The sequence below is a fragment of the Hibiscus syriacus genome, unplaced genomic scaffold (assembly GCF_006381635.1).
Source record: "Hibiscus syriacus cultivar Baekdansim isolate YM2019G1 unplaced genomic scaffold, ASM638163v2 tig00111095_pilon, whole genome shotgun sequence".
Classification (NCBI taxonomy): domain Eukaryota; kingdom Viridiplantae; phylum Streptophyta; class Magnoliopsida; order Malvales; family Malvaceae; genus Hibiscus; species Hibiscus syriacus.
Window position 1 is genome coordinate 8,893,879 of NW_024062980.1, and position 72,089 is coordinate 8,965,967.

Consider the following 72,089-nt stretch of genomic DNA (forward strand, 5'->3'; position numbering starts at 1 on the left):
TGGATAGCCCAAAAGACTTCTAATCTTGCTCAAAAGGCTTATAGATGACCCGAAGAATTTAAGCATCATGCCTGAAAGACTCAGTGAAAGCCCGAAGGACTTAAGCTTATTTAAAGTGTTGTGAATTGAGCCATAGGAAATGTTAACCCCTCTGGTGGGGCATTGCTGATTTGAAATGTCGTGAATCGAGCAAAGGAAATGTTAACCCTCTGGTGGGGCATCACTGATTCGAAATACCGTGAATCGAGTGAAGGAAATGTTAACCCCTCTGGTGGGGCATTACTGATTCGAAATGTTGTGAATCGAGCAAAGGAAATGTTAACCTCTCTGGTGGGTCGTCACTGATTAAAAATGTCGTGAATCGAGTGAAGGAAATATTGAAAACACCATGCCTGAAGGTCTTATGGATGGCCCAAAGGACTTATCATCTTGCTCGAAAGACTTATAGATGGCCTGAATGACTTACGCATCATGCTCGAAAGACTTACTAATTGCCCAAAGGACTTACTCATCAACAAACCCTTGAAAATCAAGCTTAGTTTCTTAAAATCTCGTTTTTAATTATCATCAAGAAACCCCTAAAATTAGGCTTAGCTTCTTTAAAAATTCTTTGGAAATAATCATCAAGAAACCCCTGAAAATCAGGCTTAGTTTCTAAAAACTCGTTTTGAAAACATCAAGAAACCCCTAAAAATTAGGCTCGACTTCTTTTTTTTAAAAAATATCATTGGAAATCATTATCAAGAAACCCCTGAAAATCAGGCTTAGTTTTTTTAAAAATTCTTTTGAAAATCTTGTTGTTTGGGTAATGTGCCCCCACATCAAAGTAATGATTCTTCTTGGATTGAGCTCATCAATTCTTGAGGTTCTGCCACTCAAAATATAATTTCTTTCATTCAAGGCTTGAATTATGTCTTTTTCTTCTCTTTTTCTTGAAAAATTTGTAAAGATGTGCTTTGATGCATGAAATGTGAATGCAATGGATATGTATCTAAATGTAATGCATGACTTTCTTATATGCAGAAATGTTCATCAGTAATCCTCTTTTGACGTCAAAATGGAGATCTAGGTCTTCCCTCACTTGATCACTCTTGTTTAGAATATGCCCCAACATCAACATGGTCAAACTAATCCTCTGGAACAATCATGTCTCTCATGTCTTCTATCTTTTGTTTTTCTTCTTCAACATGATTCTAGGAGAAGTGATTCCTCTCTTGAATTCTTGTTGCGATCAAGTAGATGAATGGGCCCCTTACACGTCTTTGATTCAATTTTTCAATCAAAATTATTTCTCAAGATTCATTGGCTAACTGCAGCATGAATGGTTTAATTCAAGGTGAGATCTTTTGTTCATCTTTTAACTCTGGCACTCCAAGCGACAGGGGTCATTCACCATATCTGTTTGGTTTGATTTTTGTGATCTTAATGACATCTGGGTTAGGTAATACCCCAGTGTGGGTATTCGTGTCTCTCTTCGTGTCAAAATCTTAATCTCAAATGGTCTTGCTCTTGTATTGCTAATCAGTAATGTTAACGAATAGCTTGAGGGCTTCTCTTCATGATGCCACAATCAGATGGACACTTAAAAAGTGATCATAAATGTCTTTCATTTTTTGTATGAGCTGGGATATGTGTCGTCTTCAACTAAGGCGATCATCTGCTTCTTAACAACGTCACAATGAAGTGTTAGAAGTTATAACCTTCTGATCTCTCAGATTATTTGCATTTAAGAAATGATTTATTGTTCTGTTATCGTTTGTTATTTTTTCTGGTAGAGGCATAATGAGCCTCACCATCTTTAAGGACCTTTTCCACTTGAGATTGTCCTATTTGAAAATGTTTTTTTCTTTTCTTTTATTTTAGAAATGTAAAAAAAATGTTGAATAAAATTCAAAAGTGTTGTCATTTTCATCCGGCTCACAATCAAAACAAATTGTAAAACAAGAGTTCATTGAATATCAAATAAGTCAAATTTTCTTTTAATCCTTCAAAAATTATATACATTTGAAAAGTGTAAAGATTAATACTGATAAAAGACTTAGGCTGACTTGGGAAGGTAATGTGTTTAAGGGTTGGCTTCTTTGGTTGAAATCTTGTATCATTGATTCTGGTGTTTATTGATCTGATGAAGCAGCCATTATGCTTCTCTCCTAGAAATGTTCACCGGTTCTCAGCCCTCGTGAGCACCTATGGGTTGTGTAGCACTGTATCAAAATGTATTATGTGCAGTGGTTGACAAACTTCATGCTCGAGCAACCTTTTTAGGTTTTCAACTCGAATTCTCCTTTGGTTTCAAGTCGTCATCTAAAATTTAATATCTTGGACCCTCCTTTTATTATTTTCCCTATCACGCATTAAAGTTTTTAGAAACCATTTTTTGCAAATAAAATTAACCCTAAGGGGAGGAATGATATATGAAGAAAGGGCTAGGGCACGTAATGGATGATTGGAAATGACTTTTCAGGCACGTAATGTAGGCTAGGGCTCATGGTTATGAAAGAAAGGGATAAATAGGCCCAAACATGTGTTTAAGGGTTATCGAACCAATGATCGATTCCTTCTACTGTCTTCAATCTTGTCTTGCTCGATTTGAATCTGCTTGCTTATCTTTTATCCTCTTTGTATTTTCCTTTGGTGTCTCATGATCTTCAGGTGAATTGATTTGAGTCACTCGTCTTGAAGTGTTGGATATGTTTTCTTTCTTATTTCTTTCGTCTCTCTTTTTTCTGTTTTTCTTTGTTCTCTTCTTTCTTTCTTTTTTTGTGTGTGTGTTTTTTTATTATATCTTTTTTTCTCTCTGTTTCGTCAAACTTTATTTGATCCTTGAGCGCTTCGTATTTGGTCCGTCTTGCGGTATCTTGTTATTTCTCCCTTTATTTCATCATGATTGGCTTCTATAGCAAAATTTGGATTGATGATCTTCACTCATACGAGTAGATGTACATCACTTTTGCCCCCCAATATGGAGGGTGATCCTTGGTTAGGGTTGAATCAGAAGCAAAAAATATTATAGGCTTAAAAGATGACAACAAGGGATATATATATATATTTGAAAGGATAAATGAAACAAAGTTGTTCATCATCTCATACATGGAAGTCTTTGTAAAAGAGGTATCCCCAGGGGGATGAGTACTCAGGATTAACCTTATTTACATGAAAACAATGTAATTAATGCATTATAGAATTATTTCAATGATTCTACTTATTTCTTCTTCTTCTTTGCTCCTAGTATGCCCCAATTATTCGAATTCTCTTGCAAAAACTTGATCTGCAATACTCCATCTTGTCTTTCTTGCAGGAAAGGTTCTCGTTATGCCCCCAAGATTTATTGAGGTTGGGAAATAAATGTTAGTTCCGTGTCTAGGAAAGGAAATGTGTGACTTTAAAGTCATAATTATGAAAAAGGTAATGTTATGGAAATGTTATTTATGTATGGGAGGTAAAAGTACAGGTTTTGGTGCCTCGGGGAGATAAGGGCATGACTTTATGGTTTCAGAGGGAAGTGATGTCCAGGTTCGGTCTTTTGTGTGTTATTTCGGGTAAGGAACCAAGCAATGATTCTTTCGATTTTGGATGGGATGTGGAAGGTCTAATTTTTCCCTTTGTCAAAGATCTATAATTAATGAAGTAGTAAAATAACCTTTAATTTATTCGATATTCAAAGAATTACAAGATTAATACTTGATTTATTGCTCATGACCTTGGAAAATGACATAAGTTCAATTAACAAAATATTTATTGAGAAAATAGAAAAAGAACAAAAACATGTTCAAACATGATAAAGCAATGCAATAAGGTTTCATGGTGGATGAAAGAATTTTTTTTAATTCGCACCAATATGTCTCATTATTAAAGGTTTATGCTCCTAGGTTAATTAAATTCTGGACCTTGCTCCTCGGTGCCCCAAAGACCTCTATGATGTGCCTCGAACTTCAAACAGTGCTAACATCACGTCCATAGCACTCAATTCTCTTCTAGGTACGAATGGGGTGACTTCATTATACCTCAAAGCTTTTATCACAAGTTCTCCGCAAGTTACTCCCAGGATCCGTGATTAATGCACGTTGAAATGCAATGTATACCATGTAATGTACAATGTATATATGCTAATGTAAATATGCAAAGATGCACATGCAAATGCAAAAGTACAAAAATGGGAATACAAAATGCGATATGCAAATGCAACAAGGAATTGATCCCAAAAATAATTGTTCCTTGAACAATTATTGAAAAATCGACAATGTCTCGGTACACTAGGGAAATGAAAATGTAGTCCATCCGTAAGTTATCCAGCTCCTGCTAGCATTTGGGTACTGCATCGCCTTCAAAGCTTCTATTTCATCTACTACTTTCAGTAATCTTTCGAGCTGGGTCGTGATCTTCAACTGTTGGTTTCAGTGATGAATCTTCTTGAGTCCACCTTGTTATCTCAGCAGATAGATGTCATGCTTGTCTCCTTAGTAGGTAGACTCTCTCTTGGCGTTTCTCGATCTATGTAAAGCATCTTTGAAATTCTTCTGATCCTAGTGAAAGACATTGATATGGGCATTGTTTTTCAAGAACCTTCTAAAAGATCAATTATTAAGGGATCAATACCTCTGAATGATATGCCATATTCATGCAAAATTGCAACAAAATCAAACAAAAGGAAATTAATGTTAGTAGAAACAAGACAAAAAGAATCAAGTCAGTTGAAATGACTAGTCAAAGAAATGTAATCTTCGCAAAAATAATTAAATATGACTCAAAGTTGAGACTGAAAAATAAAGCATACAAAGGAAATTAATACTCCTAACCGCATGCGTTCTAGTTCTCTTAGGTTATCCACATGGTTATAGCGAAGTAGGTTTACTAAATTCTCTATATGAGGCTGAGTTCTAGCAAAGGTTCCCAAACCATCTTTACAACCTACTAAGGTTGACTCTGATTCTGGCCCATTACAGACTTGCGAATCGAATTCAACTCAGGGATCACACCACTAAAAGCATACCTCGAATCTGATATCTGAGTAGGCAACTTAGGATGCTTTCCATAGATACTTTATCATACCCACAAAAGGAAGCCCAATGTTCCTCATGAGGTATGGTGTTTCTCCTTACTTAGGTAAACAGGGTTTGAGCTCAAGTTTAGAGCTATGATATGCAACAGTCCTAAATAAATTCACAGAAGTGTAAGCATTGACCAGAGAGAAAATCTATTTTTTCTTTTGAAAAATCATAATGAACTGTAAGTTAAAATAAAATCGAACTCATTATTTTTGGATTCCTAAATACAGGATAACCAACTCATGGCTCGACTCTCAAGTTTTTTTAAAAAACAAAACATTCCCCAGTGGAGTCGCCAAGCTGTTGACATTATTTTTCGCCCGGGCGGGGAAAGATCAATACTGACTCGGGGGTTTTCTCTTTGAAAGGAATTTTTGAAATGTGAGAAGTCGCCACCAATCATTTAAGGTGCGATTGGGACACTATAAAAACTTGGTGATTTTAATAAAATAATTTATTTTTATTAAAATATTGAGTTTTAAGGTCTGTGAAAAATCCAGAAATCGGGTTCGGGAGTCAGTTACATATGGGAAAGGATTAGCACCCCCCCCCACAAGCGCCCAAAATTGGTACCTAGTTGATTACCCTATATTTAAAATCAAAAATTTTGAGTTCGATTATTGAAAATGGTATTCGTTTATTGAGATCGATAGCATTCGCTCTCAAGCGTAAATGCGGGAGATCAATTATTATCCCTAATAACCGAATATTGCCTCGTTTTTAGAAAATCATGATGCGATCTTTGAAGAGGATGTCGACCTATTTCAGGAATCACCATTAATCACCCCCTGAGCACACTTGTGGGAGATATACCATTAATTTCCTAATAATTGAGCATTGCCTTAGGTTTAAAAAACAATGCAATCAAACAAATTTTTAATTAATCCTAATTAAGCTAAGGTAAATTAAAGGTTTTTTCTAGCTTAAGGTATCAGATTATGAAAATTAAAATATCTAAAGGCACAAACCTAAAAGTGTAGGTTCTAATATTAACCTAAATTAATTTTAATAAATATCGTTTCGAATAATTAAATTGGAACCTCGAGCAAAAGCGAGGACCAAATTAAGAATTCACCTAATTAAAGGACTAAATGTGAAATCAAGCCTAAGATGGAGGCTCTAATGTTAATCTTAATTAATTATGTCAATAATAAAGTTCTAATTGAAATTCGGGGACTAAAGGTCAAAGATCTAAAATATCGAGTTCTAAAAGACTTAAAAGTTTAAGGACCTAAATCGATAATTTCTAAAGTTGAGGACTAATTAAAAACTAATTATTATTTAAATTGCTAAACCTAAAGTATTTTTTAGAAAATATTAATTATTAATAAATTTAAAAGGTCGAACAATCGATTCGAGTAATTGGCCATTTTATGGGAAAACTCGACTCGAATTGCTCCCTAATTAAACTAGAGTGTCACTCTAATTTCTAAGTTCGATTCGAGTGTTAATCTAATTTAAAAATTAAATCTAAGAAAATAAACCATGAAACAAAACAATTAATAATAAACTTAAATAAAATAATTAAAACAATTAAAATAACAAAAAATAAAAAGTAAAATCAGTAAAAACAACATAAAATAAATAAAACTAGTACAAGGACCTAATTGCATAAAATCTAATTACAAGCTCAAAAACAAATAAATAAAACATACAATAAGGGACTAAATTAAAACAAATTAAAATTTGAAGTCTAAATCGAAACAAAATAAAAATAAATGAATTAGGGACAAAAATACAAAATACTCATGAAATTAGAGGGAGCTAAAGGAAAATAAACCATTTATTTAAGCCAAAAATCTGTTAAAATAAAAAGGCAAAATTAAAAAATTGGTTCACAAAATTTAAAAAAAAATTAAAAGGTCACTACACATGACTACAGTGTAAAAACACGCTAAAAGTGGGGGACTAAAATGAAGTTATACCAAAAATTTCAAAGCACAAACAGAAAATGGAAATTATAAAAACGATCCCTTCCAGCGACCTTTTTATAAAAACACTGCAAAAGTCGAGGGACTAGAAAGCAATTTTCCCTAAAAGTTTTCTATAAATACAAACTTTTTTCTTTTTTTATAATTTCATTTTTAAGCTAGAGAGAAGGGCTCTCCACTCTCTCTAGAAAATCAGCCGTCGGTGGCTATTGGCCACCATATTTCACAGGTCGGCTCCTCTCGACGCGGTGGTCACGGATCCAGGCTCGGTTTTGTGAAAAACGACCCCTAATGCCGTAAAACAAGCTGAGAACTCCTCGACTTCCACTGCTCGGATCTCCGCCATCCACCTTTGGATCGGGCCCAAATCGAGATATGTTGGTCCCGGGGACACACTGAAGCTTCTCATCATTCGGATTCTCGAACCGATCCTCCAAACGCTGATGACTTAAGCGGTAGAAGGTGACCCCCTTTTCGCTCTTGTATTTTCGATTTTGCTTTGTTTTTCGTTATTAGAATCTAAGGGTTTTTTTATCTGCTTGTTTATTTCGGGGGGAAAAATTTGTTGGGACTTAAAACCGAAAGTAAAAACACCAAAGAAAATAAAGAAAAAAAACTAACTATTTGAATGCTAAAAAAAAGTAAAATAACCTCAAAATATTGTTTTATTGCCTGAAAGAAAAGTATTAAAGTGTATTTTGGAAGTATTTTCGAATCCTTTTATGGTGTTTTTGTATAGGTTAAATACCCATTTACAACTGAAAAAAAATCATTGCTATTTTTTATTTCTGCAAAGGCGTGTTGCTAGTGGTGGTCGGCGTGCTGGGTGCTTATCTGTGATTTGGGGGAGAAAATGGTAGTTGCTAGTTGGGGTAGAGGAACGGTGAAATCTGGTTGGGGTGAAAAAAGGTGAATGTTGACTGAGAGTGAAAATGGTGCACATTGATTGGGGGTTTAGGGGCTAGTTAGACTCGGGTCGGGTCTAGTTTGGACCTGGTTCAGGTATGGTTTAGGGGTTTGGGTTTGGTTTAAAACAGAGTCAGATTAGTGGTTAGGTAGTTGCATTTCAGGTTTGGGCCTCCGGGTTGGGTTTAATTTGGTGTTTAGTTTGGTTTGGATTTTTATTTTGGGTTTTAGGTTGGATTTATAATAGGGTTGTTTTGGTTTGGGTTAGGTTGGGTTTTGGGCCTGAAAAATGGTGAATACAAGTGGAGAAGAAAAGATAAAGAAATGAAGAAGAAAGAAGGAAGAAGGAAGACAATGATGAAAGCCACCAGCTTTTCAAAGCTTCTCTATGTCACCTATGTCTAGAAATCCCAAGAAAATCAACTTTTGTCATCGACAAGGGTCTAATTGCACTTTTGGTCCTTCGTGTTTTGTCTTATAAGTAAAAATCTTATTTCTATAACTTATTGGGCTCAAATCTAACCCAGTTAAACCCAAACTTGGTACAACGATTTTAATTACGAATTTCATAAGGACCACAAACCTCTCAGGTTAACCCAAAACTATTAACCTGAAATTTAGGATGTTACACCCAACCCACCCTTTTATGATAAAATATGAACCCAACCCGACCCGACCGAAATAATATATTTATAAACAAATATTACTTTTATTTAACAAAAATAGGGATTTGATTGAAAAATAATAATATATAAAGGGCTCTTATTGTAATTATTCCTAAATATACAACATAAAATTATAATTTTTTGGGTCGTGTAGGATATTTTTCACCCTAAACTTGAACCCGACCCGACTCGACTCGAACATAATATTTAGAAAACTTGACTCAATCCGAACCTGAATTTTTTTAACAAAAATATAACGTGAGAGGATCGGGTCAGATCGCAACCCATTAGAATTGGGTCTCATGACCATCCCTTGTTTTCTCATGTCGCTACACTCTTATGTACATTTTTTGGTTATCTTTCAGTAATTTTTTATTCCTTTTTTTATTTATTTACCAATGCAATAAGATTTATTGATATCTATCTTCGCTCTAATTTTTGTTATCAATAATTATAAAGAAGTATCATATTTATATGTTTAGTTTATGCTTATAATTATACATTTATTACAATTTGAAGTATTTTTTCTTTTAATAAAACAAACTGTTTATATTAAAAAACACACACACAAAATCTTTTCCTTCCTTAATGAATCCGATAAGGTGGCCTTTAATGTCTTGTCCAGATTTACACATTTAAGAGCCTATGTCCTAATCCTACCCCTAAAATCTTCTCCTTGGGTTTCTACATTTACTATTTATATCATCAGCAAGTGAGAGAGGTTAATGGAGACCAAGGGTTAACCGGGTGGAAGAGATGAATCCCATTTCCTTGCAAAACCCAGAAAACAATGGCTGTCACTTGTCAACTAACCCTCAAACAAACATGTCACTTTGAAAGTTTAAACCTTAAACTGAATGGTTTGTTGTTGCTCAAGTTGTTTCTCTTTCTTTCTGGGGAAATATGCCCGTGAAAACGCTTCTACGCTGGGAATATCAAAGTTTTACTGTTTCCCTTGTTTTTCTCAATGCCTTTTGCCCAAGATTGATTGACTGATGTTTTGGATCTGAAATTTTCATTATTTTACTTTCTTCTTTTTCTTATCTTTTCTGGCATCTGAAATTCTCTTGTATTTTTCCAGGACAATTACATGTATATATTATTCAACTTTGAATTCTCTGAACAGGTCTATAAATAGGGAATGGATTGATGCGCATGGTTTGAAGTTTATTCTTGAGAAATGAAAACTAATTAACTATAAAAATGGAAGACCTACCTAGAAAAAAAATGCATTTTTGGTTTAATTCACAATTTGACTTCTAAATTCCACAAAATTTCCATTCTGGTACCTAATTTCCCCCATCTTTGCTACCTAATTTTTTTTCTCATTTCGTAACTCAAACTATCACTTCCATCTTACTTTACTTAAAAACGACCAATAAAGATATAACATGTGGCATATTCTCGTTAGATATAGATAACTTTTAAATGTAAAATAAGATAGAAAATAGTGATTTATGTACCAAAATAAAAAATAGATAAAATTAAATGGCCAAATCGTGAATAAAACCTTTCTTTTGTGACATAGATGTTTTACTCATTTTCATTTGGTATTTTACATTCCAGTTAAATCTATAAATAAAAAATTCTTCTCTTTGCACGAACCAACTTACTTCAGTGGTTAAAAGAATCGTTGTTATTCTTAGAGGACACGGGTTAGAGCACCAATGGTTGCTACAGAGTGATTGAGCATTCACTGTCAAATAGTTAAAAGTATTTACAACAGATACTACTTTGTAATCACCTTATCTTAATCAAAAAAAAAATATTCTCTTTAGATTTTTGGATAAACTACATAAATAGTGTTCAATTTTTTTTAGGGAACTTATATATTAGTTATTAAACTTTCAGAACTTACAATACAATTACTAATTTATTTCTATAATGGTTATTGTCGTATGTTATCAATAAAAAATAGCTTAATATAAACATATGTGTCCAAATTATACCGCTTTTTCCAAATATGCAAATAAATATTTTTTGGTTAATATAGGTGTCTAACGTTACAAACGTTATCATTTTAGGTGTCCGAGTCGTAACTGCCATTAAAAATCCTGTTAAGTGACACATGTCACATTATGATAATTTTGATTTTAAAAAACTTGAAAATATTATTATATTTAAAAACCCGTAATTTTTCTAAAATTATAAAAAAAAAACTCAAATTCCTAAAAATTCTTAAAATAAACCCTAAAATCCCTAACCCTAAATTTACTTTCTCCTTAGTCGACCACAATCGTCGACGTCGAGGTCGCTTTTGACATCTTCCTTGCTTGTCGTCGATATTGTCGTCGGATTCATCGTTTGTCGCAAATTCCAATCGTTTTCAATGTTCATCATTCGTCAGGTTTACTGTCTATTTTATCATCGTGATGCGGTTTACTGGTGGTTGTAGGGTAAATGATCATCGGATAGAGGCACGTTCAGGGGTGGGCTCGGTCGATGGCAATGGTGGTAAAAGCGACGATCGACATGGGTATAAGGTTGAAATTAGGGTTTCCAAAGTTTTAGAGATTTTTTTAATATTTCTAACAAAATTAGGTTTTTAATAAAAAATTTTAATTTTAAAAAAAATCAAAATTATTAGAAAGTGACACATATCACTTAAAGGATTTTTTAATGGTAGTTACGATACAGATACCTAAAATGATAATGTTTATAACGTTAAGCACCATTATCGACTGAAAAAAAGTTTAGACATCTATTTAAGAAAAAAATATAATTTGAACGCTTATATTTATATTAAATCTTAAAAATAACTATGTAACACGTTAAATTATATTCTTTCTCCCAAAACTCCAAAAATCTTTTTCGAAATTAACAGTTGTCGATCTCTTTTTATTTGCACTATCATCATTCGTCATTTTTCTGATCATCATTGTCACTAAACATACAACTTAGCATACTTGAACTTCTTCAAACTCCTAGAGTTCTCCAATAATCGTGAATGCACCACAAGTAGGGTGTACAAATTCACTACCCGCAAAAATAAACTAATAAATGACTTTAAAAATTAAAAAGTATCTATTTAACTTTACTTACAGCTTAAAAAATATTTTTAAAAAATAATATTAAACACACTTGCGGTTAAGACAAGTCAATCAACTAAACTTTTTTATTAGATTTCAATGAGTTCATATTCTGATACGTGTCATTCATAGCATTCACATAATATATCTCTTGTATTTTTTTTATTTTACTTTAACATATAAAATACATCAAAAGCTAAAGCTATCTCCCACCAGTTTCCCAAGTCTTGTCCAATTCTCCGTTCTAAAAAACCTAACCCTAAAAGCCTCCACGTCAATTAACACTATTCCCTGTAAAATAGAAAAAAATGTATAATTATCAAATTATCGTTGAAGCATATTTTTTAACAAGATTAATTCTTAATATTAAAGTCAAAATGTTTACATGAAAGTTGCAACACCCCGAAAATCGGGTTAGTAGTTTCGGGTTTAATGTTTGGCTTGGAGTACTTAGGTAAGCCTAATTTAAGCAATTGGGTCAAGAATGAAGAGAATTGGGCTTGTGATGAAGCCCATAATGTGTTAAAATGGGTATTTTAAATTGAGGTCAAAGTAAGGAGGACCAAGAGAACAATTTACCCATAGTTTAAAACAAAAGTTGATCCCCTTAATTGTGCATATATCACACGTTGGGAAGGTCTTCTCCTTTGTCTTCTTCTTTTTCATCATCTTTTCTTCCCTCTTATTCCTCTCCAAATCTCCCAAAGGTGAAAACTTTATTGTCCCATGTTCTTAGTATGAATTTGTGAAGGTAATAAATGAAATTTCCTCCCCTAAAGCTTCATTTCTAACCCAAAATCTTAAGGTTTGGCCATGGTGACCAAAATGGGGGGTTTTAGAGAGGTTTTGGTTTTAAGGCTTATGAGTGTTCCTAATCTGTTTATGAGTGTTTAGAATCATGTTTCTACTCACTTAGAGTTTTTGAATAAATTAGTAATCATCTTATTTGCTTGTGGTTAGTGAGAGAGTTGGGAGAAAGCTAAAGGCCAAGAACAAAGAAAAGTTAGTGCTTGGGTGATCTTGAGATCCCTTTTCAACAGCTGGTGTTGAGGTAACACATAATTAACTCCCTTCTACCACATTTAGGTCATTAGACTATGTTTGTTTTCTTGTTGTGTTCATGGGTATAAATATGGGTCTTTGTGGGTTTTAAGGAGAATGTGTTGTTTTGATGTTTATATTGTGTTGGAATGGCTTATAATGATGCGAAGAACTTCCATAAAACTTAATAAATGTTTAAGAGCCTTAAAGAGGCTTGTGAGGGGTTTTTTGGGAACCATTTTCATGCCTAAATAGGATATTTCTCGGCAGGGGTATCAGTATTAGAGGAATAATACGGATATTACTCTTCGTATAGCCTTAAGAAAAGGGATTTTAGGCTAGTAGTATTGATACGCATTCAATGGGTAGCAGTACTTCAGGATGAGTATCGATACCGTAAAGGGGAGTATCAATATCGTGGACACTTTGTAAATTTCAATAGCCATTTTTGGTATCGATACTCCGTGGGTAGAGTATCGATACTCTGTGGGTAGAGTATCGATACTCTCATACTATGAATTATTTTGAAACATCGAAGCCATTTTGTGTATCAAATACTAGGGTCAGTATCGATACCCCCAAGCGAGTGTATCGATACTCTCAGCAAGAGTATCGATACTGAGCAATTTTTCAAAACATCGAAGCTAATTTCGATTCGGTACTCGGGGCAGCATCGATACACAAGGCTAGTATCGATACTACCAGGCCCAATGTCGATACCATCGTCTTGGTTTGGGTATAAAACTCAATTAATTTAAAGATCTTGAAAATAGGGTTAAGAAGACATCTAGACTTCTCTAATAAGACTACAAGTGAGAACATCAACGATAATTGTTAAAACGAGAATAATTATTAATGTGGCATAAGACCAGGCTTTGTTTACCACTCGGGAAACGACAGGACACCTGAGTTACTTGAGCGTAAGCATGTTCAAACTGTGATTGAGAATAGTGATATCCAGATTATCCCTATCAGTGCGAACGCACTTCCGTATTAGTGCTGAGGCACTTTAGTATTTTCTAAGGCACTTTTGTGATAAGATGGCAAGGCCATAATATGTACTTTTATGTTGTGTTAGTGCTCGATACTTTGCTATGATTTATGCTTGGTGCATTCCATTGTAGCATGACATAGCTTGTTCGAATTCATAGCTAATGAATGCATTTAGTATAGTAGAGTTGTTTATGTGGCATTGAGATAGTAGCTCAACGTTCAGAATTGTTTCCGTTCGTAGGTTAATAGGTGTCAGTTCGGGAGCTTATCGCCAGATTCTAAGATTCCAGATATCAGCAGACTTCAGGGTACGTCTTGGTTATTTTAGTGGGCATGTATTTCATAGACTCTTTATATAAATCGAGTCGTAACTCTTGATAACTTATTTATATTTGAGATTTATTTTTGGGAGCTCCTCGTTTTGTAAACTTAATTATTTTGTCTATTTCATCACTTTATTTGACGCTTTAATTATGAATTTGAAATGCTTTTAAAGAAAATTATTGGGTTAGCCACTTTGGTGGTCCCGTGTAATATCTAAAACCGTCGGACTTCGGTTGGATTGGATTTAGGGGTTACAAAAGTTAATAGAAAATATAACTTTTTTAGTATTTTTAATTTATATATTTTTAAATTAAATTTGTACATAAATAATTTTTTTTTTGAAAATACAGAAATATACTTACACAAATATAATTATATGTTTATTTTTAGGTACCAATATATTGAGAGATGTACATACTCACACTAGTGTAAGTATTTTTTTTATGTATCAAGATATTGAAAGATGTACATACGTACACCAGTATAAGTATAATATCAAATTATTTGAAAAAAATTAATAGAAAACATAATATATATATATATATAATATAGAAAACCTTATATGAAAATTAATCTTAAAAATAAATATAATAAAACAAATAGCAAAAATAAAGCTTGAATCAAACACGTGCATATATAATAAATAATCAAAATAAAATAAAATTTGATATTTTTGTTTTACTTTTTATTTTATATGCATCATACTATTTTAAAATAAGTATAAAAAAAAGATGAAACCATTAAAAAAAGAAATAAAATAAATTTATAGTCATGTAATTATATACAGAAGTAGGGATAATTTTGAAATAATTATATAACTTTCTAGGTATTATTGTTATAAGGGGAGAGAATTATTTAATACCTGAAAGAGAATGATGTTCTGGGAAAAAACTAAACAATTCTCATTGTTAGAAATACTTCATTATCACTAGGAGGGAATGCTCTTAAATCAAACATAGAAATGTTATTAAAAAAAGATCATTCCCCTAATAATGAATTTTTTCCGTGAACCAATCGTAGACTCAATGAATTAGTTCAACTATTGATATATAAAAATCATATTCAATCAATTATTAAATAATTTTCTCTTTCATTTCTAGCTTTATAATTTATATTATTCTTTTAATTCGACATCGGTAATTGTATAGATTGGATCATCGATTTTCATTTAAATTAGTTGATAATGATACTATTCTTTACTAATTCGATTTGATATTAACATATATTTTTGAGAGGGATGAATTAAGTCAAATTTTATACAAACAATTGTGTTATTCGGGTGTAACACCAATAACCCTAAACAAACACGTCCGTACCATGACACTTAGAAAGTAGGCTAGTCCCCAAACCTGAAATAGAGTGTTTACTTTTCCTCTCTTTTATCTCTTCTCCATGACCCCATTTTCTGCTCCGTCTTCTTCTTCTTCATTTCACAAGCAAAAAAATCAAAGATGGGGAGAGGAAAGATCGAGATCAAGAGGATAGAGAACTCAACTAACAGGCAGGTGACTTACACAAAGAGAAGGAACGGTATCATGAAGAAAGCTAAAGAGATTACCGTTCTTTGTGATGCTAGAGTTTCTCTCATCATCTTTGGCAGCTCTGGGAAGATGCATGAATATTGCAGCCCTTCGACCTCGTATGAATCCTTCTTTATTCCTTTATTTCTACCTTTTTTTTTATAATTTTAAAAAGACAGTTCATCTTTTTGGTGGTGAAGGTTGATTGATATTCTGGACCAATACCAGAACACTTCCAGGAAAAAGTTGTGGGATGATAAACATGAGGTAAGGTTAAGTTTTCTTTCATTTTCTTGCTGGGGAAAGTGACCTTTTTTTGGGTAAAAAACACATGAAGTATGGAACCTCTGAGTAGATGTACAAATGGGATGTTTGAAACTTTGAAGTAATCATGTTGTTGAGAATGAAAACTAAAAAAGTTTTTCAAAAACTATCTGAGAAACTGGTAGGTAAACATCGTCTATGAACAGATCTGGTAAGAAAATTGTTATTCTTAACTTTCCTTTTCCTTGCAAAAATTGAAGATCCATTAAAATAACAATTAAACGTGATTTTCCCCATGGACAGATCTCCAGTAAGATCTACCTAGTTTCATACCGGTAGCTTTAGGGTTTCTTGGTTAAAAGCATGAACTCCATACGTAGGCTCATAGGTCATATATATATATATATATTGCTATGATTTTCTTGTGAAAGATGAACCAAGAGGTTCTTTTTATATATCTAAACAAAAATCCATTGCAGAATCTCAGCAATGAAATAGATAGAATCAAGAAAGAGAATGATAGCATGCAGATTGAGCTCAGGTATATGAATTTACAGCTTTGTTTCTTTTGGAAATTACTGAAAAAAGCAAGTAGAAAACTAGTCAAAGTTTATATGAATATATAACAACCTTAACTAGGATTATGATATGTGTGCATACGACGCGTCCTTAAATTAGGCATTTGAAAGGGGAGGACATCTCGTCTTTGCCTTACAAGGAGCTGATGGCTTTAGAGGATGCCCTCGAGACTGGCCTCACCTGCGTCCGTGCCAAGCAGGCCAGTATCACTTATTACTCTCAATACAATCTATATCTACATATATTGTTTCAAAGCTTATGAATCTGATGATTTTGTTTCCTTTGTGTGCAGATGGATGCTCTTGATGTTGCAAAGAAAAATGTATGCATGTTTTTTTCATTACTATAATTAGGTTAAAATTGGAGACAGATTAGGATGATTATTATATGATACATCGTCTCTGAAAAATTGATTCTATGAGCCATCTTATGACGACTACATGTATTATGTTATTCATTTTTAGTTATATTTTTAAAATATGAATATACTTATCAGTTATCATAATTTTAATATAACACATCATCATTTTAATGTCGCTTGTAAAACCATTATTCTCTTCTTATAATATAATCAAATAATAATATCTACACTTTTGGGGTGTTCTTTTTCAGATGAAATTCTTGGAGGATGACAATAAGCAATTGAATCTCATTATGGTATTTTTCTTCTTTTCTCTTATGCTGCACCTTTCTTTTCCAAGCTTCACACACACGGGGATGCAGGGTTAAAACTTAAAATATTTGTATAACAATTTATTAGTTATATATTCAATTCTCTAATAATATTTTTTAACTGTTTTATTTAAATATAATTTTATAATAGTATAGGAAGGATAAATATACTCTTATAATAAATATTATTATATTTTAAAAAAAACTCTCAAAAAATTTATTTTAAAATAAAAACTTTATCATTTTTAACCAAATTGATGCTTAATTTCAACTTAGTCAAGAATTTAATATATAATCTAGATATAAATGTCTAAGATGTGTGTATCAATGCAGCGGGATGAAAAAGGTGATTGATATTTATACATGCAGGAGCGAATCTATGATTTATTTTTGGAGAGATTGAAATTAATTTTTAAACTTTAGAAGAGTCAAAATATAATCTTATTGTTGCATTAATTTATATATTTATAATTTTTTGAGTAAACATAAATATAAAATTTACCATTATTGAGGGCAAATCCAATTGTATCACTACGTTAATTAAAAGATTATAAGGTAAAATATACAAACGGTCTCTCGATTATAGACTCTTGATTTGTTGAGTCACACGACTATTAAAAATTACAAAAATGATCTTTTGACTATAGGGCATTTTGCTTTGTTGAGTCCTCCAACTATTAAAAATCACAAAATGATCACATGAATATCAATATGTTTCAAACTCGTAATTTTTTTTAAAAAAAATTAATGGCATACTCAACTAGACACTAACCTGTTGATTGTGGTATGATAAAATTTGATCCTAAAATCTCAAACTACTATCATATCTAAGTCAACAAGTTAATGTCTAGCTTAGATTGTCATCAAATTTTTAACGAAAAAGAAAGAGTTGGAACATATGAATAGTTGGTTAAAAAATCACAAAATGGTCACGTGACTATTCATATGTTCCAAACTTGTCCTTTTTGGTTAAAAAATTAATGGCAGTCTCAACTAGACATTAACTTGTTGAATGTGATATGATAAAATTTGATCTCAAAATCTCAAATGACTATCATATCTTGGTCAATAGATTAATGTCTAACTTAGATTGTCACAATGTTTTAACGAAAAAGGACGAGTTTGGAACATATGAATAGTTGAGTGATCATTTTGTAACTTTTAGTGGTTGAGGGACTAAACAAAGCAATGTCCTATAGTTCGGGATCATTTCATAATTTTTAATAGTTAACTGACTCAATAAAATAGCGTCCTATAATCGGATACCATTTGTGTACTTTACCCAAAAGTATAATATTAAAAGAACTAAAACTATAAGTTTTTTTGTTTAGGGGCTGTCAGTCCCCTTAGTTTCACCCGTGTATATAATAGTGTTAGGTTTGTACATGTAGTTAGAGAATGTAATGAAATCAACTCATCAATTGAATTAATTGGTAAAAGGATGCCATTTTTTTAGAGGTTTTAGTATTGAGTAGTTACTTTTACAACTTATAAATCAGTTGTCAATATGTAAAAAAAAATTAAGCAAATATTATCTTATAATTAATTCATACTTTCTAAAAAAACCTTAATTACATAATACTATATATACTTAATTCATAAAAAACTTAATGAAATCATACATATATTTTTGCATGTATCATATATGAAAAATTATATGATACATTCCAATAATTTTGTAAAATCTTACCAGGAGATTATATACAGGGATGGAGCTATGTGTAGTTCTAGAGAGCCATTGTCCTCCCCCAATTTTTTACTATTAAAATGTATCTAAGGATAAATACTTATCAGATCTTTAAGTTTTGATTATTTTAAACATGCTTCTCATAATTTTTATTATTAATTATACTTTATCCCCTTGAACTAGAATCTTGGCTCCGTTCCTGATCACACACCTATTTTATATATATACCCTTGTGACTTTCATGAATATAGTTTATAGATACAGATGATTAAACATTTAAATCACACTTTTGATTTCTATTTGATCTGCAGAACCAGCAGCAAATGTCTTACGAGGCGAGAGAGCAGATGGATGAGCAGGGATACCAGCGAGCGGCTCGTGCAGCCGCGGTGGATTACAACTCGCAGATGCCTTTCTCTTTCCGAGTGCAGCCGATGCAGCCTAACTTACAAGAGAGGATGTATGAAAGGTTGCGAGGGAGTTGAGGGCTGCTGCACTCATCTAATAGCTAGCTAATGCTTGATTTCTGAAGAAGAATAAGTTCATGAATATCTCAGACTATAGATATCAACTGTGAACTTCATCTTTATGAACAATCGTTGTATCTACTTTGAGGCACCTATATGTGTGTTTATGCCTTTTAAGTATGTTTGTGTGTGTGGTGGATATTGGATTTGAGATGGACCTAATACTCATATGGATGTATTCTTCTTTTCCACCTCTAAATAAATCTTTTTATTTCAACCTCTAAATTTTCACTAAAGTCTTACCATAGTGAAACTTAATAAACACTAAACTCTCCTCTTACCTAAATGGCTTGCATTTTATGCAGATGGTTCATTTTTTTTATAAATTTAATATAAGATGGGAATTGTTACTTGCTGTATCAAAAAGTAAATTACAAGCTTATGATAAAAAAATGAGTAGTTAGGGGCTGTTTGGTTTGGGAAATGTGGGATTCCCATGGATATAGAATCCACATTCCCTCATTTGGTTGGCCGGTAATCTCATTCCCGGTAATGTAAGATTACCAACAGTGAATTTTTTGGGGTATATTACTGGGAATGTCATTACCTCCCTTCCCTTAGGTATTGTTGGATTACCGACGTTTTGGACTAAAATGCCCTTAAATTTTTTTCCAAAAACATCCTTAAATTTTTTTCCAAAAATATCCTTATTCTATCATTGAATAATAAAAATTTTACGAAAGTTAAATTACAAATTTATCCTTAAACTATTTTATATTTACAAAAAAAAGTCTATAATTAAAATTTTATATGAAGTTCAGGGGTTAAAATAAAATTTTACCCTTTCATTAAACCTTTTTATATTTTCAATTTTGTAAAAAAAATTAAATAAATTTTATGAATTTAAATTTTTTAAAGAAAATATATAAATATCTTATAGTAATATTATAGTAGATTTCAACTTGTTAAAAAATACATATAATAAAGACAATTTGGTCAAATATACATTCCAATAATTTTTTATTCCTTTAACCAAACACGATAATCTTACATTCCTGCTAAACCAACCAAACACAAAATACAACATTCCCTGTAATCCTATTCCTTAATAATCTTTTATTTCCACTGGTAATCTTACATTCCGTGAACCAAACGCACCCTTATAGTAAGATACCCTTACGTTTTGTAGAGATGTATGGCGCCATTTAAGGATTCCATTTCCTAGTACCATGACCAAAATGAACTCCTACTTCCAACATCTCTTCCAAATTTATAGTCCAATATCTTCGTGTCATTTCTCTTCACACTTCCTCTCATTATCTCTTTTTTTTTACTTGGAAAAAGAGAGACAAGACGGTATCTTGCTTAAATAGACAAGTAAATGTTTAATATGTTGATAGATGGATTGAGAGGGACTTAAAAATTCTAAATTTTTATATATAGATAAAAAAATTTATATTTTGTATTGAAAATTTATTTTTATCTCTTTCAAATTTTATAACTTTGCTCCTAACATAAAATTTTGCTTCTGTCTCTATGTGTAGATGGTAACGTAAAGTATTTATCATTCTCCTTTTTTTTTTTTAAAAAAAAAGAAGATTTTAAGACTTATTCTTGTATTTTATTGTTTTAAATCTGTTCTGTAAAATTTTACGGGGACTTTGCTTATGTTGAATTTATTTTATTAATTAAATAATTGCTTGCACGATAAAGATAAATATTTTAAATTTAAAATAACTCGTTTTATTTTTATTATTTAAAAAATAAAATAACTTAAATATACTCGTTCATTTTTATGGATGAATATCAAAATTACACATATATTTTTTTAAATCTGTAATATGATGCATAAAATTTAGTTTTATAAAATTGTGTGCGTGAAACTTTAATTTTAATTTAGTTGCACACATTAAAATTCTGATTTTGATTAAATTGTACACATAAAAGTTTTATTGAATGAATATAAATATTTGTGTATATGTTATGAAAAAAATATAATGATGTTATGTAGACAATAATTTTTATATTTATAAAAATTAAATTAAATCAAAATTTCATATATATAAACCTTAGTAAAAGTTTGTGTAGTTTTGATGTTTATCACTTTATTTTATTATTGTAACTTAAAATTTGAGACACCAATTCGACCACTTAATAAATAGGATAAATTATTAAATGATCATTTATATTTGAGTAAATTTTGTTTTAATTGTTAATGTTTCAAAAGTTATGGTATGGTCACCAATATTATCAATGTAACATATTATGGGATTAGAACATTCGACAATTGAAAAAAGTTCATAAAAATAATTGAAAAAAACAGAGAACTGTTTTGAGATTTTATATTTTTTTTCTAATTTTAAAGAGAAATTATATAAATTTAAATTTTATAAAATATATATGTCTATTTTTTTATAAGTTTCTCATACAAGACTAATTAATTGAGAAATGAGATTGGTATCTCAACTTTTAGGTACCAAATTGGTCCAAGTTGCCATGTTTATGGCTAAAAATTACGTTAGCCCTTAAAACTGTTGTAATATATAAAACTTGATACTTTAATCACAGCCCAAAGACAAATTAGATGTTAATACTCTTAACAACATTTAATGATAGTGTGATCAAAATATAACAAATTGATAACATTAGTGATCACAATATGACTTTTTGAACATTAGTGACTAAAATGAAAAATGATTCAAATCCGACCATCATTTGCATAATTTTTCCTGTTTTATGTTATAAAATGAAAAACAAAGCAGTACCTTCTACACTTAAGAACAAAAAGAAAATACAGCATGAAGTGAAATGAATCCAAATATAAAAACATGTTTGGACTATTTCATCTTTATCTTAAGCCTATTATTCGCCGCTTGTCCTAGGAAGTATTTCATTATTAGAAGAAAATATATATATTTTTTGTTTATATCTTTGTAGTTTGCAATTTGCATCACTTTCTCATGGATCAACAATGAATTAATATAGTGAAATGAAAAAGTCATCTTTGCATCTACAATATTTGACCCGAATTAATTAATTAATAAATATAATATTATATAAAAAATACCACTGTCCTACTTTCCATTTTTCTTTCCATTTTTGAATTTAATTATATCTTAATTTTAAATAATTATATTTTATTTAATTTTTTGTCTTTATATTTGTACATCCAAAATATATTATATTTTGTTACATATAAATTAGAATATTTTAAGTAGAAATATATTTTAATTTATTAAATGATGATGATAGGTAGAGTGATAGAAAAATTATATATAAATCTTATTAAAATGAATTTTCTATATACAAATTTTTTGATAAATCTAAGATGAATTCAAGTTAGTATATGTTCAAAAACTCTCAATTTTCTGACAATGAATGCTCATACCCTGCATAAGTGGTGCTTAAACTTATAACCTTAAGGGTGTGTTTGGTTCACGAAATATAAGATTACTGATGTGATCCTGTCTAGCACCAACTTTCTTCATGACATACTTACATCATTGAAGATCCATCAAGTTCAATCTAAGGGAGTTCTACCTTACTTTATCTTAAATTTACTCATTTATACACTATGTACTATTATGAGAATAAATTTGCATATTAGACTATACTTGAATTATCAAAACATGTGCATTCATTCATTATGTCATATGGTTTGCATCATTGATTGATATTCAAGCATATAATCTATAGTTATAATAATAATATTAATTATCATATGATGCATGAGTTATTATTATAACCTATAATACACATCTTTATCATATACACATTAATATAGTTCATGTACTTAACTTATTCTTTATGTTATGTATGTAGGTACATTCGGCCACAACTTGAGAGCTATATTGGAGCTAAATGGAGAATGCAACAACAAGGAAACTTATATGGGGACGTTTAGGAGAGCATAAGGAATAATTGGTGAGAAGTTGATTGGAGACCCGTGAGCTCATAGCTGGATTGAGCTGAAGATTTGAGCTACAATATGACTTCAATTCAGCTGGGGACCTGCACCATCATCATCATCACTTAGGACACTTCAAATATGTCATAAGTCAAATTTTGTGAAACAGTACCTTTTCACGAATAGTTGCCACCTCAAGAGGTACCTTTTCACAAGGAGCTTCCATAATGTTCACCATGTTACAACTCACCTATGGCCAGCTCACCTCCAGCCCATTCACCTTAGAACTAGCTCAAACATGAAAGGTTACATTTCCAAACATTATGACCTTTCATGAATGATGTTGCCCATTAAGATGCCCTTTGATCAAGGAGCATGCTGGTGATGAGATTATATCCATTGGAGGCTTAAATCACAAAGAGACATGAGATAAAGCTCCATGCCTACTCGGCCACACCATATGCCTTGCACATGAGAGTTTTGGCGCCAACTTGAGGAGGCACATCATCATTCAACCAAGAGAGATGACTTTGGCGCTAAGATGAACCAACATGCACCATTCGGCCAAAGGAGATGTCTTCCCACCTTTGCCGAAACATCAAACCCCTTTATGAAGGGTTAGCTGAACCAACACCAAGCTTAAGGACATATCTCTTCATTCAATTAATTACGTATTTTCATTAAGAGACATGTACCTAGCCGAAACACTATGTAACCATTCGGCCAAGCCCTCTCATTTCCTATAAATTGAGAGGCTTGCCATCATTTGTACTTATCTCATTCTTATTATAAACAAACCTTTGTGAGTTTAATCTCTCTTCAAAGTTCTTTGTGAACTTTATCGATTAAGCAAGTATAATTTCTTATACTTGTGGCCTCAATCCTTCCACCTTGATTCCTAAATTCCTAGATTTATATATAGTGGGTTGATGACACTTTCATCACCCCTCAAGCAAGTTTGTGAAGATCGGGATTGTGCTTTCTAGCATAGTTTCTTCTTTGGCGTGCTTGAGATACAATATCACCACCATCTCCATTTTAACTTCATCACCATCAACATCCTCCATCAAGGCCATCAACACCTTCATATTTCCGCAACCATCTCTTTCATTTCTCTTCTTTTCATTACTTATATTATTTATCCATTTCTTAAGTCCATTATTAATCTTATTTATTTCTTATCTTTGTTGAAACCAAACTTAAAACTCAAGGACATCAGTACTTGTCAATTCTAGATCGGGACACAATAAGGCTATCTACTCACTTCTATTGAAAAGTGTAGATTTCGCCTTACATCAAGCGGTATTCAGAGCATAGTTGGATTGACAACAAAAGTGTCATTGGCGTGCAGACAATAGAAGCAAAAAAGAAAAAGAAATTCAACAAGAAAAGAAAGACTCCTACAACAATCAAGGGAGTTCAAAGACAAGAAGAAAAAAAATCAGAAAAAAGAAGAAAACAAAAGGAGAAGCAAAGCCAATAAAAGTGCTCTACTATTGCAAGTACATCAAAGAGGCCTATCTACACTAAGAGAAGATAACCTTATTGTTTATTGAGAAAGGTTGTAGTAAGTGTTGTTTCTTGGATTGTAAGTCACCTCTTTGTTTCCATACTTTCATTTTTTTCTTGTCTTCAACCTTTTCTTCCACCTTGATTCCTAAATTCCTAGATTTATATCTAGTGGGTTGAAGACACTTTCATCACCCCTCAAGCAAGTTTGTGAAGATCGGGATTGTGCTTCCTAGCATAGTTTCTTCTTTGGCGTGCTTGAGATACAACATCACCACCATCTCCATTTCAACTTCATCACCATCAACATCCTCCATCAAGGCCATCAACACCTTCATATTTCTGCATCCATCTCTTTAATTTCTCTCCTTTTCATTACTTATATTATTTATCCATTTCATAAGTCCATTATTAATCTTATTTATTTCTTATCTTTGTTGCAACCAAACTTAAAACTCAAGGACATCAATACTTGTCAATTCTAGATCGGGACACAATAAGGTTATCTACTCAATTCTATTGAAGAGTGTAGATTTTGCCTTACATCAATTACCTTTGGGAATAAGATTACCGAAATGTAACATTACTCTAGGAATGTTGTATTACCTTGTTTGTTTTGCTTAGTAGGAATGTAAGATTAAAGTGTTTGGTTGGAGGAATATAAGATTACTTAGATGCGTATTTTACCAAATTATCCTTGTGAGATATTTTTTTATCAAGTAAAACTTTAATATTAAATTATAAATATTTGAATAAAAAATTATAAAAGTATTTTAATTATTACAATATTTAAATTTAAAGAAAAATATATTTAACATATAATTAATATAATTAGTATATGTATATCAAACTTATAATTTTAAATAATTTTCATAAGTACCATATTTATTTATATAAAATATAATATAATATGAATAATAATATTATGATCTCAAGTTGACAAATATATTATTTTTTAATGTATAAGATCTAATTTTAATAACTCAAAATTAAATATTATTTTAAATAATTACATTTTTACAATAATAATATTTTCACCTCATAAAATTATAAAGTAATTAATATACTAAATATTAAAAATATAAAATAATTTTAACTTCGCAAATTTTGTTAAATTAAACACTTTGTATATTATTTTATTAAGTTTATAATTTTGGGTAAAACACAAAGAATAAGAATTGAGAATGATCCATATGAAAAAAAAAATTATTATCTCAGGGGTATTTGTATCCAAAGTGGTGAGAATTATTCATTAATTAAGAATTTGGAGGTAATGACATTCCCACCATTTTAACTAGGGGTGACAATCGAGTGGGGAAAAAACAAAAACCGTGGGGATTCGAACCGACGGGATAGGGAATAATCGAAATCTTCACCCACAGGGATGGGGATGGGGGAAGTTTTATCCCCAAAGCTCAAATGGGGATGGGGACTGAGATTGCTATATCCGAACCGTAGAGATAACCGAACCGTACCTGTGTGAATAACCGTGGGGATCCCAAAAAAATATTCGTAGGAATCCCTGATATTTTACAAAATTTTAAAAATATATTTATAATCATTTACTTATATACCCTTAATATATTTTTTAATAAAAATTATATATGATAAGATTTTGAGATTACGTGTTGCCACTGTTACATCTCAAATGAACTAAAATTGAAGTTTATATATTTTATTTGTTGAGATTGAAAATGATTAAGATTGTACATATACAATGGATGTTAGATGAATATCGGCGTTTGAAAGTTTCATATTATATATAAAGACCAATTTGAGACAATCTGATATATCTTACAAGTTTTAGGTGTTGCATTGATTTAAAATATGTTTGTTTATTTTTTGGGACAGAGATTAACCGAAACCCATAGGGATCCGTAAGGGATGAGTATGTGGACAAAAAACAAATCCTCGAAACATATAATGGGGACTCCCCAAAATCGTACCTGCAAGTGTTGGGAACGGATTAAGTAATTCAAAACATCCCCGCCCTGCCCTGCCCCGTTGCCACCCCTAATTTTAACCCAAAAAATGCTACTATTGTTAATAAATTATTATTTGGTAATAATCTTTTCCATGAACCAAACATGAGAATACAATTCCAGAAAAAATCATTCCCCTTGGCGATGATCTTTTCCGTGAACTAAATACACTCTAAAGGATAATATCAAATATCTTATCACTGAAGTCACTTAATTTGTACTTATTATTAAAATGAATTTAAATTATCAAACAATGATTTGTAATTATGTTATTTAAAGATTATGTGTTATCTATCATTTCTCAATTGGTCGAGACCTAATTAACTCGTCATATGCAACTAAAAATACTTAAAAATTATATAAAAGATATTTGTTCTTTTATTTAATAATTTTTTTTAGCAACGCTCCCTCTTTTTTTTAGTGTCGTTCATTTTCATTATTTTTGTATATTGTTATCATCGACGTTGATATTAGCTTTAGATTAATCACCGACAGTTATATTTCATCTTTTCTTTTCTTTTTGTCTCTTTTATATATATGTTATTTTTTAATTAACATCTCCTATTTACATAAAAATAATATATGATTTTGATTATCAAGCTCATTCATCTCTTTTTTAAAATTCTCAAGTTGGATATCGATTAGCTCACAATTATTAATTTGGTAATAAATTATAATCATTTTATGTATTTTTATATTATTATTGATATATTTATTCTTTATCGTAGATACTGATATTTGTTTGTATCTTTTATTTATCTAAATTTAATCTTTTTATTTGAACCTACATCCAATAGTCTGGAACTTATGTAAAGGAAAGTCGATTTAAAAACAACTTCATTATATGTGAATATTTTTAAAAATAATTTAGAGTGATTACAAAGTAATATTTATTTATAATTTTTTTCTTATAAATATAATTGTTGAATTTGAATACCTTGATATTTTTTTTAATATATAAAATCACTCAGTAAATTCATTATACGTGGATATTAAACTTAATTAATAGATTTCATTTATAACATTAGGCCTAAGTGGCAGTCTAAATTTGTAGCATTTTTAATATAAAAGGAATAATAAAATACTACCCACTAGTAAATACAATATTAAACTTTATACTTTCTACACCAAATCTTTATGAATATTCTAATTCACGTCCACCCCAATACATTTCTAATATATAATAAGAAAAAAATAAAAAGAATTCTATCGTGTAATGACAACAATACCCATAAGAAACACACATGTCAGATGGGTGAACAAAGAATATCGTTGTCCAAATCTAACTCGGACTACAAAAGTAAGGAGGAATGGTCAAAATTGATATTTTAATATCTCATCTCCCTTCTTTATTTTTCCTTTTTTTCCCCTTTTTATTTTCTCCTCGTATTTTCTCTCTCATATTCCTTTCCCCCAAACAGGCCTATTAAAAAATTCCATTCTTCTTTAATAAAAAACTTTCAAAAATAAAAAACCACCTTTTTCTTCCTTTCTTCAACGGCATGGTTTCGCTTCTCTCTAGCGAAGTATATCTTTTGTCCCCTTCACTTCTTTTAGTTAAATTTAATTTTTTTCTTCGTGGTTAATTTTTTCAATGTGTTATCCTTTTTTTCTTTCCAATTATGTTTTTTGTTCGCATTAGTATTAAGATTCTGAGATGAAGGGTTTTTAGATTGTGCAGAGAAAGGGATTCTAGGGTTTTCTCCGAGGTTCTTCTCAGAGAGAGCTTTGACAAGGTATGCTTTCATTTATTTATTTATTATTAAGGTTTTATTGGGAAAGGTGTGATTAAAGGGAGCTAGGGATTTGTTGGCGGTGAATTTGAGGGTGCATTGTATTAGTGAATTGGATACGCTTGATTTTAATTATTGGGTCAACATTTCCCCCTTTTTTCAACTTATCTAGGTTTGGAGTAATGAATTTGCTGCATTGTTGATAATTTGTTTGGAAACAACTGATATGGGTTCGTTTGGGAAGATGACTTTGGTTAACGAACCTTCGCTTGAAGTTGCTGCTGAAGTGCAACATTGCTGCTCTGAGTCAACGGGGAAACTTGTCTCTGAGCAACGGGATTGTGTTGTGATTGATTCTAACGGGGATTGTGCTGGTAAGCAGGGTGAAGATGAAAACACTGGTTGCAAAAAATCTGGAGATATTGATTACATAGTTGGAATGAAGGGTGAGGTCCTGATGGTGGGTTCGGGTATGATGGAATTGATTGGTGGTGAATGGTGTGCAAACTCAGTCCATTTGAAGAAAAATTGGGGTGAAAAAGCTGACGCTACTTGTTCGAAAGAATTGACTGATATGTGCAGTGATGGTGTGGTTTGTGTGGAAAATAATCAGGGTGAACTTATGGGTGATTCTGGTTTGAAGGAATTGACGAGCAATAAAAATGATGATTTTGTAGTTTGTTGTTTGGAAGATCAGGGTGAAAGTGTGAATGATTCTGATTTCTCAATTGGAAATCAAGGTGAGAAAGTGGATGATACTTTTCCAAAGGAGTCGAGGGGTACTACATATGGTGATAGTACAGTTTGTTCCAATGGAAATCAGAGTGAGAATTTAGATGGTGCTGGCTTGAACAGATTGATTGGTGATATTTGTGGTGATACTGTGGTTTGCTTAAATGATAAGCAGGGTGCAAGTTTTAATTGTTCTGTGCCAAAGGAATTAATGGGTCATTCTGATAGTTCAGGTTATTCGAATGAAATTCAGTGTGAAAATATATATTCTGGGTCAATTGAACTGAAGGGTGATAGGATTGGTGATCATGGGGTCTGTTTGAATGAAAATCAGGGAAACGTTAATGTTCATGATTCAAAAACTGATATGTGCAGCAAGATATTGACTTCATGTTGTGCTGAGACAATTTCCATCTTACAACGAACAGGTGATTCATTGGGTAGTTGCAACTGTCATAACCAGAAAGATCCGAGTAGCAGTGATATCTTATTGGAGAGTTCTACTATACCTATGGAAATTAGAAGTATTGATGATTTATGCATTGAATTGTTGGCTTCACGCATATCATTGCACACACAGCAGAATGAAAAAACTAATAATGTTAGTTGTCCTTCAGAAGATGTTGCAGAGGTTTCTGAGGGGTCTAATGTTCCTGCAGGTACAAAGGTTGAGATATCCAGTGAAATAAGAAATGCTAAAGGAAAGGCCTGCAACTTGAACAGGGATTCTTTAGAGCAAGGTGCAAACTGTCTTTCTGATAAATCAATTTCTTTGTCATGTCAGCCCATTGATGTTCTTGAAAATGGCTTGGCTGGGAATTTGGATGCACCTGATCCTTTTAGGAAGGAGGCATCAGCTGCAATTAGTGCTAGCAGTTCAATTGACTGTTCTGGACAGAGAGAGAATGAAAGAAAGGATATTGTCAAGGTTGATTGTGTTGCAGAAACTAAAAAGCGTCCAACCACATCTTCCTCTTCTCGAAGGAGCCGACAGAAAAGTAAATCAAGCCAAAAGGCTCCTGCGAAAAGGGGTGGTAGGAACTGCAGTAGCAGAAAGCTGCAACTTCCACTTGAAAGTATCGAGTTCCTTTTCAAAGCTTCAAGAAGGAAGAGAAGCTGTTCATCAAAACCAGCTCGTTCTTCCACTTGGGGATTGTTGAATAATATTACAAAATTTCTTGAGCCATGTCCTGATCTTTTGTGTAATGGAGTGCAGAATCAAGAACCTTTCAAAGATAAGGGTAGTCGAAAACGAAGCAAACACCAAGCTGGTCAAAACAAAAAAGAACCAAGTGGGCTAAATAACACTTCAACCAGTTGCCTACGTCTGAAGATTAAATTGGGCAAGGATGTTGCTCCAAGTAATCTGAACACTTTGGTTGCAGAAGTGGTTGATCCGTCGGTGTCTGTTGGCACTTTTGGGAAGTATGGGAAGAAAAATGTTGTTGAAGATAAAGCAGGAGATCTGGGTAGTGAAATGCAGTTTCACTCCAAGGAGGACCAGGAAATGGTGAAAACATGCTCAGATGCTTTTGTTACAGAAGTAAAACTAGCAAACAAGGTTGTAGGGAGCGCTGAAAAACTTGTGAAGATTGCTGAATATGCTGCAGATAATTCCCTTGTAAGTCAGTCTGATGCAGTGGGTGAAGCATCTCAAGAAGAAACAGAGAACAAGTGCATGGATCCTGGAACTTCACCAGATTCTGAAGTAATCAATACAATTCCTGATACACAAGTTGGTTTAATTCACCAAGAAGAGTCAGATGATATGGTTTTTAATACTTCTGGAGCACTAGCTTCTCCTGGAGGTGTTAAGACTAGTAAGGGTAGCAAGAGGGGAAAGAAAAAGGATAATCATAGATCTACTGGTGCAGTCAGCATTGGGAAAGCTAAATCATCAAAGAGTCACCGAGGCAGGCAAAAAACAGTAGATAATGGAATTGTCTGCTGCAAGGCCCTTACTACATCCCCTGCTGCAGATGCTTCAAGAGAGAATGGGCTTGGAATCACCAAAAATGCTATAGGAAGTATGGATAATGCTTGTTTCAGTCCTGATGTTCCAGATGCAAAGAGCACTAAGCTTGTCTCTTTTTCTAATCACAAGCGTAATCAACTTTCCAAAAGTTCAAAATCTCAGGGAGTGAGCAGGGGAAAGTCTAGAATCTCTGATTCTGCAAGGAACACGAAAGGAACAAAGTCGGTTAGTAAGAGCAAAGTAAAGGAGATAGGTTTCAATGAAGAGATTGTAGCCAGAGTAGCAAAGAGCCCTGTACCAGGTACTGGAACTTTAAAGATATGTGTAACTATTTCTTCCCTTCTCTGTTCTTATCATGTTATTATTGTTATTCATCTCTTCTACAATTTTCACACATTAGTTGTCATTCTTATTCCTTGCCTCTGTGATAAATTGATTCAGAATATAAGAAAACGGAGACTGTTTTAATTATTTTTGCAATAGTTGGAGCTGCAGGAAATCATATTTCAGATGATAATGAGGACTCAAATACTGGCAACAATATTGTACCTGCAGACGTGGTTAATGGTGACTTGGTGCCAGATGGCATCATGCAGCAGCACACACAGCCTGATAGTGCTTGGGTGCGTTGCGATGATTGCCATAAATGGCGTCGAATACCAGTTTCACTTGTAAAGTCAATTGATGTGGCATACCGTTGGTATCTATAATTTCATACATCTCTTTATCATCTTAGAATTATGTGAATTATTTATTAAATGCCGGTTTTTCCATGTTTGTTTAGTTAGCTCTTAAATGTTTGACAATAGTCAAATTGCTTGTCCAAACACATACCATATATTTGATACAGGAAGGGTTGCTTGTTTAGTTTTTATCCCCATATCTTATGAACTGCAATGATCAGAGCCTAATGAAATACTCCAGCTTGTGGAAACCTAATTTGGTGTTCTTGTAATGGTTGCAGTCTTCATGAACCATGTCATCTTACCATCTAATCAAATGCTTGCTTCTGTTTGAGCTATGTTATATAATATGTTCTCCATTTCAAATGTGTTCTCATTTTGTATCTTTTCATAAGCTTAGGCAGTCTGATGCATAATATTAATTCTGTTTTGTCACTTACTTGGAAGGGTCTGTGGCTACAACGTGGATAAAGCATTTGCTGATTGCTCAATCCCACAAGAGAAGTCCAATGCAGATATTAATGCTGAGTTGGGCATATCAGATGCTGAGGAAGATGGTTGTGATGGTTTCAGTAATAAGGAATTGGAAAAGGGAATTGAAAATAAATGTATGACAGGTATAGTGTTCACTATTTATGGCCAAACTGCATGAGCTAGAGTTGTTGTTTAAGTGTAATGATTATCTTTCTGCTCACTTCTTTCCTTTTCAATCTTCCTTTCATACTTGCTTTCCAATTTATTGCAGCATCTGCACCTTCACATTTTTGGCGTATTAATAGTAATCAATTTTTGCATCGTGGCCTAAAAACGCAAACCATTGATGAGGTTTGATTCTGAATCTAACTTTTTCTTGTTCTTTTTGAAGGTAGAGTCTGAATTTAACTTGATTTCATTATAGGTTGTTGTAATGGTAATAATGATTAGGCACACTATGAGTTTATCCGGGAGTGGAAGGTTATTTTTTTTTATAGGAATAGGAGGCCTCATTAAAAACCTCCCTCTTAGTTGGCTCTTGTGAAAGAGGCAACTAGCGGAAGGAGGAAAAGAGTGCCTCATCTTATTAATAAACCATAATTACATAAGATACAGCTTATATAATAAACATCCCTTAAAAAACTACAGAACAATACAACAATACCCCTGTATACTTCAACCAATCCCTTCCTTAGCTAGTTTGTCTGCTTCCCAATTACAACTCCTAGGAATCCAATTAATGATAATACCCCAATTTCCTCAATCAAAGAACTAAAAAACGTTGGGGCAGAAAAAGGCATCAAAATCCAATCCACAACTTTTTTACAATCACTCTCCATGATAAGTCTACCCTTTAATGCCCAATCCGATGAAAGGAATATATCAATTCCTTGTTTAATAGCTTTTAGCTCAGCAAACATAGGAGGACCAGGTCCCACGGCAGTAGAGAAAGTGGTTAAAGTAGAGCTATTCGAATCTTTCAAAACTCCTCCAATTCCACCCTTCATCCCATCACCTGTCACCGCTCCATCAACATTGAATTTAAAAAAATCATAAGGGGGCGGAGACCAGCAATTAACCTTCTTTTTCTTAACCAATTTAGTAGTGATTTTGTTTGCAAGCGATGGATCCCCTATTAGTAAATCATCCTGAATATTAGCATAGGGAAATTTAGCTAAAAAACATTTAGCGAGCCTGAATCTGGAAATGAAGAATAGAGAAGAACTGTCAAATTTCCATTTTTCAAACACTACCGAATTCCTAGCTTTCCATAAAGACCAAAGAACTACACCAGGGATAAATTTCCAGATAGTAGAGTACTCCCTAAGATAAGACCAAGAACAAAGTAGGGAAGAAGGGTCTTGGGGCATAACCGAAGAAATATCCCAAAACCTTAAGAATCTATTCCACAACCTCGCTGCAGCCGAGCAAGCAATAAAAAGATGTTGAATTGTTTCCTCATAGTTATGACATAATGGACACAAAACATCTTCCAGATTAACCCTTCTTTTCTTTAATTCCACTCTAACAGCCAATTTCTGATGAGTAATCTGCCATAGGAATGTTTCCACTCTAGGAGATGCCAATCCAGACCACACACACTTCTTCCACTGAAAATTATCTCCATTTCTACAGGAAAGAGTCATTCTGCATGACTTAACCGAGAACAAACCATCACCTTTCCCCGACCTCCCAAGGAAATCATCCACTGATTCAGACAGACTTATATTATCAATCAAAAGTATCAAGGAAATCCATTGATCCAATTCCCAGTCACATAAATTCATCCTTAACTTAATATTCCAAACCCAACCATTATTTTCAAAGGAACCGAATTCTGCCACTTTTCCCCATTTATTATTCGAAAGAGCAAATATCCTAGGGAACTGATTCTTTAAGGAAGAGCCATGGACCCAAACATCATTCCAAAATTCTATTGATTTATCATTCCCCACTATTATCTTCGAGTTTGACCTCAAGCACTCCCCTACCTGGTCCTTCTTCTCATAACTGTTAATAATACCTCTCCATATCCATGAATCTAGAGGAGTAACAACTTTGCTTATTTTTTTTGATAAGAATTGAAGGCCTCATTAAAAACCCCCTTCTTGATTAAAGTAGCTTGTGAGAGAGCTACTTAATCAGAGGAAGGAGGAAAAGAGTGCCTTAGGATCTCATTGAACAACAAAAGATACATAATATACATCCTTTAGAACAACCGAAAACAACACAGAACACCATAAAACAGCCATACAGAACCTAACACAGAAACACTAAAGAAGACTAAACCGAACTGCCTCAACAAGTGAACCCTAAAAAAGTGAACCCTAAAACCAAACTCGCAAAACCATTACAGAAAGAAAGCCCCTAAATAACTCAAAGAAAACACGAAACCTAACCACCATAATCTATCACTGATCATCCAATCCCCTGTTTAGTTAGCTTGTCAGCGTCCACGTTAGAACTCCTAGAAATCCATCTAAGAACACAACCCTTAGCAAAAATAACATCCCGAATTTCCTTAACCATGTTACTGAAAACAGTAGGTACTGATTGCTGTTCTAAAATCCATTCCACAACATTGTTACAATCAGATTCTAGGATGAGTCTTCCCTTCTTAGACCAATGAGAAGAATAGAAGAAGTCAATGCCTTCCTTGATAGCTTTCAGTTCTGTCCAAGAAGGAAGACCATGTCCCACTGCATAAGAAAAGGAGGCTAAGATGCAACTATTAAAATCTCTCAAAATACCACCAATTCCCCCTTTCGATCCATTTCCATTTACTGCCCCGTCCACATTGAGTTTGAACATGTCCATCGGAGGAGGAGCCCAACCAATGACCTTCTTTGGAGTAGAACAAATAGGAAACATGTCAGCCCGCGAAGGATCCTCTACTAGAAGGTCTGTTTGAATACAAACAGTAGGGTATTTAGCTATAAACCATTTAGCCAACCTAAATTTAATGATGAAGAAAAGACCCGATCTGTCAAAAATTCCATTTTCAAACACAACCAAATTCCTAGCCTTCCAGATAGACCAGAACACAACAGCCGAGATGAACCTCCAAATAGAAGAATTTTGCCTTAGGAACGACCAAGAACAAAGAAGAGAAGAGGGGTCTCGAGGCAAAACAGAAGAAACATTCCATAATCTTAAAAAATTGATCCAAACCTCCCTAGCAACAGAGCTCGATAAGAACAAGTGATCTATAGATTCATCATGGGAATGACAAAGGGGACACAAAACGTCAACCAAGGGAATCCCTCTTTTCTTCAGCTCTAATCTAACTGCTAATTTGCGCTGACAAATCTGCCACAAAAAAGTTTGAACTCTAGGAGGCGCCAATCCAGCCCACACCCACTTTTTCCAATCAAACCTTTCTTCAAAGCTATTAGCTAACTTTGTTAACCAAACTCAAGTCCAATATTCCCAAACCACCCTCTTCATAAGGTTGGCACACCTTACTCCAATTTACCCAATGAATCCGTTTCTTGGCTTGTCCTTCACCCCAAAGAAATTTAGCCATAACAGAATTTAATTTTTGGTTTACCTTGAATGGTAATTTGAAGATAGAAAGGTAGAAAATAGGTAAGGAGGACAACACCGATTTCAACAAAACCAATCTTCCAGCCATCGATAAAGAGGAAGCTTTCCAACCTGCTAATATGTTGTAAACTTTCTGCAAAACTGGCTCCCACAACAAATCTGAATTTTTGATTGCACCTATCGGTAAACCAATATAAGTCATAGGAAAAGAACCCACCCCACAACTTGCTTCGGATGCCCATTCTTTTACTATGTCTTTCAAATTAACTCCAAACAACTTACTCTTAGACAAATTAAGGTGAAGCCCTAATATTAAGCTAAACACCCTCAATACTCTTCTGATATTAAGAATTTGATTTGAAGAGTCTCTGCAGAATATGAGATCGTCTGCAAACTGTAAATGAGTCAAATTAAAAGGATTGTCTTCCTTACCAATATTGAATCCTTCGAATAGACCAATATTAGCAGCCTTACACAACATTAAATTCAAGAGTTCCCCAACTATATTAAACAATAAAGGGGATAAACTACAGCTTTGCCTCAACCCCTTGCCCATCTGAAATTCTTCTGTTGGAGAACCATTAACAATATCTGAGATTGAAGTAGAAGAAATACAATAATGAATCCAAGAAATCCATTTCTCCCCAAAACCCATGACCTTCAATAATCTCAATATAATTGGCCATTCGACTGAGTCATAAGCTCTACGAAAATCAATTTTGAAGACAACTCCTTTCCTTCCTTTTTTCCTCCAGAAATCTATGGATTCATTGGCCATAAAAGCACAATCAAGCAACTGCCTTCCAGGGATAAAGGCAAACTGCGAGGGGCTAATTAAACCTTTAATAACCGAAACCAACCTTCTCGATAAGATTCTGGAGATAATTTTGTATAGGCTACCAACTAGGCTTATTGGTCTGTAGTCTTCAATTCCTTCTGGATTAAGCTTCTTGGGAATCAATGTAATAAAAGCATGATTAACCCCATGCTCCCAACTCCTCCCTCTATGAAAATCATTCACAAACTTCATAAGATGATCCTTTAGGATATGCCAGAATTTCTTAAAAAAACCCATCGTGAAACCGTCTGGACCTGGGGCTTTGGCACTATCTGAATTAAAAACTGCTTCCCGCACTTCATTTTCTGAAAATTTAACCTCCAGACCATTCTTCTGCTCCTCTGTTAATTTCATGAAATTAAAATTTAATTCTTCCACCTCTAACGTAGCTTTAGAATTGTAGTTGTCCTTAAAATAGTCAAAGACAAAGGCTTTCAACTGATCCGGGTCTGAAACTTCTTCATTATCGATTTTCAATACCGAAATAGAATTCCTTCTGCTTCTATTCAAAGCTATTAAGTGAAAAAACTTCGTGTTCCTATCCCCATCCTTGATCCATTTCCATCTTGATCTCTGTAACCAAATGCTCTCTTCTCTGCTGTGCAACTTCCATAAATCATTCCTGGACTGAATCAGCATATCCCATTCTTGACCTGAAATTCCTCCATTTTGTAGCTTCAGCTCCAGGCCATTTATCTTACTTTCTAATTCTGAAATCTCTTCAGAGATCCCCTTAAGATTCCTGTTGGGCCACTTCCTGATCTGCTGTTTTGTTCCTCTAAGTAAAGAAAACAACCCCCTTCGACCATTATCCTTCCTTAGGTTAGACAAAGAATTTTCAACCAACCCAGCAAACCCATCTTCCTCTAATAAGTAATTGAAAAATCTAAAAGGCTTAGGTCCCCAATTGTTGCATTCTTCTACTAACACCATCGGATTATGATCCGAAAGGGTTTGGGTAACATTTTTTGGATCATATTTGGAAGTTTGTTTAGGAAAGAACTACAAAATATAAACCGATCAAGCCTAACCCAAGTGGGAGAATCTCTATTGTTGCACCAAGTAAATTTTCCTCCAACTAACGGAAAATCCATAAGATTAAAGTGTTGGACAGAGGATCTAAACAAATCCATGGAATGCCAATTTTGTGATACTCCACATTTCTCCTCAGGATCTAAATATGCATTAAAATCCCCCCTATGCAAACTGGCAGATTTAGACTTTGAACAAAGCACAACAACTCACTGAAAAATTCCTCTTTATCTGCCTTTACTGATGGACCATAGACATTTATTATAACACACTCAAAATTTAGCAACTTGAACTTCCCTGTCAATGCCATAAATCTGTTCTGATTATATTCTGCTCTGACCTCAAAAAAACTTTCATTCCACATAAATAACTGCCCACCTGTAGACCCGGGATTGAAGCTTGCACCTTTCAAAAAGTTACCCCCTAACTTCCTCTATAAACCAGAATGACAAACATTTAGCTTTGTCTCTTGTAGTAATAGAATAACCGGCTTCTCCCTATTAACAAGTCTGGCCACTGCTCTGATTTTTTCTCTTCTTCCAAGACCCCTAACATTCCATGTAATTATTTTAAACTTTGAAATTATAAATAGATATCAAGAACACCAACACAAACCAAAAAACACTCATGATCCCCTTGAAGACCCCTTCATCTCCATCTTGAATATCTCCTCCTCTAATAGATGTTGCACCCTTTTAAAGGTAATCCCCAACATATCACAGACCTCTCTAGTAACAACAGCTTCCTTAGCTTTAACAGAAGATTGGGAAGACTGTCTAACTTGTTCCAACGAATCCCTTATCATGCTTCTAACAACCCTTCTATAAACTCTATCAAAAAAATTGACAGCCACTTCACTATCCGAGCACACACTTCCTGAACGATGTGGAGCAATTCTCAGCATTCTCTGATTATTAAGACTTTTTGATCGAGAAATGCACTTAACCTGATTGTTAGTTGGAACCAGGTGATCTTTCTTTGCTATAATCTGACCTTCCCTAATAAGACCTGATGTAATTCCCTCTTGATTCATACTCTTGATTCTTACACTCATACTTGAGAAGCTTCCCTCATTCTGACAACTTTGATCATCCTCCATAACCATCTTCATCTTCATCTTCTTTAATCCATCCGATTGATCATCTAATAATTTGCCCCTATGCAAAATTATGATTCTGAAAACTGCATACATGATCCCCCACCAGACTTCTCGATAGGGGTGTTCAAATAACCGAACTAATTCGGTTAACTGACCGAACCGAATTAGTTCGGTTAATTCGGTTCGGTTATCGAATTAGTTCGGTCGGTTAACGGTTAAGAAAATTTTTAGAATTCGGTTAACGGTTAATTCGGTTCGAATTCGGTTAACGGTTAATTCGGTTCGAATTCGGTTAATTAACCGAATTAATCGAAATTAAATTTTAAATATTAAATATATTATATATAACATATGGGCTCAACCCAAATCATTTAAAACCCAATTAATAATTTAAGATCCAATAACTTTTAAACTTAAATCAATATTAATTAATTAAAAAATTATATACATTTTTAATTTATAATTATATATTATTTAAATTATTTGTAAACTGTTTTTTAATTAAAAAATATTAAATATATTATATATAACATATAGGCCAAGCCCAAACCATTTAAAACCCAATTAATAATTTAAGATCCAATAACTTTTAAACTTAAATCAATATTAATTAATTAAAAAATTTATCTAAAATTTTAATTTATAATTATATATTATTTAAATTAATTATAAACTTTTTTTGAATTAAAAAATATTTAATTTTTATATAAATTAGAAAATTTTAAAAAAAATTCGGTTAATTCGAAATTAACCGAATTAACCGAAATTTATTCGGTTCGGTTAATATGTTCGAAAAAAAATTCGGTTCGGTTAACGGTTAAAGAAAAAAAAAGTTTGGTTAATTCGGTTATGGTTAATTCGGTTCGGTCGGCCACCGTTTTAACCGAATGAACACCCCTACTTCTCGAGACAACATACTGAACTTTCTCCAATTCAACACCCTGTTCCCTTAGAACCACTTCCATCTCCCCATGAGTATTATCCTTGGCCACCCCAGTCTCCCCCTCGACAGCAGCAAGCATAGAATTTTCAGAGAAGAGATTGGGCTGTAAAATAAACTTATCGCCAACCCATTTATATTATATGCAGACCCACTAGGAATCAAATTCCTAATTGGTGAAACAACTACCTCATTATCCTCTGATTGAACAAAGTCAACCTGGTCACTTGTATCCCTCAATCCTAGGCCCACATGACTTCCCATCTGGTTAGTCATGTTTTCCAAGAAACCTGACAGCCCACAATTAGAGTTACCTATTGTTGACTTACTCGATTGGACTTGTCCCCCGCAGACTCCATTAACTCCACTGTTCTGCCCATTATTTAACCAAGATAGGACTTTAAGCCTCCCATCATCCGAGAATTCTTCCCCATCTGCTGCCATAGTATGACATCTACCAACCCCCTCCATAGACAAGACATAACCATTGTTCTGTTTTTTTGAATTTTTCTCCTCCTTCCTCCCCGCTTCTTCTGGTTTATATTCAAAACAGAACCCATTGAAATCATAACTTCGAAGGATCTGCCATACGAGCCAATCATCACCTTATCAGGAATATCATAAGGACTTTCCACCCTGAGGAGAACTTTCGCCGACGACATGTCCGATTGGGTTCGTGATTCCTCATCCAAACTTAAAAACTCACCCCATTTCCCAGAAAGTTTTCTCAAGAATGACTCATTCCAACATAATAGAGGCAATCCATTCAACTCTATCTGACAAAGGGTCGCCGGAACTCCATCTTTGTTCAATACTGGTGCCAACCAGTCTAAGCATAATAACAACGCTTTCTTCTTATTCATCCATACACTAGAAAACTCCTCAACCGAATTGAAAGTAATTATGCATGCATTCCATATGTAACCCCATCTCGCAACCTGAACCTCCACCCCCTCCATCTCCAAAGCTTCCTTTAATGAAACGAGGTCAAAAGAAGGTTTCATTATCCCTGTTAATGATCGTTTCACCCAATCCCAATTGTCTGATGGAATATGCATATCCCAGATGTTTCTCACACCAGGAGCATTCAGTTTAATACCCTCCAAGTTACCCCCTGACCTTGGATCTCTTCTCACAATAAATTTAGAATTTACAACCTCCTTATATGATCTTCCATCTCTAAAGCTTCTCAACGACACAACCTTCCTCCCAATTATTGAAGTATCCCTTCCCCCTGACTTGATCTCCACAAACCTCTTCCCCACATCCTCTTCCCTTCTCTTATCTTTCTGATACTTAGCAACCCTACAGAAATTCTTCTCCCATCAAACCACTTCCCATTCACAAACTGGATTGCTTTCTTCCTACTTTCCTCATGAGCAAATTGAACAAAAGCAAACGTCGAGGACTTATAATTTGATTTCTCTACAAACCGTGGAATAAAAATTCTCAGAATTTGACCAAAAGGACTAAAATAATCCCTTAACACACGTCTTGAAACTCTCTTACTAAGATTATCAATGAACACAATCCATTCCTCAACGGAAGCAATGGACTTTTTCGAATTTTCTCTAATTCTCTCTCTACCTATCGCACTCATCATGGCTTTCTAAAGTTTGAGTGGAAGGTTATTAATCTTTTCAGGTCTTGTATATCATTTTTATTCCCACCTTTGCCTTCCTATATAGATTTTATGCTGACATGATAAATTTGTGTGATATTATAATGTAGTTTTTATTTATTGAAACTACATTAAAATTATCATGAGTTCACTCTGTCAGCATATGCACTACTGATGGGTTGGACCCTCTTTTGCTTCTTCTTACTTTAGTGGGAGGGGGGTTTTGTTGTGAAGTACTTCCTATGTTTTAACTGCTATTTCAACTTCTTCAGTTATTGTTTATTGTCTGGGCCTCTAGGTCTGGGTTACACAAATAAGGTTAGAGTTTTTGAATTACTTAGTATTTTCTTCTAATTCCTTGTTGAAGGTAGAATTTGATCCCATGTCTTGGGTGATAAACTTTACAAGTTAAACCGGTTGATTCACCTGTTTCCTCTGTGTAAAAAGATTAAGCATATAATATGCACTTTAGTTGAATTGGAGAAAAGAGGAATTTAAATTATTATCTTTTACCTCTGATTCCATTCTTCATTTCCAGGTTGATAGCTTTTGTGGTTATATTTTGTTTGGGTTTGTTTTCTTCTTCTGTTATTAACATTTCAGTTAAATTTTAAGCAGATAATGGTTTGCCAGTGCAAAAGACCTCCAGACGGGAAGCTTGGTTGTGGGGATGAATGCCTAAATCGGATGCTTAACATTGAATGTGTCAAAGGCACCTGTCCTTGCGGGGACCTCTGTTCAAATCAACAGGTTCTTCACTGCTTTTAGTAGATGTAATAGTTATGCAGTTTATTTTATGTTGTGTGTTTCTAACTTCTAAGGGGACTCTGTTTTTTTATGGAAGAGAACGTTGTTTTATTCCAAATGTTTATTTTTGCAGTTCCAGAAGCGAAAATATGCAAAAATAAAGTGGGACAGATTCGGTAAGAAGGGTTTTGGATTGAGGATGCAAGAGAATATATCTGCTGGTCATTTCCTTATTGAATATGTTGGAGAGGTAACATACGATTTATTTTATAGTACTTCATTCTCTTTGATCATGACAGGGTCGTTGAAATTATAATCAAATTCATGTTATGGCTATTTGGGCCTGATTTTTATAATAGTTAAAGTAAATGGGCCTTAAAGTAAACTGCAACCATAATGAACACTGTTGTTTAGGCTTCCCCCTTACTAGACTGTTCTGGTAAAAAACCTAATGTATTGACAAATGGATTTTCTGAATAAGTATGCCCAAGGCATTGTTATGCCTTGTCATGGTGAGCTTCATTATTTAGTTTATATAATGCATGCACTGCACTGTCTGAAGCAGTAAAGTTTGTTTCTTTTAAACATTCTTCAATGGGAATTATGCGATCATATCATAGGGGAAGGATAGAGTTGGGTGTATCTAGTTCTTATTATGTTCCCTTGTTCATGTGTTATCATGTTGGCTGTTGGTCTTTTTCGCAAGTCATTTTCCAAACCCAAATAGCAAGCTGACCGATCCTTTTCATATTCATCTGAAAGTTTCGCAAAGTTTTTTGCTTTCAGAAGTGGCATTTGTTGTACAAAAAAGAAATTTATATTTGTTGAAGGTTAGTTGTTGTCTAATCCATAATATATGTAGAATGGGGCTGTATGTTCTGCTGATTGTATATTTGTGGTCACTTTATTTATATATGTGGAATTATATGTGGTATTTGAATTATATGGTTCATTAGGTGCTTGATATGCAAGCCTATGAGGCTCGGCAGGAGGAGTATGCTTCTAGGGGTCAGAGGCATTTCTACTTCATGACATTGAACGGCAGTGAGGTTTGGATAATATCCTTTACCACTCATAGTTTACAAACGTTATAACTATCAAATAGAATACAACATTGATAATACAAAAGGCTGTAGCAAGTGAAGAAAGTTTAGCTTTTTTCCGCCTGTATTTGGATTTGTTATTTAATTATTAAATACTAACTAGATGTATGTGTACATAGCTAGAAACATAAGTTTATGACTTATTTACACAGTCGATTTTATTTATTGTTCATGGTGAAACCTTATATCTGTGAAGTTGCTTTGGAGAAACAGAGGTTCTTCCTTGCTGCTTTAGCTTTGCCTTTTCAATTCACACTTTATTTGCTTTTACATCCCCATGTTTACTCATGCTTGTAACTATTCATCTGTTCTGAATAATGTTTTCATCTAGTTTTCTCCCGTTTCTTCTGTTTATCAATTAGAATTATTATGCTGTATTTTTTTTTTTGTCAATTTATTACTTTGATTGTCCAATTTCAAGGATATTTTTTTCTTCCTTCCAGGTAATAGATGCATATGTCAAAGGAAATTTGGGGCGCTTCATCAACCATAGCTGTGATCCCAATTGTCGTACCGAAAAGGTGAATGTTCATACGAGGTTTTTGTTCTCATATCGTTTAAATAAGAAACTTGATTTCTTTCCCAATAAAACTAATTTAAATATGATTCGTATAATGTGTGTTACCATAATTAGGATGAGAGATGAATGATAGAATCTCTTTGTGGAATGTCTCCTTTCCACCTTATTGTTGTCAAGGGTGGTACACTCTAGGCAGAGGCACTTAAACCCTTATATTGGCTCAAGCACAAGTTGCAAAAAAGTGCTAGCCTAACTGAAGTAAAGCGCAATATGTATGAGTTTTTGTAATATATATATAAACACTCTAAAGTGGAGTCTAGTTTTCTAAAAAAACATACAATTTTTTATTGGTCCATATGTGTGATTTTTTTATGGTTTATGTTTGTTGCTGAATGCTCAAATGTTATGAAGCATAGAGTTTGAGGTATATAGTAAATGAACAAAAGTTAAAAATAAAAGAAATTTAAAGAGATTCAATCATGTGGGCTATTTTTTATGCCTATCACCTCACAAGAAAGTGTGCCTAGTTGTGCGCCTAATCAAATGGGTCTGGCCTGAAGGATCTGAGGCGCTTTTGTTGAATAAAGCTCAAGGAGCTGGTGGGCCTAGAGATGCCTTGACAACACTGTTCCACCTTCCTATGTAATGCAACAATATCTCCAATATATGGAACATTGTTAAAAAACTAGGTTGATAAGCTTATTTTGTGAATTGCTGTTACAAACTTTTCTTTTTGAATTTGATTTGCCAAATCTTCTGCTATTATGGCCATCTTTGCCCTTTTGGATTTTTTTCATTTACTGATCATGACTTCAAACAATTTTTTGATATTAATAATATATCAATATGATAACTAGATGTCAGATTATAAGTCTGCAATAAACTATCTGCTTGATTTGTCTTTCTCTCTTGCTGACCTATGTACCTTTATATGTCTGATACGACCAACTACCTTGGGATTTGTCTGCATAGGTCATTTGGTCAATCATACTTTGATGTTTTTCTTGTTTATGTTTCCTGAGTATAAACATGGCTAACCTTGTTTCCATTGTTTTTGTCTTTCTCATGAGCAGTGGATGGTGAATGGCGAAATTTGTATTGGACTATTTGCATTGAGAGATATAAAAAAGGTCAGCTTGCAGAGTATGCTGTTGATGACAATCATACCTTTTATATGGGCATCTTGCAATTGCTTTTCTTTTTTCTGGTTTGCTTCATACATACAGCTCAAATATCATATAACTGATCTGCTGAATTACTTTATTGAGACAGTTGAGGCCTTAAGCTCCTGGTCCAATTTGCTTGCTCAAGTCTTAAAAAGTTTGAACTTGTTTATTTTTCAAACATAAACTCCCAAAATGTAGTTTTGTTCAGCCTGATTACTTAGTCCCCTGCAAGCGCTATTAATAGATTTTTGTCATTACTTAGTCCCCTGCAGGCCCTATTAATAGTTTTTTAAAGGTTATGGCATATACTAGTTGGCCAGCCTTTTATCGAGTCTTATGATTAGTTCATGCTACAATACTTGGTGGAGGGTGGAATACAAAGATTAATGCTAAAATGTCTATTCTAGAAGCATGTCCTCATAACGAGACAGAAATACTTAATAAGTTGATTAGTATACATCAGAGTAGCCATGCATCATTTCTTGAAATTCCCAAATGTCAGAAAACTTATTGCATTTGTAGCATCCTTTCTGTTGGATATTTAGATAAACCAAAAACAGAAATAAAGCTTCAAGATTCAAGAGAGAGTCTTGAGGCTATCCTAAAGGGCTTATCTTTTTTTGACTCTATTCGACAGAGGTTTAAGGATCGTTTGATTATTGAGAGTGACAGCAGAGTGGCAGTTGATTGGGTTAAGGATGTTGTTTTATGTCCTGATGTTAATGCTCACACTGTTAAAGACATTATTCAAAAGCTTAGAGATTGTGAAGGTGTTATTAGATAGGTAAATAGGACAGCTAATCTAGAGGCAGATGCCCTAGCTAAGGCTGGTATTGGTTGATCCTTATGTTGTTCTTTAGGGATGTTTTTTTTTTGGTTATCTATCTCCTTAAGGGAGTTTTAAGGTTTTGTATTCCTATCTACTTTTTATAATGTTAATGAAATCCTAGGGCACTTTTTTCCTCCTTCTGCTGATTAATGAGGCCTAACATTCTTAAAAAAAAAAAAAGAGTCTTGAGGCCTCACTCGAGCAAGTAAACTCTGATGTTTAAGTAGAAAGTTTTTTGGAGGGTATGGGGCACATGGACTGACCTTGAAGAAATTTCTATGTTATCCCATACCTACATATACATATATATATTTTTGTTTGCATATCTCTCTGTGTTATTTCTGTGTGTGTGTCGTCTTTCTGTTACACGCATGAGAAATCATCTATATGTGACAAGCTTGGTATATTTGTTAGGGTGAGGAGGTTACATTTGACTACAACTATGTGAGGGTTTTTGGAGCTGCTGCAAAAAAATGTCATTGCGGTTCACCTCATTGTCGGGGTTACATAGGCGGTGATCCACTTAGTGCTGAAGTAATTGTTCATGATGATTCAGATGAAGAATCTCCCGAACCTATGATGTTTGAAGATGGTGAAACCTGGACTAGTTCTAAAGCAGTTATATCTAGATCGAATTCCTTTGATGGTTCAGCAATGCAATCTGTGGAGAGTGTAATAACTCATGGTGTAGGAAAGTTCGAGAATGTGAAAAAAGCCAAGGATTCTGTCAGCCGTTCTGCCACATCTGAATTGAACAGTTCAGTTCAAACTGAGACAATCCAATTAGACATTCTGCCAGATGAAGCTTTGCCTGTGGCAGTTCCCAGTGAAGCTGTTCAGGCAGATTGTAACGAGGAACAGAAAGCTATCAACAAAATCTCTTGTTCCATTCAGAAATTAGATGCTTCTCTAAATATTTCAGATAACAAATTATCTTCTGATATTATTGATGCTTATAACAAGTCCAAGTCTGATACATCAGAAGTCAAAAAGTTTCCTGCAAAATCACGCACCCTGATGAAGACTTCTCATTCATCCGGATCCGCTAAGAAGGGGAAAATTAGTAGTAATTCTCTGCATGGAAATAAGGTTCAGATAACATCCAACAAATCTCAAGTGCCAACTGTCAAGCCCAGAAAATTCTCAGAAAATTCCAGTACTGGCCGTTTTGAAACAGGTTAAGAAATCTCTTATTTTAAAACGAGACTGTTCTGTAGTCTTCTATGTTACTGATGCATGCAATTGAATGCTTGCAGTGGAGGAGAAACTTAATGAGTTGCTGGATTCTGAAGGGGGAATAACAAAACGAAAGGTTAGTGGTTCAAACATCAAAGTCAGGCACTTAGTTTTTAGATGAGAAAATTTTACTTGTTTCTCATATTTTTTACTAGCTTTTCGTGTGCTTTGGCATCTTCTTCAAGTCTTACTAAGATCACACTTTGATGAGGAAAATTTGTGGATTTTTGTGTATTGCATCATATTTCTTTATTTCTGATTGTTATACCTGATCACGTTCATTGGACATTCTGATTTGCGACAGGATGCATCTAAGGGCTACTTGAAGCTTCTACTTCTCACAGCTACTTCTGGTGATGGTGGCAGTGGGGAAGCAATTCAAAGGTCAACTTAGTATCTCTTCATTTAGATGCTTCGTAACAGTATATTTTGTGCTCATGCTATATAAGTTTCCAATCTATGATTCTACCTTTCTTATTATGCAGAAATCGAGAGCTTTCAATGATTCTCGATGCACTTTTGAAAACAAAATCAGGACATGTGCTAACCGACATAATTAACAAGAATGGTATTCTTCCAAACTTTTGCTGCACAACATCCAATGATGAATGATACACTGCAATTTGCATCTCTGTCGGCATTCAAATAAATGACTGTTGCTTTGGTTTTCAGGTTTGCAGATGCTACACAACATATTGAAGAAATATAGAAGGGACTTCAAAAAGATTCCGATTCTTCGGAAGCTTCTAAAGGTGCAGTGTGGAAACTGTGTTGTTGCATTGTTATGTTGTGTTGATTATATAATGATATTTGTTAATATTCATATAATTTCTATTATTGATTCTTGGAATATCAGGTGCATCATAGTTTTTGAACTGAATGGTAGTTTCAGACAAAAATTAAGGAAAGCATTCATTATCATGGGTTAAGTGCTTTCTTTTAATAGTTATATACAACAATAGTAAGTGAATTAGTGCATTTTACTGTTCAATGAAATGGCGTCAATTTATAAGTTTGTTTTGAAGGAAAAAGGAAAATAGTTTTGGCAGCAGACAGTTCACCTGTAATTCTAGATTGAGTTATGAAAATCTGCTGCTGCCTGGTTTAGTCGGTGATAACAGTTAGATCATCCTTTGTGTACCTCTTTTGCATTATTGTCTTTTGTGGATAATCTTCACCTTCATTTAAGCACAAAGGATATTACTTATGCTGCTCTTTCAGGATTGTAAATGGTGATCCCCAAGGGCAAGGGTTTTTTATGTTGGAGAAAATTTGAAGGAAAAAAAAAACAGGGCAATATGAATGCCTTTGTCTAGTCTGCTGCTACATTTCATGGCAAAAAAAGCATCGCATAAGATTCATCGAGTGTATATGTGCATTGTGCATCTGTTGTGTGTGTGTTGGCATGAATTGTATGATTATGTCATTTTTTTGGATACTACAAGGTTGCAGTTAGGTCCAGCATAGAGTTGTCATTCTTAAGCTGGTATATGGAACTTAAAGTTATGATGATAAAGTGTCGTGAGAACTTGAAATTAGATACCAAAATTCTCTGGAAATATGGCAAGACTACAGTTTGCAACTTTCTTTTTCTGCAGGTTTTAGAGTATTTGGCAGGGCGGGGAATACTTACTCAGGAGCATATTAATGGAGGTCCTTACTGCGCTGGAAGGGAGAGGTTAGAGAATATAACTGAGTTTTGTTTTGATTGAAATTGATTGTCTTTTTTATATCTTTACATGAAAACTATACTTTTTCTCGTGTAGCTTTAGGGATTCGATACTGTCATTCACAGAGCATTATGACAAACAGGTATCGACTTGACATTCCATTTAATATTCCCTTTATTAATTACTTAATGCATAGCTTCTGTATCTTGCTATCTCTGGACTATACTTCTTTTCGTAATGGCTTTTTCTTGGGTTAATTTTGTATCTATGGTCAAACCTTACAGGTCCATCAAATAGCCCGGAATTTTCGAGATAAGTGGATTCGAAAACCTGTCAGAAAACATGGCTACAGGGACAAGGATGAGGGCAGGATGGAGTTTCACAGGGTTTCAGCATCTCACAGTCATTGGCGTGACCAGGCCATACGATCTTCTGAAGCAATTAATTGTGTCACACAATCTCTGGCTGGAACAACATCAACAGATACTTCCACCAGGGAGGGCAGTTCATTGTCATCAGCTGGTGTTTCCCAAGCCAATGGTGCCAGAATTCACAAGCGCAAAAGCCGTTGGGATCAGCCAGCGGATCCAGAGAAAATTGATTCACGGTCACCAAAGAAACTCAAATGTAGCACCTTATCCCCTTTAGGTCAAGCAGCATCAGATCATACAGAGAAGATGAACAGTGGGGATAACAAATGCCATGTAAACTTTTGCAAAGGTGAAGCTACTAATATTGATAATGGGAATCAAAGTTTTCAGCAGGATGCTCCACCAGGGTTCTCTCCTCTCAATACATCTTTGGTTTCACCTGCTGCTCCATCAACTGCTACAGGTTTCCCTCAACCAAAAGTTTGCCTGTCGAAGTTTCCCGATGTGGTTGTTGCTCATCCGAAGAAGAGATTCATTTCCCGTTTGCCGGTTTCATATGGAATACCACTCCCCTTTCTGCAACAGTTTGGATCACCACAAGATGAAAGTCCAGAAACTTGGAGGATAGCCCCTGGAATGCCTTTCCACCCATTTCCTCCTTTGCCTCCATGTCCCCCTGATAAGAAAAACACTCAACCCGTTTCTTCTGCTAACTCCACCGGCACGAGTGTCGACGCAAAAGAAGGGCAACAGGACTTATCCCAATGAAAGCATTCCAAGCACAGCTGGGGGAAACCACCCAGAGTCTGATATTTCAGGTACTAACATCCAACAGACATTAAAAAGAACAAGAGAACCCTCGTATGATTTGGGTAAGAAGTACTTCAGACAACAGAAAAGAAAAGGACCACCGTGGGATAAATCGGAAATCATGGGAAACAACCATATAGGTGAGACAGGCTGCTGCATAGATGTAGGACATGTAAACAATGACCCAGAAATTCATGATATAAGCCAGTAGAGTTGAAGATCGCAATGATTTTTGTCTGTAATCATTGGCCACCCAAATCGACATTGATTTATAGAAAAAAAATCTGATAACTGAGTTTTTCTTTCATTTTATTTCTTTCGGACATTTGTAACATTTTATTTCTTTCATACATTTGATGTATTTTCTCTCAATTCTTTGTTTCCTGGGTTTAAGTTCCAGTGGAAATGTGTAACTTATTCGATTACCAACTTGTGAAGGCAATTAATCTCAGGTTCTTTGTGATAATGGTGTTTGCCTTGTAGCAACTTTTAGAGACGATCTTATGATTAAAGGCTTGATTAGTAAAACTCAAGATTTAGTTCGCTTATCATGACAGATTTGCTCAGGCAGGAAGAAAATGAACATGAGACGATGTAAGTTACAATGAATGATGCACATTGATATATATCAACAGCTAAAATGGAAACTCACTCACCAAAATCAAACTAAGAAAATTATATCACATCCATTCATTTTTCTTCTTTAATATTGTGTTCACACGAAGTGTTGACAATGGTGAATATACTTATCTTTTGAAACCTTCCTTTTAAGATGTTACAATTTCTTTATTTTTTCTCTTTTACCCTATTGGATTATTGTATTTGTATTGAGTTTCAACTTTTCTATGTATATATCGTTACTTAGATTCAACCAATGTAGGTCGATAGTTGACAGAATTAATGCATATTAACTCGATTAAAACTAGAGATGTAAATAATATATATAAAAATATTAACCTTTCAAATATTTTAAGGTTCGAATGACATTACGGAGCAAGCGCACTACATCAAGCAAAACCTAATATGCAAAAACATTACGACAACGGCGGCCATGGCTACCAAAAGAGCACAACAGAACAGGAGAAGGGCCACATTTCACAATGCTTCATCAAAATACGACTGGAAGCATACCCTTCACTCATATACATCTGTCTGCTCGGCATGCTATACAATCTCTGGTCTGTCAAAGCCCTTCAAATACAAGGCGTCCATCCATGGTTGAAATGCACCTGCATGAGCTGTATTCTGGGGGAACAAAATACACAACCATAGAAATTTGAAGCTTCACTCAACAAAACACTAATTTCATTGTTCATATAGATTTTTGCTTCTTTGGCTGGATGAAAATGTTGATGTACATATGATGACGAAGCACTTACCTTCAACCAAAAGAAAAATCCACGTAAGAGATGTAAAACTTTACGTCGATCTTCCCTGAATTCTTCGACTTTAATTTTTAGTTCTGAAAGAGTAACAAACATGATGATTAAAGCAAACACTTTTTTCAGAATTGTATTGATGACTGAATAAATACTGAAACTACAGAAGGAAACAGTTATCAAGCTCAATGAGTCCAGCTCAACCAAAACTATGGAAGGAACCAAAGCAAACTAGTCTTGCAAAATCTGAAGCGAAACCAAAAAGAAAGGAAGAAAGAACCACTGAAAATCACTTGTTAAAACGTCGTCTTTGATGATGAATATCAGATGGAAGTCTTGTCAAAGTAAACATAACATTGTATTACAAGGCAGTGGAACAACAAAAAAATCAACTGAGAATGCACAAAAAAAACCCTTATCGATCATAATTTAAGATTTCAGGAACCAATTGGCATTACTACACCAGGAAACAACATGCTCATTTTAGATGAGTAATTGGATGAACAAAAGCATCAATCTTTCCTTTCAATATTCGTTCCTTGTGTGGAAACATTGTAGAATCATTTTACCACAACTGTACTACCTAAAACAAATTCTGTCAGAAAGTGGCACTGATCTCAGTTACTAAAACAGATAATAAATGTATTTACGTCTTTATAATAAACAAAAAGAACCAAATAAAAAAACTTCTGAGAAATCAAACTTACCTTTGTACCAATCAAGGTATGATTTTCCTTTAGTTTTGGTTGAATATGATTTCATTCTTCCATGGCGTAACTCTTTAACACCTTGCACTGGTTTTCTTTTGGTTACTTCTCGCCAAAGATTATCAAACTCCTTTCCGTTATAAGGAATTTTAAGAAGATCCATGAGCTTCTCCCTGAACTGAGACGGACTAGAATCTCTGATACCATCCCCACACTCTTCACCAACCTTTTTAAAAAAAAAAAACAAGAAACAGTAAAAGAATCAGCAACATGCAATGCTAAAGGAAAAAGAAAAACACTAGAAAACCCTTTCTCAAACATTCATATGAGGTTAGAGCCTACCAAATCATCTTAAGCCTAGATGTATCTGGTGTTATGTTCGTTTTAGTTTTTCTGCTTTACCCCAAAAGATAAAGGGAAATAAGATCAAAAGGAAATGATTATATGCATACAAAGCATTTTGATGGCACAAATGGCATATAATCTCCTTCAGGTAAAGGCATATTATCCAATGTAAATACTTCAACTTCAGGACAACTTCCATCATTTTTGTGATGTGTACTTGTATGACACTTTTCATTTCGCAGATCAGGATTCATGCCATACTTATCAAAAGAATCTGGAACCTCAGGCTGGCTTTCAACTTTCACAACAACATTCATCAACTTCGAAGATCCTTCACTTGATTTACAAGCAACTGGATCAGCCTCAGCTCCCTCTTCTAGTTCGTTTTCATCATCTCTCTTTCTTTTCTGACCGGGAACATCTCCTAAACTTTTCTTACCCTCTTCATCTCCGATCTCCAAAGATTTCTTTGTAGTTTTCGGTGTATCCAATGTAAATACTTCTACTTCAGGGCAACTTCCATAATTTTTGTGATGTGTACTTTTATGACACTTTTCATTTCCCAGTTCAGGATTCACACCAGACTTATCAAAAGAATCTGGAACCTCAGGTTGGCTTTCAGCTTTCACAACAGAATTCATCAACTTTGAAGATCCTCCACTTGATTTACAAGAAACTGGATCAACCTCAGCTACCTCTTGTAGTTCATTTTCATAATCTTTCTTTCTTTTCTGACCGGGAACATCTCCTAAACTTTTCTTACCCTCTTCATCTCCGATCTTCAAAGATTTCTTTGCATTTTTCGATGTACCAGCCCTTGCTTTCCCAGAAAAGCCACCCAAAATTTCTGGAACCTTAGCCTTTTCTCTTTTTGAATCTCTCATAAAATTTCTCTGTCCATCCACATCCTCAAGAGACTCTTCTTGCACTTCCTCATACCTAAGTACAATTGAGACATCGGAATTAATTTCAAATTCAACCGAGTATGATTCCCCATTCCCATTCCATTTTAACTTCTCAAGGAAAAAATTATACTCAGAATTCTTTAGCTCCTCCTCCTCATCATCAGCATCACCACCAGGACTATAACGAAACTGCTCTAGATTGCTAAAATATTGCCTATATTTGGAATCTTCCATGTCAATTTCACAATAGTGATCAGTGTTCTCCTTTTCAAATTCCTCACTAATACTACTATAACGAGGCCTACGACTTCAGAAAATGCCAGAATTTTTCTTCAATAGACTATCAAGCATCATACCATGTGACATTCTTCAGTATCCCTATAAAAAATTTAAAAATTAAAAAAAAAATTAAAAGAAAGAAAAATAAAGAACCTCTCCGGTTTGCTCTCAGTTCTCTTTCCATCGATCACATTGTGCATGTGCATTATAATAAAAAAAACAAAATAAAAAAAAAACTTGAAAATAGGTCATGCATGGTGCTATAAGAACCAAAGAGTAAAGATTTTATTTCCTAACAAAAAAAGAAGAAGAAAGAAATAATTTCTTCCCTTCATAAAACTGCTACAGTAAATCGAAGCAAGTTTTGGTTTTAAGGGGGAAAGGAAACAAAAATGCAAAGAACAAACGTAGTAAATCTGTCTATACAAATGCTTTTTTTAAGTTTTCTCAGGAAACAAACAGAAGAACTTACCGGAAAGTCGAGTGTTATTTAGTTTACTTCGGATTTCTTATTCCTAGCACTTGTTCAGCAAAGTAGGCAAGAACGGGGGCTCTGACAGCAGGGCTGAAAAAGAGAAACTGAGAATTAAATTGGAACTTAATAACCTCTTCTTTTCATTGGTTTCTAACGGGCTTACATCACCTTTAATTTGGCTCAATTTTAATAAATATTTTTTCGTCCCACTGATTTTTTTTTTAAATTATCACATTCAAAATGTAATATTAAAAAATTCAACAAATAACAATATTTATATTTCTTTTTTAACCATTATATAAATCTCACTCTTTTGCACATATCAAAATAAATGTCAAATATATAAATCACCTTTTATGGATATTTTTATCATTTCTCTTAATCAAATATATCTCCTAAAACAATATGCATAGTCAATATAAGACAAAAATAATGGGACGAAATGAGTAATATTTTTTAAATAATTAGGAAGGATTACAAGTTAATATCTGTTTAAAATTATTTTTTATATTATTGACAATTCATACTATCTACAAACAATTGTTTAATTCTAAATCTTCTAAAAACACATTTACATTTACTATTGAAGACACTCAATGAGTTCTATAAACAATACTTAAATTTTGTTAAGTGTGCTTCACGAGGATGTCTACGGAAAGATAGACTAATATAAGACTACAAAACGGAGGATCAATTATATTTACTATTGAAGATACTCAATGAGTTCTATAAACAATACTTAAATTTTGTTAAGTTTGCTTCACGAGGATGTCTACGGAAAGACATACTAATGTAAGACTACAAAACGGAGGATCAAGGTGACCGAAAAATTAATAAGAACAATAGAAAAATCAGTTAGACACAACAAAAAAAGTTGACTTATAATATTGTAAGTTGAAACCATGAAAAAATATTTCAAAATTACTTAACCGACAAACTTATAGTATAGTTAAGTATGTTTATTAATATTGATACTTTCGAATTTTTATAAAAACTTAGAAAATGAGAAAACTAAAAATATCAAATTTATTTATTAATATCAATACCTAGAGAAAAGTATCAATTAAATATCGATAACATAACCGACTCATTAAAAGGTTTTCCATAATATTTGAAGGAAAAAACATGTTCTCTGATATCAATTTTCTATATGAGCAATAAAAGTGAAGTTTTGGTTGCACTAAAATTGGTGGCTTTGTCAAAATCTTCTTTAGTGTATCAAAGCTTACTTGGCACTTGTTAGTCCAAACAAAGGGCACATCCTTCCTTAGCAACTTAGTGAGTGGGGAAGCAATCATCGAGAAATTCTTCACAAATCTTTGATACTAATCAAAAAGTCCCAAGAAACTTTGAACTTTAGAAACATTTTTTTGGAGTTTTCCACTCCACTATTGCTTTTACTTTCTTGAGATCGACTCTTATTCCATCTGCTGAAATCACATAATGAATAAAAACAACTTCTGACAACCAGAATTCACACTTTGACAATTTAGCATAAAGTTTTTTATCTAGAAAAATCTGAAGTACAATACGGAGATGAGCATCATGATCCTCTTTAATCTTAGAATAAACCAGGATATCATCAATAAACACAAGCACAAACTGATCTAGATACGAATGAAATACCTAATTCATCAAATCCATAAATGTTGCAGGGGCATTAGTTAATCCAAACGGCATCACTACGAACTCATAGTGACTATATCGAGTCCTAAAAGCCGTATTAGGAATATCCTCCTCTGTAATCTTTAGTTGATGATAACCAAATCGGAGATCGATCTTAGAAAATACTAATGCACCATTCAACTGATCAAAGAGATCGTCGATCCTTGGAAGGGGTACTTATTTTTCACCGTCACTTTATTCAGCTGACGATAATCTATACGTAATCACATAGATCCATATTTTTTTTCACAAATAATACTGGTGCGCCCCAAGGAGATACACTCAGTTTGATAAAACCATGATTTAGCAATTCATATAATTATGCCTTTAATTCTCTAAGTTCGATTGGAGTCATTCTGTACGGGGCTATTGAGATAGGTACAATATCCGAAAATACATCAATATTGAATTCTACCTTGCAATCAGGAGGTAATCCAAGTAACTCATCAGGAAATACATATGGAAATTGTTGAACCGTCAGAATATCTTCCAACTTGACTTTAGACTAGAGTGTCAACCACATTAGCCAGAAAAGCTTGACAACCTTTTAGCAGCAATTTGTTAGCATATATCATCGATATGACATTGGGCAATGGATTCACTTTTTCACCATTTACTATAATCTTAGAATCTTGTAAATCATTTAAAATTAATCGTTTCAAGAGACAATCCATCATAGCATGATACAAAGATAGCCAATTCATGACCAAAATAATTTTAATCTCTTTAAATGGTAATTTCATTAGATTTACGGGGAATTCAACCCCTTGAATCTTTATCGAGCAATTTCTATATATCCTACTTACCCTACGCTATGACCCAATGGGTTTGTAGCTATTATATCACTCTCAATAGGTTTTAAAGGAATATCTCTTTCTCTAATCAACTTAGTAATAACATACGAGTGCGTAGAGCCATAATCAATCAGAACAAATACACGTTCACCATAAAGATAAAAAGTACCTTCTATAATCTCTAGGTCATCTCGGTCTTCTCCGATCTTGATATTGTATACTGTAGTTGGAGTGTGCACATTAAACTGGGAAGATGACTCTAAGAATCCTCTTTTTTTACCTCTGTTTCTTTCTCTTTATGATACAATTGTAGATCTTTCTTTCTGTACCGATCTTTCTACTAGAACCATCAGATAATCTCTAACAAAAATGTCCAACATTGCCACATCAAAAACAGGCTCCTGAAGTAACTCTGCATATTTTAGCAAGAGTTCTACTACATAGTTGACATGGTAAAAATTGACTCTGTGCATGTGATGATATACCTATACCAGCAGATGCAGTCTGAGTTTGTCAGCCTTTTTCTACAGCATCAGGCCCTCTACAACTGAAGCACTACTCTTAGATTTATTATAATATCGAGAGCATGAACCATGACCTTGTTTAGACTGAAATAATGCTGATGATGTTCCTGACCTCTTCATCAATTTCCTTCTCTATTCTATCATGATTCTTTCATTCTGAGCCCTCTCTAGTGCTTTAGCTTGATTTACCACTTCTTAAAAAGTATACAAATTTAGTGCTAGCATGAATTCATTTAGTTTTGGATGTTAGCCCTCAATGAACATCTAACAACATTTCTTTTCCATGGGAACCAACTCTGCAGTAAACTGACTCAACTTATTGTTCACATTCATACTCGTACACCATTTTGTTGCCTTGTATTAGGTTGAAGAGGTCTTGCTTTATTTGTATGATAAACTGCTCCCTAATATACTTTCTCTTAAATTCTTCCTAGAAAGCCGCCAGTTGACTTATTCTGTAGAGGCACACATTATCGTATTAGCCCATCAAATATGAGATTTCCCTTGAAGTAATGGCATTATGCCCTCCAGTTTCTCTTCATCAGTGCAATGGAGACTATCCAACATAATCTTTACATCATTTAACCACACATCAGTTGCTTTTGTTCTTCATTCTCTTTTCCTTTAAAATCAGGGGCTCCTAAACTTCTTAACTCTTTAGGAATCAACACTCTGGGAGCAGGAGGAGAAAGAAGAGGTATAGGCGGAGGAGGAGGTGATGGTTTTGGCTGATAACGTGCCACAATAGCCTCTAAGTCCTGAAGAAAAGTCCCCTGATCATGCACTTGTACTCCCTGATGTGTTTGTGCTCCCTATTGTTCAGACTAAGCAAGAGGTGCATGATCTACCTCATTACTTCTATTAACAGTTCCTTCAAGAAATTCTTGCTCAGTAGCTCGTTGTGAGCCCTCTAAATCAGAGATCTAACATAACCACATTTAAATTTTGCGTTAGTAAAGAGCAACATCAATAATCAAATCACCTAACCATACTAGATCAGTAATATTGACATCCTAGTGGCATGTACATATTTTTAATATAAAATAAACTCTGTTTAGGTCAAGAATCAACTAAACATACAACTCTGATACCAATAAATGTAACATATTTTCCCCCTTATATGTCCCTGAATATGAGTTAGAAATATCACACAACATTTACAAACATTCTACAGTTGAAAACCAATACTTTTTTAAATTTGTTTTTCCAATTTAATACTTTTAGTAAAATAATCTAATTTTATAAAATCAAAATATAATAATTAAACATTCAATTCAAGTTCTGTTTCAGGAAGTAATTTGGTAGTTTGATGCTGATTCATATCATAAGTTAAACCGACTAATTTAAAACCTATTCTAATAATATTTAAAATGTAATTCAATACTAGTTTTACCTATTATTATTTATAATATGTCCATATAGTTTATATTATACAAACCAATTTATATGTACAATATCCAGACAGTATAACAAATATATAATATAATATACATGCCACTAATAAGTCAAAATAACATCAAAGATGTCTTACTAATATTGTAAGATGGTATGATTTCCCAAAAATTGATGCTCGTTATATTCCTTACTTTGTGTCCTTATCATTTTCTTTTCATACGCATGCAAATTATCACACGCTAAGTAATACTTAGTGAGGCATTATAAAAAAAATAAGGTGATTTAAAGTAATAAAACAAATAAGAATTAAAACAATATAATTTATCATATAAAATATTTGAACTCGTAAACCGTTTAAATAAGTCATTTCCTTGTCATTAAACCTGTAAAACCAATGGCTCAAATATTTATAATAATCATGGTAACCAATACTAAATCACAGTAATCGAAAAAATATTCACTTTCATTCAGCCACATGTCCAATTCTCTTAAACTATACTTTCACATTTCAGATTCATAGCCCAATGTATATATAAAGATATTGCATGGTACGTGAGTAGTTGAGTGTGCGCAATATGCACTCCAGATGCCTCATTAGTAAATAGTATTATGCGCTTGAAAGTACCACATATAATTTGCACCAATAGTGCCACATGTAATGTCCCTACCGCGTTCATGGATCTCATAAATCACGTATTTAATCCCTATATCGACAAGTTCATGGTTGTATTTATCAACGATATTACCATCTATTCATGTAACAAGGAGGACCATACCAAACACCTTAGGATTGCCTTGCAAACACTTCGAGAACATCAATTGTTCGTAAAATTCTCCAAGTACAAATTCTGGCTATAAGAAGTCTCATTCCTTGGTCATGTTATCTCGGCACAGGGAATCAAAGTATATCCAAAAAGATACAAGCTATTTTAGATTAGAGACCTTTAAGGAATGTGAGCGAAGTTTGAAGCTTTCTCGGTTTAGCCAGGTATTATAGAAGATTCGTTGAGGGATTTTCTACTATTGTCTTACCCCTAACCAAACTTCTTCGAAAAGATGTATCCTTTGGATGGACATAGAAGCATCAGGGAAGCTTTGATCAGCTCAAGCAATCTCTTACTTATGCCCCAGTCCTCATCCAACTAGAATCGGGCAAGGAATTCACTATTTTTTAGTGATGTGTCACATTTGGGACTTGGATGTATCTTAAAGGAAGGTAATAATGTAATTGCTTATGCATCTCGCTAATTAAAGCCTCACGAGCTCAATTATCCAACGTATAACTTGGAACTTGCTGATATTGTGTTCACCCTCAAAATTTGGAGGCATTACATGTACGGTGAAAAATGTTATCTATTTACCGATCATAAGAGTCTCAAATATCTTTTGACTCAAAAGAATCTCAATTTGAAGCAAAGAAGATGGCCTGAACTACTCAAAGATTATGATTTAGTCATCGACTATCATCCTAGAAAAGCCAATGTGGTTGCGGATTCTCTCAATCATAAATCGACCTTGACCTCAAATGCTATTAATACTTATCTTCGAATGTATCAAAAATGCAGATTCATTTGTGAGCTACAAGTTCAATCTAGCTTAATCTTAATTATCAGATACTTGCAACAAACCGATCATAAACTTCAAGCTGTTATATTAGATCTAGACTCAAAAGCCAATCAAGATTTCTCTATTCATTCGAATGACATGCTCTATTTTAAGAATATAGTGTGTATTCTGAACAACGATGATTTGAAGAAGGAAATTTTACAGGAAGCTCATCAAAGTCCATTCTCGATTCATCCTGGATTTGTCAAGTTGTATAAAGACCTTAAATCCCTGTATTGGTGGCCTCGCATGAAGTATGCCATTACAGATTTTGTGTCTAGATGTCTAAATTGTCAAAGAATCAAAGCAAACATCGAGCTCCTATTGGACTCCTCAAGCCTATTGAATTTCCTTAGTGTAGGGATCAAATAACTATAGACTTTGTAAGTGGTCTATCTAGTTAACCAAGAAAGTCTGATGTTGTGTGGGTAATTATAGATCACTTCACTAAATCAACTTATTTCATCCGTATTTGAATGAGTTATAGTTTAGATACTCTAGCCGAATTGTACATTCATGAAGTAATTCGATTACACGGGGTTCCTACTTCTGTCATTTCTGAACGAGATCCTCGATTCACAACTCGATTTTAGAAATCCTTATAGTAAGCCCTTGGCACTATAGTGAAACTGAGTACGGGCTTTCATCCTCAAAGTTATGGCCAATCTGAGAGAGTAATATAAGTACTCAAAGACATGCTTAGAGATTGTGTTATTGACTTTGGAAAGAACTGGGAGAAATCCACACCCCTTATAGAATTCACCTATAACAAAAGTTATCAAGCTTCGATTCAAATGGCTCCTTTCGAGGCTTTGTATGGAAAAAATGTAGAATACCTCTATGTTGGTCATAATTGGGTGAAAACAAAGTCCTTGGGTCTCAATTGCTCAGGGAAACCGAAGAACAAGTCCGAATTATCCATGATCAATTGAAGCAAGCCTTTGATAGGAAAAAATCCTATGCAGATTTGAAAAGAAGAGACATCCAATATAATGTAGGAGATAAGGTCTTTCTCAAAGTATCTCCCTGGAAGAAAGTTTTCAGGTTTGGAAAAAGGGGAAAGCTTAGCCCTCGATTCATTGGACCATTGATGTTGCAGAAAGATTTGGTCAAATGGCTTATTGACAATCACTCCCTAAAGAATTCGAATAGACTCATAATGTTTTCCATCTCTCGATTATCTGAAAGTACCGATCAGATCCAACTCACATTATTGATCCGAAAAAAGTTGAATTAAACCCAGATCTATCCTATAAAGAAGAACCAATTCAAATCCTTGAAAGGGAAGCTAAGCAACTTTGAAACAAGAATGTTCCTTTGTAAAAGGTCTTGTGGAGAAATCACAAGATGGAAGAAGCGACCTTGAAACCTGAGGATACAATGAAAAAGCAATATCCTCATATGTTTAATCCAGGTAAGAATTCGAGGATGAATTCTCTTTTAAGGGGGAGAATTGTAAAACCCTAAAATCCTAGTCTAGGAGAATTAAGCTAAATTGCCTAGGATATAAAAACCAAATTGAATTGAAATTGAATTAGATAAGGACCCAATCGAATTGCCTAAGATAAGAGCCAAGTTGAATTAAAATTTAAACTAATTTCATTAGATAAGGACTTAATAGAAATGATTGGAAGAATGATGATTGATTTGGAATGATTTATTTGGGATAAATAATAAATACCAAGATTGCGTGGTAAATTCATTAATTCCTAATCTACCCTTGAATAACTTATTAATTAAACACAAAGTGAGGCTAAAGTAGACATTTCAATTCCATTATTAAGGAATCAAAATGATATCATCTTCTCCATTACTCTTGATACTCGAATGTGAGAGAAAAAAGAGAGAGAAAGTTTAGAGAGATTGTAAAGAGGGGAATTGGACATAGAAGCTTGACTTTAAGCTTGAATTAACTAAGGAAAATAATCTAGCATATCAAAGTAAGTTTTGCATCTTTCTTCCTTTTTGAATTTAGAAAAAAAATTAATTAAATCAATTCTTGAGAATTTCTTAATTTTTATTATTGAATTGATTAATATTGTTAACTTGCAGGATACTAGAATTTATAGTAATCATGTTAAATTAAGTTTAAATGATAGGAATTTCATTAAATTGAGCACACTATGGGTTACCACATTGAGAGTGATAACCGAAAGATTTGTTAATGCACGTGACCAAATTGAGGAATTAGAAAACATGGGTACTGAATTGGAAAAATGGGTGTAGGACAAAGTTTATGGAAATTGAAAATTTTTGGAGATTCGAAGCATCAAAAAAGAGGAGATACTGTAAAATTTCAAGAATTTGGCCTTATAGTGAAACTAGTCGTAATTGTTTCTATAGATCAATTAAGGATTGTTTTGAACAAATTAAGAAAATTTGGGATCTAATTGGATAGAATTAAATATTTTTAATGCTAGCTAAAAATAGGGTTAGAGACTTAAAAGAATGTAAAATAACTTGCGAGGCTTAAATTATATAGGAATTGATAGTCTGTAAATGGTACTTTAGCAAAATAGGTAAAATATTAAAGGCTAAGGCTGATATGAAAATACAAGAAAAGGATGAAAATAAGAAATGGTAAGAAGAGGTAAAACAAATTTATAAGAATTCTACGTGAATTAGCTCACCAAAGTGCATCGAATTGCAATAGTGATAGATTGATCACTGTAAAACTGTCTAACTTCAAATGCAAAACTGTAATTTTATATAGGAAATTAAAATACAAGCCTTACATGGTTGGAAATATAATTGAATTAGCTTTGTAAGGGTATAAAGAAATCAAAAATCTAATGAGTAAATTAAAAGTTATGGTCAAATTACTACAAGGTGTACAATCTGCCAAGATAGAATATGTTTAGTTGATTGTAGGGAGCATTAAATAGTAAAGACTCAATAAACTTAAATGTTATCTCACTAAGTATTATAAGTACTTATCACTCTTGTTCCTTTCTTTCCCAAACTATAGGTTCTAGAGTATTTGAAGCTCAACCTCCATAGTCAATCAACTCAAAGGAAGATTTCAAGTGTGGCTTGTTTTGTTATCCTTATACTCCTAGTTGGTGGCTTAGCTTTGAGTATAGTGGTTCAATTCTCATGCATATGGTGGGTAATTAAGTTGTACATGAAATGTACCTAAGAACCTAATGAAATAATATAGTCTATGGAGTTAATAGACCCTAATATATATAGCTTACTAGTGTGTCATTTGGTATAATCCATTAAGGGTCTTTAAAATTCATGTAATATGATAAGATAATTAATTAATGATAACATTGTGAACACATTATTATTTAAATTACTGAAATTAGGACTAAATTAAACAAAAACTAAAGTTTACATTCTAAACTAAGGATTAAATTATAAATTTTAAAAAATGGGAGGGATGACAAATTAATATATTCCTTAAAGATATATTTTATAACTTACTTAAAAAATGGGCCTAATTTTTTTTTGTTTTAAGCCTAATAAACCCTAAAATATTTTAATCCTAAACTCCACCCCTCCCCCGACGTCGTTCTCTCATTTCTTCTTACTCTCTCCTCTCAAGTTTTTGAGATGGTTAACACTCAACAGCTAAAAAAATCCAAAACCATAACTTGTTCTAGTCTAAAACCCATAACTTGAATCGTTTTTTCTTTTTCTTCAACAATCTTAAGCTCAGACGAAGATTCCTTTATCCAATTCCAATGATTTCCACTCCAGCGAGACCCACAAAATAGGTAAAGTGTTTTGTTCTTCCTTTTTTACTTTTCCATTTTCTTTTTCCTTTTGAATCTCAACATGCATGTATAAAAAAATGGGAATTTGAAAAAGAAAGGAAAAAAACATGCTTAGCGACGATGACTTTAATTTGGAAAAATGTGTGATTTTGAATTAATTTGGATTAAATTGAATGGCAGTCGCCATCGACCTTTGGGTTATGTAGGCCGAATACCTAAAAACGTCTTTTAAAACAATTTTAAGAAAAATCATTTTATAAGACAAAATTTGGTCTACGTCACCAAAGATTCGATTAAATGGATTCATGAGTCGTTTACATGTGGGGAAGGATTAACACCCCCACAACGCCCAAAATCTGGTACTGTGTCGCTTACACATTATCGTAATGGCGAAAAATAAGAATCAAATATAAAGTTACCATGTGATCCGTTTATTGAGATTTAATTAATTCACCTCGAATTATTTAATTAGGGAAATTTCTTTAACTTGAAAAGAAACTTCGAGATTAGCAATCCTCCGTCGGGAAAGCTATCTCGTCTATTTCTTATCCGTAAAAAATATTCCCTCATTGATTAAAAAAATTCAAATCGAATATAAAATATAGACAATTTGTATGAAATGAAATAAATTGCTATTTACAACAATACTCATTGCATCATTTGAATTATAATAGAAACAAATTAATTAGTAAAATAGAAATTGATTTGTTTCAAATTTTACTTTAATTTGAATGTTTTATTAAATCACACCTCCTCCGTAAGGTGGTACTTTTCACAGTCATTCTATGACAAACGTTCTTGAAAATAATCGAAGGGCATTTCGACTGAAAATTAATTAATAAATAAACATATTGTAATAAACAACATATATATATATATATAAATATGTAAAGTAAAATTAACATAATACACATACATGCATACACGTACATAAGGGACTAAAATGAAAACAAATATATATTAAAAATCGAAATAAAATGAGCAAAAAGTAAGTATTTGAAATTACAAGGATCAAAATGGATAAAAATAGAAACTTGATGTACTAAAATAGCAAATACTGGAATTTAAGGGACTAAATAGGAAATACAAAAATTAAATGGGTTAAAACATCAAAAACATAAACTTAAAGGCATAAAATAATAACAACAGAAACTTTAAGGGCTGAAATAATAATAACAGAAATTTAAATGACTAAAATACAAGAAAGCAAAAACTTAGGGACTAAAACAAATAAAACAGAAACCTAGAGAGTAAAATGGTAAAAAATAGAAACTTTAGGGACCAAAAATGATTAAATAGAAACTTAAAGGACTAATCAATAATTAAAAATAAAATAGAGTGTAGATTACAAATATTAAATAACCCAGGTACCAGAAATGAAAATAACCCATAAATAGTATAAAGGACTGAAATAAAATAAACTAGAAACAACAAGGATCAGATAATAATTAAACAAAAATACCAAATAGGGACTAAAATAGAATATTTATAAATGCCATGTCCAAATTCAGACATCTACAAAAATACATAATACATGAAATTAGTGGCTAAAATGAAATAATTGATAAAATAGACTGCTTGACTTTGAATAAAATAAAATACAATGGCATAGGCTTAAATAAAACATAAAAGCATTCAAATGTAAACAAGGGCTAAATTGCAACTTATGTAAAACAGGAGATAAAAATAATAAGGAAATTTTTTTACAAGATATAGAAGACCTGTATGGTAAATAACCCACACGTAAAATGCTTCCCAGGTCCTCCTTGAAACTGCATCGTTTCATCCGCCATATATATGGCCAAGCCCAGGCCAAAATCAACCCATCTCCTCATTTTGTTTCATTTACCCGAGAGAGAAAGAGAGAGAAAGAGAGAGAAGGGAGAGAATTCCAGAGAATTCTCAGGAGTCGGCGAGGAACCACCGCTCCGGCCGCCACTGACCGGTGGTCGGCGCTGTAGGGAGAGAAGATGACGCTATTCGAAACGTCTCCAGGCCCTGAGCAAGGATCTGACCTCCATTTGGCCTAAAAGTGGCTTAAACATGGTGGATCTGAGGAGAAACCTTTCGGTTTCTCTATCTCCGGTGACCTCGGCTTTCATCGGCGGTCGACCGAGGTACGCTCTATCTTATCTCTTCTTTTCTTTCTCTCGTCTTTTTGATTTCCCTCCTTGTTTTCTCTCTTTTCTATATTTTTTACAAACCCCGAACCTCTCTTTCTTTCTTTTTCTGGTTATCACCGAATCCTCCATTTTCCTCTATTTTTTCCTTTTATATTGCCATCTCATTGATCTATTGATACCTCTGATATATGCTAAATCCCCTCGGGATTTTAGGTGATTTGTTTTCCATTTTTATTTGGGTTTTCTGATATATGTTGTCTTTTGACTGATTGAGGCACTGTTGGAGCAGATGAGAGCAGTTGGTCGTGACAGCATCAGAGACTGGCGGCGACGACAACATCATACCCTAATATTGGGGTTTCTGAAACACTAGGGGACCGGGTCAGATCCGGGCCACTGGGCCGGTTCGGATCCCTCTCCGGGTCGTGTTAGCAGTTGGGTTAATGGATCTGGTTCTGGGTTTGCCTGATGGGTGGGCTTGTTGGTTGTAATTTGGGCTGCTGGGTCACTTGTGTTATAGTTGGGCTTGAACTTCAGGCCTACAAAATGTAAACAAAATAATAATAATAATAAATAATAATAATAATAACATATTAATAAATAAAAATAAGAAAAAGACCCGGACAAAAACGATTGTCTACAGCTGCCCCTCATGTTAACAAGAATAGGGAAAAGATGACAAGACAACACATTTTTGTCTGGTTCTCTTTCTTTTGCCTATAAATTAGATAATGTTTGTTAGCGGGGACGACATTGCTCATACGCGATCAAGAGGTCTGGTCGTCTAAGGGTGGATGACACGGCTCATACGTGATGAAGAGTTTTGCCATCTTTACGAAGGGTGATAACTCGGTTTCTATGCGATGAGGACGACTGGTTATCTAGGGGTGACACGGCTCCTACGTGATGAGGAGGTCTGGTTAGGGGATGACACAATTCTTACGTGATGAGGACAATTGGCCATCTTTTAGGAAATGTGATTACTCGGTTCCTACGCGATGGGGACGGTTGGTTATCTATAGGTGACATGGCTCCTACGTGATGAGGAGGTCTGGTCGGGGGATGACATAGTTCCTACGTGATGAGGACAATAGGCCATCTTTAGGGATAATGGTTTCAAGAGAAACTGACTCAAAGATGTTGTTTCAAAAGAAATATACTCAAAGATGATTTTCTCAAAAGAAATTATCTCAAGAGAGACAAAATTTTGTTTCCAAAGAAACAGACTCAAATTTTTTTTCATTTTGTTTCAAGTGAAACATACTTAAATATTTTTTTGTTTTGTTTCAAGTAAAACAAGCTCAAAGATTTTGTGTTTCCAGAGAAACTGCCTTAAGGGAGACAAAATTTGCTTCAATGGAAACGACCTCATAGACAGGTGTTTCAAGAGAAACTGACTCAAAGATTTTCCTTCAAAAGAAACTGTCTCAAACGAGACAAAATTTTGTTTCCAAAGAAACATACTCAAAGATATTTCTTCAAAAGAAACTGTCTCAAGGGATAAAACCTTGTTTCCAGAGAAACAAACTCAAAGATGATATTGTTTTAAGAGAAAATGTCTCAAGAGACATAATTCGTTTCAAGCAAACGACTCAAAGATGTTTGTTTTGTTTCAAGGGAAACAGACTCACAGATGGTAAATTTTGTTTCCAAAGAAACATACTCAAAGATTTTTTTGTTCAAAAGAAATGACTCAAAGATGATGGTTTGTTTACAGTGAAACTAATTCATAATTTATAAAATTGTCTCAAGTGAGACAACTATCTAAGAAAAATGTCACAAGCGAGACGAAATTTATTTTGAAAGAAATTGTCTCAACTGAGACAAAAATTTGTTTTTAGAAAACTGTCTCAAACGAGACAAATATTTTTTTCAAAAGAAGTTGTCTCTAGCGAGACAACATTTTGTTTCGAATGAAACAACATCAAAGGATACTAATAGTCTGATTGTTCCTACTGGTGGAGGAAAGGCCTTCAGAAAATTTGATCGTTCTTATCAGGATGTTGATTCCTCAAAGATGCCTCAACATTCGATGTTGATTGCTTCAAAGATGCCCCAATATTCGATGTTGATTGCTTCAACACTGATTCTAAGCATGAGCGTCGTGTCTGAGAGCCACATGTCGACTACCAAGATCTACTCCAGAGAGATTGTCTTGTTTGAAAAGCGTTTTTATTCTTCTTTTATTTTCAAAAGTATGAAAATATCAATTAGAAAGATGTTGAAAAATGTTTAATCAAAAGTTTGAAAATATTGCACCTTTCGAGGTTTCACAATTGACAAATCATAAAATAATAGTTCATTGGATATCAAAGAATTAATTACACTGTTAATCCTTCAATAAATTATAGTTATTTGACAAGTGTTAAAATCAATGCTATCTATGAGAAGTGATTTAAGTAAGGAAAGGATAAAAAAGTCTCAAGTTGTTGTGTTTGGTCAAAGGTGTGGTATTCTCATTCATTTGATGTTCACTGCTCTGATGGAGTAGCTTTTGTACTCATCTATTAGAAGTGTTTTCCGACTCCCAACTCTCATGATCTTATTTGGGTTGTACAATGCCTCAATAAGGGATTTACGCGATCGCCATCTTCATATTCGAGCCACCTTTTTAGGTTTTCAACTCGAACCCTCATTTGGTTTCAAGACGTTATTCAGAATTTACATCTTGAAATTTCTTGTTTATGGAGGGGAGGAAGAGCTTAATGTAAAAGGTTATACTGATGCCAGCTTCCAAACTGACAAGGATGACTCATGATCGTAATCAGGTTTTTTGTTTTGTCTTAATGGAGGTGTTGTGAGTTGGAAAAGTTTGAAGCAAGACATAGTAGTTGATTCTACAAAAGAGGTTGAATACATTGCAGCCAGTAAAGCAGCAAAAGAGGTTGTTTGGATCAATAAGTTCATATTGGAGTTAAGGGTTGTTCCCATCATATCAGATGTTATAGAACTCCGTTGTGACAATAATGGAGCCATTGCACAAGCAAAGTGTTGAGTTAATAGATCGATGGAATTGGCCAAGAGGGGGAGAATTGGCAATAAAAATTTTGGTGGAAGCTTTTGCAGAAAATTGAAAAGATTTGCACAGCGATTTAGAGTGGTTCGACTTTTTGAACCAAAGTCTACGTCCACTACCTTAGCTATCCACACTAAGGATTTTCCAACAAATTCACTAATTTGTTCTTTCTTTTGAGGCCAAAGAGATAACCTTACAACTCCCTCAAGAATATACCCTAATTCTTGAGAACACTCTTTCTCAAAGAGAAGATTACAAATTTGCAAACTTACAAGGAAATCCTCACAAGGTAGATTGTTTGCACAATTCTAGAACAAAGAAAAGAACACTAAAAAATGAATACAATTGAGTACAAGAAGTGTTCTTGAAAGCAAAATGAATATTGAATGAAAAATAGGCTTAAAATGCTCAAACTTGAGGTTTGATGCTTTCTCTTTGATTCTCCCTTGATTCTTGTTTCTTGTGTTTTCTTGTTTTTGATCAATGGCTTCTAAGCTTGTTTAAATATTCCTTCAAATGATTCTGAACATTGGGGCTGATTAGTGGAGTTAATAGAGCCGTTTAAGTGTGAAAACAATTAATTAAATCAGTTGGGAGCGTCAGTGCATCGATGCAAACCCAAGGTGCATCGGTGCATCAAGTGTAAAATTCAAATATTTTAATCGTTGGACGCTTAGCGCATCGGTGCACTAAGAGTGCATCGATGCATAAAATGCATTCGATGTTTCAAAATAGCCTGAGTGCATCGATGCATGGCTGGTGCATCGATGCATCAAATGCATTCGATGTTTTCATAAAACTCTGAGTGCATCAATGCATAGTATGTGCATCGGTGCATGAAATGCATTCGATGTTCAATTTATTCCATAGTGCATCGATGCATGGATTGGTGCATCGGTGCATCACTCTGAAAAAATGATTTTAGGCTTGATTTTGGCTCAAAATACTTTTTAAAAATTGTTTCAAAAATATATTAAGTATAAAACACAATTTTACACATTTAGTAAGGTTTGAAATTGATCTTGAAGACTTTGAGTAATAATTTGATATTCGAGTAATTAAATCAAATATACTTAGAAAATCATTTGTAAAATCTTAAAATTCATTTATACTTAATTTGTTATATCGAAACATCAAAATGTTTTCAGCCATCTCCCACTTTTTGATATAACAAAACATGTGTTTAATTTTAAGATTTTCTTTGAAAATAAATTTTGAAAAATTACTCCCCTTTACTCTAACACTTCTCACCTTTAACATTTTTACACTTCTCCCCCCTTTTTGTTAAATCAAAAAGACTTTAAAACGATCTAAACAAGGTTTTGAAAAACATAGCCAATTGATTAAATATATATATATATAGCTTCAGCTGCTAAGATCAAAGATCAAAAGAGAGATTAACCATTAGCTTTCATAAACGATATTCATAATCAAATGTGAAATGGCATAATTGGTCATATATGTCTAATGATGCAAAAATAAGAAAATTCAACCAAACCAAATATATATATATATATTAAGTTCAAACATCCAATCATCCAACTCTTAACAAATTCAAACATTTAACAAACCAAAACAAACACTCCAGAAACATCCAAGTTTTAAAATCAAGAAAGCATAACAAGGATAGATGTACTCCATCGGAGGATCGGGAGGAGGAGGAAATTGTGCTTGTATCTCAAGAGAGAGATTATCCATACGTGCAAGCATCTCCCTTTGAAACTCCATTTGTCTAGCTTCCAAAGTGTCTAAGCGATGATTTACCGCTTCATGAGTAGCAGTCAAGTGGGATTCGATGGAAGCATACCGCAGATTAAATGTCTCCAAAAATGAACGAAAAATATGGAGGCACTAGATCCTATTATGGAGTTTTTTTCGGTGCAGGCTCATCATCTGGTACGTGATCGTCGATATCTTGCATAAGCTGTTGAAATTCAGGATCATCATCAGCAGCCGAAGCCGGAGGAGGAGCACAAGAGGAGCTAGCAGCAGCTCGTGAAGAACTCGCTCCCAGAGTTTGCTTACCGGGTCGAAAGACCCAAAGACCGATTTCTTTGTCTTGTTTCCAATTCGTTTTCTTTAATGAGGTGAGATTGATTGGGTTTTTGGAGAGGAATAGGATTGTCAAGAGAGATATTTAGACCAATTTTGATAAAAAGGTTACTAAGAACACATCCATAAACTAATGTTTCGACATGTTTTGAAGGAACAATGTTTATGATATCCACTAGTTGACTAAAAATAATGTGGGGCAGATTTATTTTGTTTTTATTCTTGAGACAGTGCATCCACCATAAATCCCTAGCACGAAGAGTGGAGTATCTACCTCCGGATGGTCTAAACCACCAAGAGATCATCAAATGAAGAAAACGATTGTGATGAGAACGTAGAGTACTAACACTAGCATTTGGAACATAGGGATAATCCATAGTTTCATTCTCATTAAAAATACCATCGTCATCTAACCCAAAATGGAAAGCTATAGACTCAAGGTCAATATTAATATATTATTCTAAAAGGTAGGATCTGATTGCTATAGTTCCACACTGAGTATGGTTTTGAATGCATACCGTATTAGAGTAGAAAATGCGGACTAACTGATGATATACGATAGGTTTGAGGTGAAATATTTTATCAAACTTTCATGTTTTAAGAATCGAAAGCTATTCGAAGTCAATATCTACCATGGCTTGAAAAGAAGGAATACGCTCTTCCTGGATTCTATAGGAATGGAAAGAATTTATGTATCTAGAGTACAAGTCGTCTCTACGACGTTTAGGCATATTAAAACAGGATCCTATAAGAGATGTAGGTAGAGGAGGATTGGGATTAGGAGGTTGGTTTGAACGAGAACAGCTCGATGAAGTTCTAAGGCGTTTGGGATTAGACATGGTTTAGGAATTGGAAAAAGGAATATAACCTGCAAATTGAAACACATGTATGTAATTTAATCAATCCCAAAACTCAATTGAGTCTTCAATAATTCAAGGTTCTCTAAATCAAATCCTAATAGGCATAGTTTTGAAAACTATTTAGAAAACAATGTTTGAAAATTTATAATATGTATAGTTTTTCATGAAAACAACATAATTAAATCAAAAACATTATATTTAAAAATTAAATTCAGATTTCCGATAATTTTTTTTTAATTTCGAAAATTCAAAAATTCTTTGAAAATTTGTGAGTTTTTGATGAAAATTGGTTGTAAAATCTAGTTTGAAATCATCAAACAATCAATGTCCGATATAATGTTCATCCTAGAACTAGTCCAAAGATCAAAATATGATAAACTAGAAGTTTTTAGAAAAATACCTTGAAAATTTTGGATTGAAGAGAATGAGATGTTGTGCTGCACGATTTAATGATATTAGCAGGATATAGAGAAGAAAAGCTCGAAGATTCCGACAAATTTTTGTTGATTTTGAGCAAATGGAGGATTTAGAGAGGAAGAGAGGTGTATGGCTAGAGAGGGTTTAGTTTTAGGGTTTGAAACAAATAAGAAAATAAGC

General features: G+C 33.6%; 3 protein-coding genes across 3 annotated transcripts; 2 read left to right on the forward strand and 1 right to left on the reverse strand.

The window, feature by feature from the left end:
* Positions 1 to 15,333: 15,333 nt before the first annotated feature.
* LOC120152648 (agamous-like MADS-box protein MADS9) lies at positions 15,334 to 19,374 on the forward strand. Its single transcript, XM_039164838.1, has 7 exons — positions 15,334 to 15,573; positions 15,655 to 15,721; positions 16,198 to 16,259; positions 16,397 to 16,496; positions 16,590 to 16,619; positions 16,910 to 16,954; positions 18,968 to 19,374. The coding sequence occupies exons 1-7, from the start codon at positions 15,386 to 15,388 to the stop codon at positions 19,139 to 19,141; spliced, it is 666 nt and encodes a 221-aa protein (XP_039020769.1). The 5' UTR covers positions 15,334 to 15,385; the 3' UTR covers positions 19,142 to 19,374.
* An 8,623-nt stretch (positions 19,375 to 27,997) lies between these two features.
* LOC120152714 (histone-lysine N-methyltransferase ASHH2-like) lies at positions 27,998 to 50,112 on the forward strand. The gene is made up of 19 exons (XM_039164876.1): positions 27,998 to 28,047; positions 28,203 to 28,257; positions 28,427 to 31,262; positions 31,445 to 31,661; positions 32,092 to 32,261; positions 32,390 to 32,469; positions 41,813 to 41,944; positions 42,075 to 42,191; positions 42,898 to 42,990; positions 43,488 to 43,565; positions 44,638 to 44,694; positions 45,974 to 46,736; positions 46,816 to 46,871; positions 47,100 to 47,179; positions 47,281 to 47,363; positions 47,468 to 47,547; positions 48,394 to 48,473; positions 48,562 to 48,607; positions 48,750 to 50,112. Exons 3-19 carry the CDS (start codon positions 28,481 to 28,483, stop codon positions 49,602 to 49,604), a joined length of 5,769 nt encoding a protein of 1,922 aa, XP_039020807.1. The 5' UTR covers positions 27,998 to 28,047; positions 28,203 to 28,257; positions 28,427 to 28,480; the 3' UTR covers positions 49,605 to 50,112.
* A 593-nt stretch (positions 50,113 to 50,705) lies between these two features.
* On the reverse strand, positions 50,706 to 53,819 carry LOC120152715. Its single transcript, XM_039164877.1, has 6 exons — positions 53,734 to 53,819; positions 52,672 to 53,360; positions 52,185 to 52,293; positions 51,733 to 51,958; positions 51,026 to 51,108; positions 50,706 to 50,891 (listed from the first exon to the last, which is right to left on the reverse strand). Exons 2-6 carry the CDS (start codon positions 53,214 to 53,216, stop codon positions 50,811 to 50,813), a joined length of 1,044 nt encoding a protein of 347 aa, XP_039020808.1. The 5' UTR covers positions 53,217 to 53,360; positions 53,734 to 53,819; the 3' UTR covers positions 50,706 to 50,810.
* Between the last annotated feature and the right edge of the window lie 18,270 nt (positions 53,820 to 72,089).

Excerpts from the sequence above, each read along its gene's own strand:
- LOC120152715 (XM_039164877.1), bottom strand. The coding sequence starts at position 53,216 with ATGGAAGATTCCAAATATAGGCAATATTTTAGCAATCTAGAGCAGTTT. Across the intron at positions 52,294-52,671 it reads CAACCTGAGGTTCCAGATTC|TACACATCACAAAAATGATG; the intron begins TTTTGATAAGTC and ends GTGTCATACAAG. Across the intron at positions 50,892-51,025 it reads GATTTTTCTTTTGGTTGAAG|AATACAGCTCATGCAGGTGC; the intron begins GTAAGTGCTTCG and ends TTGTTCCCCCAG.
- LOC120152714 (XM_039164876.1), top strand. The coding sequence starts at position 28,481 with ATGGGTTCGTTTGGGAAGATGACTTTGGTTAACGAACCTTCGCTTGAA. Across the intron at positions 41,945-42,074 it reads ACCTCTGTTCAAATCAACAG|TTCCAGAAGCGAAAATATGC; the intron begins GTTCTTCACTGC and ends TTATTTTTGCAG. Across the intron at positions 42,192-42,897 it reads TTATTGAATATGTTGGAGAG|GTGCTTGATATGCAAGCCTA; the intron begins GTAACATACGAT and ends ATGGTTCATTAG.
- LOC120152648 (XM_039164838.1), top strand. The coding sequence starts at position 15,386 with ATGGGGAGAGGAAAGATCGAGATCAAGAGGATAGAGAACTCAACTAAC. Across the intron at positions 16,497-16,589 it reads CCTGCGTCCGTGCCAAGCAG|ATGGATGCTCTTGATGTTGC; the intron begins GCCAGTATCACT and ends CTTTGTGTGCAG. Across the intron at positions 16,955-18,967 it reads AGCAATTGAATCTCATTATG|AACCAGCAGCAAATGTCTTA; the intron begins GTATTTTTCTTC and ends TTTGATCTGCAG.